Below are 72,089 nucleotides of genomic sequence, written 5' to 3' on the forward strand. Positions count from 1 at the left end.
AGGGGTGGGGATCTCATCTGTTTCCAAGTTATCAAACATGAGGGTGCAGTGACCCTTAGGACTCTCCCTATATTTCATTTCATTTGTTCTTTTGTCCCATACATGAAAATATATGGTTTAATTTAAGGTTAGGATCTCGACTGTTTCCAAGTTCTGAAACAACAGGAGGGGTGGGGTGACCGCAGGGACTTCCCCTATATTTTATTTGATTTGTTATTTAGTCCCATACATGAGTATATATATGGTTACGTGGTGAGGATCTCAACTGTTTCCAAGTTATCAAACATGAGGGTGCAGTGACCCTAGGGACTCCCCCTATAATTCATTTGATTTGTTATATTGTCCAATACATGAATATATATGGTTTATGGAGGGGATCTCAACCGTTTTCAAATTCTCAAACAGGAAGGGGTAGAGTGGCCCCACGAACTCCACCTATATTTCATATGATTTGTTATATTGTCCTATACATGAATATATATGGTTTAGGGATGGGATATTTCATTTGATTTATTATATTGTCCCATACATGAATATATATGGTTTAGGGGTGGGGATCTTGACTGTTTCAAAGTTCCCAAACTTTAACAGGAGTGGTGGGGTGACCCCAGGGACTCCCCCTGTATTTCATTTGATTTGTTATATTGTCCCATACATGAATAAATATGGTTGAGGGGTGATGATCTGAACTGTTTCCAAGTTCTGAAGCAGAAGGTGGTGGGTGACCCTAGGGACTTCACCTATATTTCATTTGGTTAGTTATATAGTCCCATACATGAATGTATATGGTTGAGAGGTGGGGATCTCTTCCGTTTCAAAGTTATCAAACAGGAGGGGGTAGAGTGCCCCAAAGGACTCCATATACATATAATTTGCTTACATTCAGGTATCATATAATCTAGTTGCACTATATGTGTAAAATAAGAAACTTCCAGCTATTTCAACTGACCCATCAAAATTGAGAAAAAAAATACCCATTTAGTAAATTAAATATGTTTACACTTTAAAAGCATCTAACTTGCTTTACCAACATTTATTACTGATAAAGAAAATTTATACTGTCACCAGGACCATATATATTGTTAGATATAACTGTTCCCAGCTGTCACAAAGACTCACATTGTATTGGATTTTGACATTAAAATTTGTCAAAAAGTAATTTTGAGTTTCCTATGGATACCTATGGATCTTCAGAACGCTGGCACTGTTGCACCATTATATTCTGCTCTACTTCATCATCATTATATTTAATTGTACGTTTCTCACAATTTCAGTACAAAATATTTTCAGTTTTTTCATTCTTTTACATATATATCTTTTGGTTTTCAATTCAGTGATATCGTTGGCTTTTTTCAAAACTACCTGTACCCTTTTTTATGACTGAAACTTCAATTTACAGAGCCATTTTCAAGCGTCAAACCCTGCTTTAAAATAAGACCTCATTTTGTCAGTGATGATACATAAATAGACCCTAAAATCTGCACCTATAGTCATTTTAGGCATGAAAAATGTTTAAATGGGTGTTTTTCAGTTTGTATTCATGCACAATTTCTACTGAGACAGTACTGTTTGGGAAAAAAATTGTCTTTTTGGGCATAATTATAAGCCAATTTTTTTTCAAATTGGGATTCTTCTCCAGGGGAAAAAGCCTTTATTCTCCACTAATTTAAGGCAAACAATATCACTGCAATTCTAGTGTTTATATTTATTTACCATGCAAAGATGTATTTTGTCATCTGTCTGATTTTTTTAAAAGTTCAAAGATCGCCAAAACCCGGAATTACCCATATCCGCTTCCGGAATCGGATCCGATATTAGAATTTTCTTCTCATGTCAGCCATTTTGTTTTCAATGTTGTTTTTGTCAGATACGATTTTACTCGAATTTACACATTATTTGTCAGCGATTTTCTGTATAAAGCTAGCGGTTGAACAAAATGAACATCGCTGTCATGAATTTAATAATGCTAAAAACAAGTTTTGAGATCGTTTATTAGGAGACTTTGGTAAAAAGGTTTGCAAAGTTATTTTTTTATTTCCTCTCAAGTCGTGCATGTCAAGCGTAGCTAGTAACCAAGTCGAAAGTCCGACTGCAAAAGTGGAAGTTCGCAGACCTCGGACAACCGCTAATTGAACCCCTGCCTCCAAATTGAAAAGATACAAAAATTTCGTCTTATAATTTAAAATTGCCGCCAACAGCATGAACAGTGGAACTTATTTTAAGACTACTGACGTAGTTGACTACGTATTGACGACAAACAATATAATATACCTACGACTTTTGCCATTTGGGAAATCTAAACTACTTGTCTTTAGAAATTTTCGGCGATTAAACATTTCATACATTTGTTCTTTGACAGCTTTAAAAGTCAAAATCTCAGGGGATAATAAAATACATAAAGATTCCTAATGTGCCCTACTTCCTACAAATGTATGTGCAACTTCAAAACTTTTGGATAAATCGACGATCATTTATGGTTTTTCTGATCATATTTTTTGTAATCAAGAATTAAATGTATGAAAAAACTGTCCAATTAGTTATGAATAACATAACATCCAGCTAGATAATAACAATGGCATATATTTCAGCATTTATTGGGTAGAACACAAATCTAGGGTGCTCGCATAAGGTATCAGGTTCGTTCGCGCCCAATACACTTTCGCACCCTACACGTTCGCACCCAAGGTCCGTTCGCACTCTACACGTTCGCGTCCAATTTTAATTCAAATTCCAGTTGAATAATTAGAAATCATGATTGTTATTATAAATTGCTTTGGTGTAAGTAAAACATTCAAGATTTTAAATGAAACACAAAAGATAATTGTTTTTAACAGCTTGGTCCCTTTGATCTGAAACTGAGTATAGTAGTCTCAGTCTGAAACAATAAAATATATCAATACACTAAATTATAACCAAAACATGATAAAATTTATTCAACACACAAAAAAAAACGTAGTCAGAATCTCACTTTTATATTTTGAAACTAAGTCAATGAAACAAAGTTATAGTAATACACTAACCAAAACATGATTAAGAGTTATTCAACACAAAATAAAACGTTGACAGAATCCCACTTTATTTAGAAAGGATTTTTTTTTAACAATACACTATCCGAAACATGATTAAGATTTATTCAACACAAAAAGAAATGCTGTCTCACTTTATTTTGAGACAATGACAAAAAATATAAGAAAACACTTGCCAAAACTTGATTACAAAGCTATAGTTATTAAACACAAAACCAATTAAAATTGGGCGCGAACATGTAGGGTGCGAACGGACTTTGGGTGTGAACATGTAGGGTATGAAAGTGAAAGGGGGCGAACATGAGTGGGTGCGAACGTGAATGGGCGCGAACATACCCGGATTCCTCGCATAAGGCAGCTTAACTGCCTAAAAATGCCCAAGCAGATGATAAAGAAACAAATTCTGAATTCAAATTCCCCCCATACCTTAATAATCTTATACTCATGATAGTCATGATAATGTTATATTTCGAAAAAAATTAATCATGATAATCTGATGGATTGTGTTGAAAAAAAACTAAATAAATGTGTTTGCATTTTGTGGAGAAAAAAAAACCCACCATAATAAAACGACTGTTATATATGGGTCAAATGATTTTACCATGTACAATATGTATCAGGAAAAAACATCTGATAATTTTTTTTAACCCTGAATTCAGCACATCCTTAAATCCATCATGTCCATAAGTTTGCTTAATTTGGTTTATGGAAAGATTGACCTTAACCTCTTTTTCATGGTTCAAAATATAATCTTTGGTCAATGTAAAGTTTTTATGAAAAGGGTCTGGCAATGGCATACATTGCATATCTGATACTATTAAGCAATAGGTCAAATATATATAGAGAGTATGAAATGATTGTAAGGAGAGTAAGGTGTGCATTCACATCTACATGTACAAATGTACATTTGTAGAAGGTTCATCTGATCTTGAACTGATTTTGATGGTTCACTGGTAAATAAATATTAAGTTTTCATTATTAAATTTGTTTCTCATTCTCAGATTCTTTAACAGTCAGGGGTGCTACTTAAACAAGTGATTTCATTATCACCTATTTCAGTGATTTTTTATATTCAGTTATCACCTATTTAAGTGATTTTGGTGTTTTCTTTGATCTTCAAATGCTTATTTCATTGATTTTCCATATTTTCACAAACTTTTCTTTAATTTTCCTACATAAATCAATTACCCCTTTATCTTTGGATATCAATTTCACCAGTGCGCTTGGGCAGTAAGTTAGTGCACTAAAGCTTTTAAAAGTACCCTTGGGAATTGTTCTGTAATCAAATATTCATTAACTACTCTTACTATCAGACAAAGGTCAACAATATTAGGTGACCTGATTGCATGTTTTTATACGACCGCAAAAATTGAAATTTTTTTGGTAGTATATTGGTATCACGTCTGCGTCGTCGTCGTCCGAATACTTTTAGTTTTCGCACTCTAACTAAGAAAATAGAAATCAATGAAATTTGAACACAAGATTTATGACCACAAAAGGAAGGTTGGGATTGATTTTGGGAGTTGAGGTCCCAACAGTTTAGGAATTAGGGGCAAAAAAGGGGCCCAAATAAGCATTTTTGTTGGTTTTCGCACCTTTACTTTAGTATAAGTAAATAGAAATCTATGAAATTTAAACACAAGGTTAATGTCAATAAAAGGAAGGTTGGGATTGATTTTGGGAGTTTTGGTCCCAACAGTTTAGGAATAAGGATCCAAAATTAAACTTTGTTTGATTTCATCAAAAATTTAATAATTGGGGTTCTTTGATATGCCGAATCTAACTGTGTATGTAGATTCTTAATTTTTGGTCCCGTTTTCAAATTGGTCTACATTAAGGTCTAAAGGGTCCAAAATTAAACTTAGTTTGATTTTAACAAAAACTGAATCCTTGGGGTTCTTTGATATGTTGAATCTAAAAATGTACTTAGATTTTTGACTATTGGCCCAGTTTTCAAGTTGGTCCAAATCGGGGTCCAAAATTAAACTTTGTTTGATTTCATCAAAAATTGAATAATTGGGGTTCTTTTATATGCCAAATCTAACTGTGTGTGTAGATTCTTAATTTTTGGTCCTGTTTTCAAATTGGTCTACATTAAAGTCCAAAGGGTCCAAAATTAAACTAAGTTTGATTTTAACAAAAATTGAATTCTTGGGCTTCTTTGATATGCTGAATCTAAACATGTAGTTAGATTTTTCATTATGGGCCCAGTTTTCAAGTTGGTCCAAATCAGGATCCAAAATTATTATACTAAGTATTGTGCAATAGCAAGAAATTTTCAATTGCACAGTATTCAGCAATAGCAAGAAATCTTCAATTGCACAGTATTGTGCAATAGCAAGAAATTTTCAATTGCACAATATTGCGCAATAGCAAGAAATCTTCAATTGCATAGTATTGTGCAATAGCAAATTTTTACAATTGCACAGTATTGCGCAATAGCAAGAAATATCTAATTGCACAATATTGTGCAATAGCAAAAAATTTTCAATTGGAGTTATCTTTCTTTGTCCAGAATAGTAGTTGAATCAACTTAAATCATTGTTTTATACAATATACAATGTATATTCACTTTTACTACCAACTGATGTACATAGTTGTTTTTTCAATGGAATTCTGGTCTTTTTACCAATAAGCTTGTGGGAAAAATATAAAAAAAATGTTATAAACACTTATTAAAGTGATTAAATTTTAACTTCTCAAATTACTTGTTTCAGTGATTTTGAAAAGTCTGAGCGAAAATTTTAAATATTTCACAGCCAAAATCACTCAAAGAAGTGATTTTGAAATCACTTGTTTAAGTACCACCCCTGACTGTTTTAAAACATAAAGCTTTAAACATAACCTAAAGTTAGTGCATTGAATGATTGAAAAGTGTACAGTATGTTCATATGGCATGGTCCATGTGACACTGGTGATAAAATCTTTTATCGTAAATATAAAGACTTTTAACATCAATTCAGTGGTGATCAGTGAAACAGGCCAGAAATTTCGTACATCAGCACTCTAGATTTTGTTACATTTTATTTGGGTAAAACTAATGATAGAAAACATTAATGCAAATGATTTTTACATATATATTTAAGATATTATGACTGTATGGCAAAATATATATGTGCGAGTGTGTACCTCTCAGAGTACACATATAATTAATTCATTCTGATTGGAATACACATTGTGTGTCAAATTGCAAACTTTGCTTTAAAAAATCTGACAATATTTTGCATTACTTTCTGTTCTGGTAATTATTATCAGCCAATGAAATTTCAGCCGTCAAAATTTTGATGGTGTATGTATTCATCTGACAAAACCAGAGGAATAGAAAGGATATAAAAAGAAGATATGGTATGATTGCCAATGCAACAACTCTTCACAAGAGACTAAATGACACAGAAATTAACAACTATAGGTCACCATACAGCCTTCATCAATGAGCATGATGAGCAAAGCCCATACAGCATAGTCAGCTGTAAATGCCATTAAAAACTAACTGTCTAATTTATGTAAAAAAAAATAATGAAAAACAAATATGTAACACAGCAACAAACGACAACCACTGAGTTACAGGGTAAAGGTCTTTATCACAGAAAGCGAATATGGAATGTTTTCAGATCCTCAGATCCTCATAAGCAAAGCTTGGACACAGATTCTGTGTTTTGATCAGGTCATTGTTAATATTGTACTTTATATTTTTAGTTGATGTACGCACACTATGATGACTTTTGGACTTCATGATGACCTTTGTTTTGTGATCTTCATACTTACTGTTGGAAAACTGCAAGGTTTGTATTAAGATAGTAATTTATAAATTGAAAATTGAAAGAAACATTTTCCCTGCATTATTAATCATAATTACCAAAGTTAATCATGTTAACATAAGTTTTGTCATTGTAATGACTAAGTCATTTTTTTGGCTTGAGACTTGTGCTGAAAAAAATGACTTCTTATTTAGTAAAAACAAAATGTACACCTTGCTGCACATTATCATAATCCTCTAGTTTACAAATATAAGAATTACAAATGAACCATCTTCACTGAGTGAACTATCTGCATTAAATTTCCACAGGTCAATCACAGGTACCAGCTGTGATAGAGGGTGTTGTTACATCCCAAGATGGCCGACAGGAAGTTCATGGCTATGAGGGTAGAAGTTTAACTGTCACATGTACGTCTGAGCTGGATATGTTAACACTGATGTATAATAATACTTACTACAATGAAACGACACAGAATAATGGAAGTTACTCAGTAAACTTCACAATTATGGCTGTGCGAGGGGATGATGGACAGAACATTACTTGTCAGTCAGTTAACTCAACAGATGGAGGAGAGTATGAGTCCTGGGCTGTCATATATTTAAGTTGTAGGTAGATCACACTTCATTTTAAACAAATTCAGGGGTTCAGGCCTTAGAGGGTTAGAATCTCCCCTTTTCTTTTGATAATCAATGATATTGAATTTGTTTGAATCGGGTCTATGGTTAGAAATTATGACAGATGTTTCAACTTTGTAATCCTGTAGTTGATGCTAATAATTTTTTGAAGTATACCAGGAATTTCAGAATATAATAGGATTAATCTGCACTAAATGTATCTCCTAGCCTAGGCTTTCCCTATTTATACAGTTAAATTAGTCAACTCATTTTAAATTTTTATGTAAACAATAAACATGCCCAATTCTTTTTTTTTTTTAAACTTTGGTAAACGATTCATAAATGTAAAAAATAAATTATAAAAGGTAAAAATTTAAAACAGTTTAATTGATATATGAAAAGGTTCTTTGTATTCATATCTTCAAATTAAACGTTATATCAAAGAGAGGTTTATTATTGATTTTGAAAGTGCATGACTGGGTCATCATCCCTACAGACTAGATTTTATCACCTATAATACATTATCAACATTACCAATATGTAATATTGAAGTCTCACTTCAGGCTATTAGTCATTCATTATAAATCTATCAGTTCATCAGCTTGAAATAGGCTGGATAGGGTTGATGGGGTAAACTAGTTTCAAATATTTTCATAATAATTAGTGTTGGTTTTTTTAACGATTGTACAATAAAATGCACTTGGTTGGTGGTTGCTTTAGACATAACTGATTGGTTGGTAAATGCTTATGAAATAATTGATGTTGGTTGTTAGTTGCTTTAGAAATAAGCGATTGGTTGGTGGTTGTTTTACATGTAGAAATAACTGATTGGTTGTTGATTGCTTATGAAATAACTGATCGGTTAGTTGCTGGTTGCTTTAGAAATAAGTGATTGGTTGTTGGTTGCTTATGAAATAAATGATAGTGGTTGGTGGTTGCTTTAGAAATAACTGATATTGGTTGGTGATTGTTTTAGAAATAATTGATTGGTCTAAAATAAACAGTATACAGAGCATGGTGTAGATAATATGTAGGTTCGTTTCGTGTGTATGTTAGCCCAGACACCATCTAATTAACTATTGATTTGACCTCAGATGACCATATAAGCGATGTAAACATAAATAACGATATGAATAGATTAAACCAACACGTGCAATTGGATTTTTATAGGTCTGTTTGATTTTATCTTATAGATTAAAAATTTATTTTTATCATTGTTTTTAACCATATAAGAATGATTTTATATAGATGGAATCAATAATCAAATGATTTACCATAGTTTCACTTTCATTGTTGACATTCTTTTTCTTTAAACAACCTGTACATGTATAATGCATGCTTTGTCAATCTCTAGCTAGGGGTTAAATTGAAGTTTACATGTATACGGATTTAATGAGGTCGACTAATTCACTTGCAAGAGATTGAGTAATTATCATTGTTTCTTCGCTTAATTTGACAAAATTGAACCATTTTGGCTGCTTAAAGAGAATTATTATTTCACTATTTCACTTTCATTATTGATTGAACAAAAAAAAATTACTTACGGTTTTTTTTAAGATATCTCATAGCTAGTGCCCCTTTAATGTGTTTGAGTGTTACTCATATGGACATTCATACTGCTAAATGTCAATTTCTTAAATTTCAATGTCATTATTTTGGTGTCTGTTTATTATATATATCATGATTATAATATTTCTGTATCTGCTTATTATTATATTTAAGTATCTGCTTCTTTTTATATTTTGGTATCTGATTATTTTTATATTTTGGTATCTGATTATTATTATATTTTAGTATCTGTTTATTATTATATTTTGATATCTGCTGATTATAATTATATTTTTTTATCTATTCAGTAAAACCAACTGACGTTAGATTAGAAGGTGTATTTTCAGTAGAAGAAAATGATAATGCAACTTTCACATGCACGTCCATAGGAAGTCGTCCTGGACCAGATGTGACCATGTTTTATATTAATAATGCAGTCTTAAATAAATCATCCACTGTTGTGTATGACAATACTACAGACACCTATACAGCGTCTGTGACTGAGACTAGAATGATAGATAGAGGGTATAATAGTGTGCCTGTTTTTTGTTATGTGGCAATGACAAAATTAGCATATACCAACTTTGACAGGGAGAGATTAGATGTACATTGTAAGTACAATTTAGCAAACAATTAGATTAAATCAGTATTATTTTTGACACAACTTTTTGGAATTTTGGGTCCTCAATGCTCTTCAACCTTGTACTTGTTTGGCTTCATAACTATTTTGATCTGAGTGTCACTGATGAGTCTTATGTAGACGAACATGTGTCTGGCATATTAAATTATAAGCCTGGTACCTTTGATAACTAATTATACTTGAGAAAAAAGAGATCAGTATAGTCTTAATGTGCTTATACAGTTAGGTTTTGGTGTATCTCAATAGCAATTATTCAAATAGTTAACAAATTGCAGTTTGAACTATTCTCCTACAAACATATTGTTGTATGTTGTTAGGTTACTTTGTCAATAACATACTACATATGAATAAAACAAGATGTGGTTTATAAAATTATTGGTGTTTACAGTTTATCTTTATCTATAATGATATTCAAGATAATTACCAAAAACGGCAAAATTTCTTTAAAATTACTAATTCAGGGGCAGCAACACAACAAAGGGTTGTCTAATTCATCTGAAAATTTCAGGGCAGATAGATCTTGACGTGATAAACGAATTTATCCAGATCAGATTTGCTTTAAATGCTTTGGTTTTTGAGTTATAAGCCTTTTTTAACATCCAAAAAAAGAAATCAAGCGTTCAACATATGGTTTAAAAAAAAAAAAAGAGCGTGGAGGAAATACCAAGGGGGAATTAAAAAAACAATTTGCAGAAGGAAACATATAACATGTTACACATCAGAGCTAATGACTGAAAGAACAAACAATAGCCCACAAAATACAGTGGCTACAACAAGTGGAACTTTCACATGATCACATGTGACACAATATACCATCCCAGTGAACAAATTCATGACACATGTCCAAATGTAAAGCTCTTATTCTCTCGCTGTTTACTAAAATGTAAACAAATGCAACAGAAACTGCTGTATAACAAATATACCATAGTTAATTCAGCCTTTTCCGAATCTATCGACTATGGGAAATCTCATTGTCCATAGACTCCATACGCAAAAATAAAAATAACTTAATGTCATTGGTTTAATTTCCATTGTTTAGCACAGTTAAACCAATCACAACGGTTTGATGTAGGCTTTTGAAAATATTACCCATAATGCATTAGATTCTGAAACGGTGAATTGCAAGACCTGAAAATGGCAAAAAAACAAGATGGATAACAAAAGGCAATCAAAAACAAGGTTGCAGAATTTTGATACTAACAGCCACATGCAAATGAAGAGTGGCCAAACTAGTTTTAGGAAAGGCCAAACATTATTTTCATTCACATATATACATACAAAATCAGTATAATTTTGTCAAATTTTGTTTGTTTAAAAATGGTTTTATCATTGAAAACATTAGAAAGAAAAAACCTGACGATTCTAAGATGTAAATCAAGTTTATCTAATAAAGGGAGATAATCTTATTGAAGATAGTCCTGACATAAACCAAGTTTATCTAATAAGGGGAGATAATCTTTTATTGAAGATAGCCCTGACATAAACCAAGTTTATCTAATAAGGGGAGATAATCTTTTATTGCAGATGGTCCTGATGTAAACCAAGTTCATCTGACTGGAGGTACGTCTGGTGATGAAGGATATACAGAAACCTTTAAATGCAGCACAGGAAACACTAACCCCAATGCAACTATTCGATGGTTTAATGGCTCAGTAGAAGTTTTCCCACCAAACCCACCAGATGTTGTGGAACATAAATCGACTAAGGCTTTTTATACAAGGGTAATAATTTTGTTGTTTTCACTCTTTCTTCATTTGAAGTTTTCTTCAAATTCACCTAGTTAGCCTGATATATTTACCTACAAATCATTATACATACACAGTGGCAGATCCAGAACTTTTCTCATAATAAAAGGGGGGCACTCATGTCACGCTTCAGTGATTCCCTATATAATCAACCAAATTTCCCACTCCAAAGGGGGCCCTGTCTATGATACATTTGATATATTTGATGTATGGAATGATTGTAATGAGAACATGTCTGTCTGTTAAGGATAATCTGACATTGACCTTATTTTCATGGTTCATTGGTCAATATAAAGTATTCTTGTTTTTTTTCAAATACTTATTATTTTTAGCAATAGGATGATAGGTCAGCTATATATTTGATGTTTGGAATAATTGCAAGGTCTACATGTCCTGGCCTTGACCTCATTTCATGGATCAGTGATCAAGGATTAAGTTAAGTTATAGGTCCATTTCTCAAATACTGTAAGCAGTAGGTCAACAATATGTTGTGTTTAGAAGGATTTTATTGGGTGCATGGTTCTCTGTCAGGTATAATCTGACCATGATCAGGTGGGATAGGGCATTCAGAACTGATTCCAGGAATTCATATTATACTTCCCTGTTCAGTTATCAACAGATTTTATTTTGGAAGGCTTGAAGAAGTTCACTATCTTTTTAATATCAGGGGCTGCATATCAAATGGTTCTTACCATACCTATCAAAATAAGATGTGGTATAATTGCCAAAGAGAAACTCTCTACCAGAGACATAGAAGTTAATTACTTTATGCATATATGGCCACCAACAATGAGGAAAACCAATACAGCCTAATTCCTCCTTATGTCTTTGATTTAAATTATACAGACGAAGTGTTTGTTATAATTATATTTTCATAATTGAAGTAAATTACTATGTAAGTTTCACCTTTGTAACTTAAACATAAATTAAAACATATCTGTTTGGTATCTGTTTAACAATAGTACTGATTAAAGGGGAAGGTGTCTTAAAACCAATGTCTGCTAAGCATAGTACTACAAAGCAAGAGTACTGATTAAAAGGGAAGGCATTACAATTGCTTCTTAATACCTGAATTCAAAAAGTAGTGTTTTAATAGAAATAAAATACTTAGACACACTAAACCCTAACGGGAGGGATTGTGCCTGATATTCATATGATGAAGACATAATCTTTCAATCAGTTTAATTGAGGTCTGGAGCTGGCATGTCAGTTAACTGCTAGTAGTCTGTTGTTATTTATGTATTATTGTCATTTTATTTATTTTCTTTTGTTACATCTTTTGACATCGGACTCGGACTTCTCTTGAACTGAATTTTAATGTGCCTATTGTTAAGCTTTTACTTTTCTACATTGGCTAGAGGTATAGGGGGAGGGTTGAGATCTCATAAACATGTTTAACCCCGCCGCAATTTTGCGCCTGTCCCAAGTCAGGAGCCTCTGGCCTTTGTTAGTCTTGTATGATTTTAAATTTTAGTTTCTTGTGTATTATTCGGAGTTTAGTATGACGTTCATTGTCACTGTACTATTATGCATATTTTTAGGGGCCAGCTGAAGGACACATAAGGGTGCGGGAATTCTCGCTACATTGAAGACCCATTGGTTGCCTTCAGCTGTTGTCTGCTCTATGGTCGGGTGGTTGTCGCTTTGACATATGGACCATAATTTGCTATTGGGCTCGTTTCCTATAACTATAGAAAAGTGATAAAATGTGAATTACTGTAAGAAAAGTTGCAACTACATCTAAAGATGCCATTATTTTTATCAACATACAAGTGTATGCTACTCTTCCCTAGAAAAAAAATTAAAATATACGAATTTCAAAGATTCTACAACCATATTTTTGTGTCGTTTCTCGCGTTACTTTTTGCTTCCGAAGAGCATAACGCTGACTGATTTATAGATAATCGTCACCGGCAAATTCGTAACTTTTGCTTTCAAATAACAAAGAACCAATAAGAATAGTGAGAAGAAAATGCCGAGAACTATAAGTATTTTTGTAGCAGATGTAAGAACAGTGGCATGATTTTTGTGTCCGATTTCGTAACGCAATTTTTAGATGATGTAATCTGCTTTGTTGTAATAGAATTCTTAAAAACAATATGCAAATATGAACTCTCGCGAGATGTTCAAACAGGTAAATCCGAGATGATTTACATTCTTGTTTTGATCTTCGTAATAATTAAATAAGAAAATTACGTTATCGTAATGCGTTACATTTCACACGAAACAGAAGTCCAGTTATTTATTAAAATTGTTTTTGTCCTTAAGTTCTAATCATTTCCGGTCATACCTGAAACATGTGACTTACATGTGATCACGCCCTTACAGCCGGACATACGATATACTAGTTCCAAACATTGTTTTTGTTTTCAACGGGATGATAGCAAACATAATATGTAGACTTGTTTCGACTTGTTTAGAAAAGGAAAATACAATTTCAAAGAGATTGCGCCGGGGGTCTATTATTTTTCCTATGTGCATAATGTTACATACGATCTTGTGTGAAAATAAATGCCCAATGACTTGACAAAATCGATTTCAGATTTGACCGACGTTTAAACACACTACGTTTCCCAATAACGATGTTACGTCTCTTATCATGGTGCCGATGTTCGTTGGATTGATTTTGCTTCAGCAGTAAATATTACTGGATATTTTAGGTAAATAAAGATAATTAAATGAAAAATGCATGTTAATATACCGTTACACTTGGAATGTACAAAGTTGGTAACTTTGTCACAATTTTTAATTAATATTTTTTATTCATGTTCTGCAAACACTTTTCAGAAACGCAATGAACATGTCAAAGGAAAAGTAAACATTTACCAGGCATAACTTGAAAGGAAGTACTTTATTGATTTTAGCCCACTAAAGTAGGTTAAAATGTGGAAACCATGTAGATGGTGTACAGGTCACAAATATCACATGGTGCCTATTTTAAAGATTTTAATTCCAAGTTAAAAGTTTTTTTCTTTACTGGATTTAAAGAATTTTACATTGCCAATGATTTGGAATAAATTTTATATAACTGGAATTTCAAAACCAAATATAAATATATTTTTTTGGCCAAAACATCAAGATACATTGATTATGGTATCCTGTATCAATGAAGAAAATATGGAAAATTCTGAATAAATTGTACTAATTGTTTTCAAAACAAGCACATATTTAGGAGTTTTATAATACTGTTACATTTAAGATGGATTTCAAGAAAAAGTATACTGTTCAGATTATTTTAAGCAGATTTTGCAATAAAATAAAACTAAAAAAATGCTTTCGGTTTCTTATAGTTTCCTGTCACATTTAAAAAAAACCTTTAATATAACATTGAAAATAGATTTTAAATATTAACATGAAGCAAGTAACACTAGTAATGGTGTTTATTTATGCCTTTTAAATTATATTGTGCAAAATAAAGAAAATAAAGATTGGTTTTCTGTTTGGTTACCTGTCACGTAAACGGTGAATCAAAATGTATAAATTTTTTCTCGAAAAACTCAATTGTTCCATTCATACTATTCTAACACCAACACAAACCACAAAATACCATTTAAAATTTTAGAACTTATAAAAAAGGATACAAAAAAAAACAAAGGCCGAATACCAAATTATGGTCCATATTCACCATTTCCTTTTTCAATTTTATGTATATTTTGATTTTTTATCTAAATAGCTTGAAAACTAGGTTTTAAAATGGCAAAATTATTCTTATTGTGATATTATTAATTTATTTTTAGTAACAACCTCACTCGAAAAGAATCATAGTAAATTAGTTAACTAAGTTGCTTACAGAAAGATGTTAATGTTGGTAAAATATATATGAGAATTTACTCTGAAGTAATTTTGTTCACAAATTTAAGAAGAGTAATATATATGGATTATACAGGTCAATGTTATCATTTCAACATGTTTTTTTAAAATCAACCGACTGCCTATTTATTTACCAACAAGATAAACATAATTTTTAAAAATTGAAGAATTTGTTGGGTTTTTTGGCAGTAACAGTGTCCAGATAAAACTAGTTTCACACCTTTTCATCTTTTTTTCAGAAATGGTACAGTTCCTCCCAAGAATGGAAGATTAAATTCAGTAGATACCACAAGGGTACAGTTATAAAGTGTGTTGTTCTGGGTACAAACAATATATCTGTCACAGTTACAAAGACGATATCAGATATATATTGTAAGTACAGTTAAGCAAAATTATATCCGGGTGAAATTTGATCCGGAGGAAAAAATGTCACAGTAGTTGTTGTTATTTTTTTATCCGGAGGGAAATATTTCCCTGGGATATTTTTTCCTTTGCCGTGAAATTCTATCTGGGTAGTTAACTTATTGAATAGTTATTACAAAAAACTTATCCTTGAAAAATACTATGAAATAATAAAAGTGTATTTGAATTAAACCAATTTTGTAAAAAACAAAACGTATTTAAATGGGAATTATTTCGCAAATTATCATTGAAAAAATTTCCTGAAAAAGTTCTTTTAAAAGAAAATGATCATTAAACATAAGAAAGAACACCAGAAATAATTTCAAAGATCGTAATTGTGAAATAATATCATGATTAAATAAGGTAAGTGAAATACATGTAAAAGTGAGTTGTTTTCAGATCTCAGTAGAAAATATAAATTAAAACGTAAAGGTAGAAATATAGTTGCGTTACTACTGTTAACAGTAATGGAAGAATTTGATTATGATAATATTTTTAACCATATAAATAGTCTGGGGACAAAGATGTTGTTGTTGATTATATGAAAACCAGATACATTATAGCATAACAATTAATTGGAACAAAAGCTATTTAAACAGCTGGATAGTATTTACCTGTGAAATAATATCTGTCTTATTAAAAATTTATGTTGTAAGTCATCTTGTTATATAAATGAATATATAAAAATAAGATTCAAGGAAAAATTTCACTATGAAATAGATTCAGGAATATATCATATTAATATCTTTAAAATATAAATTGCTCATAATTACCTCCCTTTGATAAATTATGCAAATTTGTTCTACCTTTGTGAAACATTTTATAATTAAAGTCAGGTATATATTGATTGCGAGTAACTTACATACTAGTTAATGGGAGTATATTTCACAAGGTTCTATGAAATATGATACGGCTCAAATATACCGGTACGTACTATCCGCAAAACACAGATAGATTTTCACTCCTCTGGAAAAATTCTACCTGTGAAATACCATGCCTGGACAAAAATTACCGTGACAAAATATCCTCAGGATAAAATATCACAGAGGAAGAAATAAACCGTTACAATAAAGTGTGTTGTTCTGGGTACAAACAATAGATCTGTCACAGTAACAAAGACAATATCAGATATATATTGTAAGTAGAGTTATAAAGTGTGTTGTTCTGGGTTCAAAAACAATATATCTGTCACAGTTACAAAGACGATATCAGATATATATTGTAAGTACAGTTATAAAGTGTGTTGTTCTGGTTACAAACAATAGATCTGTCATAGTTACAAAGACAATATCAGATATATATTGTAAGTACAGTTATAAAGTGTGTTGTTCTGGGTACAAACAATAGATCTGTCACAGTTACAAAGACGATATCAGATATATATTGTAAGTACAGTTATAAAGTGTGTTGTTCTGGGTACAAACAATAGATCTGTCACAGTTACAAAGACAATATCAGATATATATTGTAAGTACAGTTATAAAGTGTGTTGTTCTGGGTACAAACAATAGATCTGTCACAGTTACAAAGACGATATCAGATATATATTGTAAGTACAGTTATAAAGTGTGTTGTTCTGGGTACAAACAATAGATCTGTCACAGTTACAAAGACGATATCAGATATATATTGTAAGTACAGTTATAAAGTGTGTTGTTCTGGGTACAAACAATAGATCTGTCACAGTTACAAAGACGATATCAGATATATATTGTAAGTACAGTTATAAAGTGTGTTGTTCTGGGTACAAACAATAGATCTGTCACAGTAACAAAGACAATATCAGATATATACTGTAAGTATAGTTATAAAGTGTGTTGTTCTGGGTTCAAACAATAGATCTGTCACAGTTACAAAGACGATATCAGATATATATTGTAAGTACAGTTATAAAGTGTGTTGTTCTGGGTACAAACAATAGATCTGTCACAGTTACAAAGACAATATCAGATATATATTGTAAGTACAGTTATAAAGTGTGTTGTTCTGGGTTCAAACAATAGATCTGTCACAGTTACAAAGACGATATCAGATATATATTGTAAGTACAGTTATAAAGTGTGTTGTTCTGGGTACAAACAATATATCTGTCACAGTTACAAAGACAATATCAGATATATATTGTAAGTACAGTTATAAAGTGTGTTGTTCTGGGTACAAACAATAGATCTGTCACAGTTACAAAGACAATATCAGATATATATTGTAAGTACAGTTATAAAGTGTGTTGTTCTGGGTACAAACAATAGATCTGTCACAGTTACAAAGACGATATCAGATATATATTGTAAGTACAGTTATAAAGTGTGTTGTTCTGGGTACAAACAATAGATCTGTCACAGTTACAAAGACGATATCAGATATATATTGTAAGTACAGTTATAAAGTGTGTTGTTCTGGGTACAAACAATAGATCTGTCACAGTTACAAAGACGATATCAGATATATATTGTAAGTACAGTTATAAAGTGTGTTGTTCTGGGTACAAACAATAGATCTGTCACAGTAACAAAGACAATATCAGATATATACTGTAAGTATAGTTATAAAGTGTGTTGTTCTGGGTTCAAACAATAGATCTGTCACAGTTACAAAGACGATATCAGATATATATTGTAAGTACAGTTATAAAGTGTGTTGTTCTGGGTACAAACAATAGATCTGTCACAGTTACAAAGACAATATCAGATATATATTGTAAGTACAGTTATAAAGTGTGTTGTTCTGGGTTCAAACAATAGATCTGTCACAGTAACAAAGACGATATCAGATATATATTGTAAGTGCAGTTATAAAGTGTGTTGTTCTGGGTACAAACAATATATCTGTCACAGTTACAAAGACGATATCAGATATATATTGTAAGTACAGTTATAAAGTGTGTTGTTCTGGGTACAAACAATATATCTGTCACAGTTACAAAGACGATATCAGATATATATTGTAAGTACAGTTATAAAGTGTGTTGTTCTGGGTACAAACAATAGATCTGTCAGACTGTCACAGTTACAAAGACAATATCAGATATATATTGTAAGTACAGTTATAAAGTGTGTTGTTCTGGGTTCAAACAATAGATCTGTCACAGTTACAAAGACGATATCAGATATATATTGTAAGTACAGTTATAAAGTGTGTTGTTCTGGGTACAAACAATATATCTGTCACAGTTACAAAGACGATATCAGATATATATTGTAAGTACAGTTATAAAGTGTGTTGTTCTGGGTACAAACAATATATCTGTCACAGTTACAAAGACGATATCAGATATATATTGTAAGTACAGTTATAAAGTGTGTTGTTCTGGGTACAAACAATAGATCTGTCACAGATCAGATATATATTGTAAGTACAGTTATAAAGTGTGTTGTTCTTGGTACAAACAATAGATCTGTCACAGTTACAAAGACAATATCAGATATATATTGTAAGTACAGTTATAAAGTGTGTTGTTCTGGGTACAAACAATAGATCTGTCACAGTTACAAAGACGATATCAGATATATATTGTAAGTACAGTTATTAAGTGTATTGTTCTGGGTACAAACAATATATCTGTCACAGTTACAAAGACGATATCAGATATATATTGTAAGTACAGTTATAAAGTGTGTTGTTCTGGGTACAAGCAATATATCTGTCACAGTTACAAAGACGATATCAGATATATATTGTAAGTACAGTTATTAAGTGTATTGTTCTGGGTACTAACAATAGATCTGTCACAGTTACAAAGACAATATCAGATATATATTGTAAGTACAGTTAACTGTTAAGCTTGTTGTCATAAACTGGGTTGACTTGAAATATCTGATGTATCGAAGTTTTCCCGTGGTTTGGAACTTTTGTTCGATATAAATACATGTATTATTTGGACTCTGAATTGTCAATTTGGATGAGTTGAAATATACTTTTTTACATTGGCTAGAGATATAGGGGGAGGGTTGAGATGTCATTAACATGTTTAACCCCGCCACAATTTTGCGCCTGTCCCAAGTCAGGAGCCCCTGGCCATTGTTATTCTTGTATGCTTTTTAATTTTAGTGTTTTGTGTATAATTCGGAGTTTAGTATGACGTCCATTATCACTGTACTAGTATACATATTTTTTGAGGGGTCAGCTGAAGGACACCTACAGGTGGGGGTGTTTCTCGCTACATTGAAGACCCATTGGTGGCCTTCAGCTGTTGTTTGCTCTATGCAGCTATGGTCGGGTTGTTGTCGCTTTGACACATTCCCCATTTCCTTTTCAATTTTATGTTTTGAAAATATATAATAAGAAGATGTGGTATGATTGCCAATGAGACAACTATCCACAAAAGAGAAAAATGACACAGAGTCACAGACATTAACAACTATAGATCATGGTACAGCCTTCCAACAATGAGCAAAGCCCATTCAGCATAGTAGTCTTTTCTGCTTTACTAAATGCTTTGATAATATTAAAAAAAAATTGGTCATCTTGATACTTCATATTGCTTTACTTTAAAGGCTGGTGAAGGTCATCCAAATGAGGGAGGCTCCGCTTAGGATTAAGTTAACTATATTATGTGTTAGATTTTATAATCTTTATTCCTCAATTTAAATTTTTCCATTTTTGTATTTTTAGACAAACCAGAGTTAGAGATAACAGGGCACCAGTTGATAGATAATGTAACAGGACACTGTATCTATAATGAAGGAGAAACACTAAATCTGACGTGTACCTTGTTAGGAGCTAATCCAATGACCACAGTTACCTTTAGTAGTCCTGGAACATCAGGTAATTCATAGCATATACTTTGATGTTTGAGCTAATACTGGATAAACCTGTGGCAAAAAGAAAAATAACAAAAATACTGAACCCTGAGAAAAATTCAAAACAGAAAAGTCAAATGGCAAAATACTAAGCTCAAACACATGAAACGAATGGATATCAACTGTAATATTCCTAACTTGGCACAGGCGTTTTCTTACGGAGAAAATTGTAGATTCAACCTGGATTCATAGCTAGGTAAACCTCTCACTTGTATGACAGTTGCATAAAACTTCTCCCTTGTTTGACACGTCACAGATGCATAAAATTCCATTATATGATATAGTTTGATAACATAGGAATAAAGTGTATCTGTTTAGTTCTAATAATACAAAGAACAAAGATCATAATGTATTTCTTACAGCTAATTTTCTAAAGCATGTAGAGCAAGACTTAAGTTAGCTTGCTTGCTTTGTTTTCATATTATATAATCATTAGAATAACACCCAATTAAATTCAAATATTATATATACAGGTAAAACTATGCCTATATATATATTGTTTAAAGATGTCACTCTTATTTACAAAGCTTGTATAAACAATTATACAAGCAAAGCAAGCAAGCCAACCAAAGTTTTGCTTTACATGCATTAGGAAATTAACTGTAATAATGTACATGATGTAGGAAGATGTTCATTATATTTAAAAAAAAATTTTAAGTAACTATATATATAAAGAATGATTATCAATCTTTTCATAGATCTTTTAATCATTATAATGATATTTTCCAGGATCGAATACAGCATCTTTGATCATACCAGACATCAAAACACGTCATGACAATGACTTTTTTTACTGTTCATCATCTAACTCTGCTGGGTATAGTGAGATTACTATAAGGCTTGATGTTCAATGTAAGTACATCTACATTTTTATACCCACGTCAGGCATCATGTTTTTCCGTCTGTTCCTTTTCATCTGTCCGTTCTTTCCTTTGTTTGTCTGTGCCGCTTCAGGTTAAAGTTTTGGTCAACGTAGATTTAATGAAGTTAAAGTCCAATCAACTTGAAACTTAGTTCACATGTTCTTTTTAAGAATGTAGGACAGAAATTCACAGGAAAAAAAGTCACAGAAAAAAAGTCATGGACAAAAAGTCACAGGACTAAAAGTCACAATTCATTTTTTCTGATTATTTTCTTTGAAAAAAAAATGCTTATTTTTACAAAAACATTTTTGTAACTTTCTTGAAGTAATTTATATTAACCAACTTTGAAAGCAAAATTTATCAAAAAATATCAAAGATGATCAAATGATTGTTAATAAAACAAAATGTCAAAGTAGATTTCCACTTAAATGGCTTCATGGTGCCAAGAAATATGTCATTTGCATGATTAAAATTAAATTAATCTTCATTTTTCAAGTAAAATGATAAATTTCATTAACTTTAATATGAATATATGTATTAAAAAGTAAATTTCAAGATATTTCTCTTATATATTCAAATAATTGTCAAAGAAATATTTGTCACTTTTTGTCCTATCAAATTTATAACTTTATGTCCTTTGACATTTTGTCCTGTGACTTTCTGTCTGTTTATCTCTTTATATGATCTTTCTAATTTTAATGCCAAATTAGAGTTTCAACCTGAACCCCAATTTTACAGTCCACTGATCATAGAAAATGTCAGTGCAGATATGGCATCCATGCACTATCATACATGTGATGCTTCTGGCAGTGGTCAAAATCTCCTGCTTTTTAGACCTTCTTCCATCCCTCCTGTTTTGAAAATGTCAACCTGGAAAAATTTTCAGTAGACATTTTTGGGTGCGTCTAAACACTGCTAAAGAGTCCTAGTGCACTAAGGACTTATAACATGCCACTAAGGACTAGATGGAGAGCTGTTACGTGAATTTTGTTTTCATATAATGGTAGAGAATGATATTTAATGAATAAAGTTCAATTTTTTTGTAGAAAAATAATCAAAGATAAATAAGATATTCAACATTATTTAGACATGTGCCTGTATTTCTTTGATGTTCCGAAAATCAATGAACCGTTTGACACGTGTCTAATTACATAACTGATTACACGGGAATCATGCTATTTGTTGTGTTTAATGGACAAGATGGTGTGTTCCCATTTCGCCTTAGCTGTGAATTCCAGGTAAAAAAGGTATAAAATATACTAAGGCCAGATGGGAATTGAACTAAGGCGAAATGTGAATTTAGATAAAAAATATTAAATAAACAACAAGAAATGGAAGTTTTTAACGACCTTGACTGGCTATACAGTTAAATAAACAAATTAAACCTTTGTGTTTTTATAGCAATTTGAACAACATGTAATAAGGGATTTGTTTCTCTTTAAGTATTTTTTTTTAATAAATTAAGTGATTTCAAAAGCTGTGAAATCAGGAAAAATCTACAATAAAATAAATGTAGTTGGAAAGTTGCTTCTATTGAAATATTGTTTGTTGATATTTCATAAAAGTTTCAATTTTTTTAAATTCTTGCAGTTAAAAAAATAAAAATAATTTAATTATCCTTTACATTATGCAACAAAAAAAGTTTAATAGAAAGGAAAACAAAGCCTTGTTTAATTACATAACAGAAACTTTAATAAAAACAAAACAATTAAAAAATCTCCAAAACTGTCATGACTGTGCTATTAAAATTATATATCACAAATAAATTATCTGTTGTTGAATAACCCTTTCTAAAACCACATTGGTTTTCGTTTAAAATCATGAATTCTGTAGTGAAAAGATGTAGTCTCTCGCATAAAATTGCGGTAAAAAGTTTCCCCATACAACTCAAAATGGTAATTGGTCTAAAATTTTTGGGGTCCAACTTGCTACCTTTATTTTTATAGACAGGCTTAATGTAACCAACTAGCCAACTGTCAGGTATAATACCAGTGCGAAATATAACGTTAAATAATTTTTCGTAAAATTAAATGAATAAACTAGCTGTAGACTTGATATATTCATCTATTATACGATCATCCCCAAATGCTTTATCATTTTTCAGGTTTTGATGTCCTTTAGAATTTCGTCTTTAGAAATTCTTCTGTTTAGATCTTCATTAAGCCTATCGACATCATTCAGGTTTAGAGTTGGAATAGTTGTATTTTCTTCAATTTCTGGTGCGGCCTTCACATTTTTGAAAAAATCGAATAATTTGTTGATAGGGATGTCAGGTTGGTCTCTCTTTTTTCTACTGTTAAGAAATTTCCAATACTCTTTTGAATTATAGGATCTCAATGTGTTTATTATTTTTGCAATTTTCTTTCTATATGAACAGAGACATATATACACATGTGTATATATGTCTCTGATATGAACAATAAATTAATTGCTTAATCTAAAGTTTTTTTGTATTGTTTCTCCGAAGATTTCATAATTTCACGATTTTCTTCAGAACTAATAGTCTTAAATTTTCTTTTGAGTTTGCGATAATTTTCAAATATTTATATCAGTGCCTTGTACTTGTATGATATTTGTCTTTATTTATTCATTAAAATATGAAATGTTCATATCCAATTTGTCATCTCTAATAGGACTTTATTTACAAAATATAACACATTAGTAAAAAAAAAAAAAAAAAAAAACACTTTCAGGAAAAAAAAGAGCAACTATAAAAAGTGGGACACCAAAAATGAAAAAATATATCATTCCTTTAAAAAGTATTTAATGGTAGAATTTGACATCAAAATAACAAATATCAACTAATTGCAATACAAACAAAACATAACTTAATTTTATTGTTTACAGAAGCTCCCATTTCGCCTTAGTTAATTCTTGTGTACCTGAAAATTTGTACTAAGGCAAACTGGGATTAATTTTATATATAAATTTTGACAGCTAAGGCGAAATGAGAATAAGCCGACAAGATTGGTAAAGTTGGATACTCATAAATGCAATTGTTGAAATACTATCAATGTGGGTTTTTTTTTCAGAATGAAGAAGGTTTTTTTTCTCAAGTGTATATTTTGTTATTATTTCTTGTAAATAATAATGTGTCTCATGGCCAGAACAATATATTATATCTAATGAAGTTTTTTTTAATTTGATGTTCATATTAATAAATGACAGAATATATATATATATTTCTTTTAAATATTTTAATTCACATTTATATATACATATATACATTTATTATACAGATATTTACATTACATTTCAAAGCACTGAATTTAAGACATTTAAATGTTCAAAATCGCGGCTGTGTTCGGGCAACTCTAGGTCTTTTTGTCTGGCATGGTTTCTTGGCAAGTCTTTGGGGTAATGGCATGGTAAAGTCATACAGAGTACTTGTCACAGTTTTTTCTTTTTCTGCAGTCAATCTGGACTTGTCACTGTCTTTCATAAGTTTATGAAAAAGACGATCTTTTTGATCAGCTGATTTTGTAAGCCAGCATTGATACAATAATTGGTGGCGCTTATAGTATCCAAACAGCAGGTAATTGCCTTGGCTGTACAGTGCTCGTCTTCAGTCGACAAACTCCAGATTGACTAGTTCGTGGAGCATTTTCACAAGTTCTGGTATGCTTTTTGGTTTCCAGTTAATCGCCGTTTTGAACACATGATTTATTGATTCACAATTGTTATTTGTCCATAAATCAACATGCTGAAGCTGATTACGTGGTTTTAATACATATTCGTACAATCGCTCTTTTTTGACGATACACTTATACTTGTCCTGGGTTGGGAACCCCTTTTAAAAAATTGATGACGGGCGACGACGGACATGCGTTCGGACAATAGACAGGTATGGAGCCGAAACACATTATTTTGTTTCTTGTGGTGCACTTTTCAAAATTTATTTTCTTATATGAAGATGTTAAGCAATGTATTACTGGACAAAATGTAATCAATAAGATAATAAACTTTTTACTACATGCAATCACCCTTATGCGTTTGCAATGGTACTTTTTCAAAATTTTATCTTTTTTTTTTATTAACATATGAAGACGTTTGAGCAATGCATTTCAGAACCAAAAAAAATCCATCTGATAAAAAATATTAACTGCATGTAACCAAACTTATTTAATGCAAGCTACCAGTTAACAGACGGATTTAGACAGAGATTTTTTTTGCGTATGCTATGGTTCATTTTCAAAATTTATTATCATATGAAGAACACGTTTGAGCAATATATTTCTGGACAAAAACGAGTTCAATACGATAATAAATTTTTACTACATGCAACCAATATAAAAAAAAGATATGGTAGGGTTGGCGATGAGACAACTATTCACAAGAGACAAAATGACACAGAAATTAATAACTATAAGTTACCCTATGGCCTTCAACAGTGAGTTAAGTACATATCACGTAGTCATTATTTCTAAAATTACTTATTTTAAGCCAACTTCTGTAAACAGATGTATATAGAAAAAGTGTATTTCTTTTGCGTATGCTTTGGTTCATTTTCAAAATTTATTATCATATGAAGAACATGTTTGAGCAATATATTTCTGGACAAAAACGAGTTCAATATGATAATAAATTTCTACTGCATGCAACCAATATTAAAAAAGATATGGTAGGGTTGGCGATGAGACAAATATTCACAAAAGACAAAATGACACAGAAATTAATAACTATAAGTTGCCCTACGGCCTTCAACAGTGAGTAATGCACATACAAGTAAAGCACATACCACATAATCGTTATTTCATAAATTATTTCATACAATATGTTAAACAAATAATTTTGTAATAAAAAAAAATACAAATTGGATTCGCTTCTCACAAACAAAATCTTATTAAAGGAAAATGAATTAAAGAAATAGTATTTGAAAATATTTCTGTTGGTCTTTCTTCTTTTTTTTAAATTTTCACATCATGTGGTTAAGGTATATTTTCAAGGCATTTGTACAAAGCATTCTCTTTTTCTGTCAACATTATATCTTTAACTCTAAATTAACAAATGCAGGAAATTATGTAAATAATATACTGAACACGGTGGAACATTTTGAAAACATTTATCTCTTTCATATATATATTTGAAATAAAACCTAATCTGACTAAAACTCGTTAAATTATTATTTTAAACTTCTTTTACTTTTAGAATAAAAAAAAATGCTATAAAACATTTCAAATAAATAAGTACCGTATGAAGCCTTTGTAAACTGATATCAAACTGGTTGAAAACTAGTGGTTTTGATAAACCCCAAGGACGCCACATGATTTTTTTTCAATTCAATCGTTATTCGTACTAGTACGTATAAAGCAGTAATAGAAAGTGGAAAAATAAAAATCATGTTTTGTAGTTTTTTTTCGGAATTTACTTATGTTTTAGAGAAGCCATTTGTATATACACGCATCTTTGTCGAAATTAAAATAAAAGCAAAAAAAGTTATAAACATATATATTCATTTTGTCTTCGATGTCTCTTACATTAACATTTTACCAAGCTGACCACACTCTTACCTATTAGTTGGCGCACATCAAAGATAAAACCTATGGCAAATAACTTTGTCGGGAAATAAATGAAACAAAAGCAAAATTATTTGTCCTTTTAATCATTTTGAATAAGAACAACACATTTTATTATGATAATCAAGTATTAATCTTTTCGATACAATTGTTAATTACTTGAATTAAAGAATATGATTGTTTAATCAGTTTTTATATTATTTGACACGTGTCAATCGGTTCATTGATTTTCGGTAAATCAAAGAAAAATGGGCACGTGTCTAGAAAATGTTGAATATGTTTTTTATTTATGATTATTTTTCTATAAAATTTGAAATTTATGCATTAAATATCAATCTCTAACATAATATTTAAAAATAACACGTATAACAGTAGTCCCTCTAGTCCTTAGTGGCATTGTATAGTCCTTAGTCCACTAAGGAGTCCTTAGCAGTGTTTAGACGTACCGGACATTTTTGTTTACCAAATTAATACTGACAGAGAAAAAGTCAGAGAAACTCAAAATTAATCTAAAAAAAAGTCAGAGAAAAACGGAAGTCACCATTTCCTGTGTCAAAATGTAAATAGGTAATTAGCCTTGAGTATTCAATGAAGGGGTAAAGGACTAGACTGTATATACAGCAATAAAAGATAATTGGAAATTACCTGGTGATCAACTAGCAAGTTTAAGACACAAGCCTGGATGGTTAAAAGTAAAATACTGACATTGGATTAAGGTGGTACCTAACACTACAGGGAGATAACTCTGTAAAGTCAGCTAAACATTTTAATTACGTTGTGTTGTAAAAGGAATTTTAAGCTTCTCAATGATCAAAATTGGTGTTTGTCAAACTGCTATATATATATATATATATATAACCAGCAAAAATTTTCTAACAAAACAGTTGGTTCAAAAGTTTTAAAATTTTTATATTTTTGCTAGAGGGTCAAAGTTTAAGTTCTGTGACAAAATTTTATGAAAATTAAACGAGCCAAATTAATTTTAGTACAAATGTTGGGCACATTTAGCTTAAACAGAGATACTGTTTATCAAATATATATGATGGCTGATCACTTTATCTTGAACTATATATATGAAAGATAAAAATGGCTATAGAGGGGTTTAAAGTTATACAATCTTTAACAAAAAAGGACAATATGCAGTTTAAACACCCCAAAAAAATAATGCCGATAAAAAATCTCCAGTTATGAAACCCAAACTTCAGCTGAAAACTTCCGAATTTCCAGTTGTGGCTTGACAACTCTGTCACATGTCTGTACTATACATGTATATGGACACATTCTTGTATAACCTCTTTTCCAAAAAAAAAAATCAAAGGATAAATTTGTTATACTTCAGGATTCTACTGTAATGTATTTATATCCTCATCAATAGATTTTGTTTTGACATTGTAGCTTAGGTAACAAAAATGGATCACTAATCATTGTCTAGAAATAGTGTGTAAATGGAAAGAAGATGTGATATAATTGCGAATGAGACAACTCTCCCCAGAGACTAAATAACATAAAAGATTTTTATTAATAAATGATTTCAGATGGTCCTGTGATAATAGTTTTATTCATGATTTCAGATGGTCCTTATATATCTTACGGAAGCAGGAGTTATGTGGAAGAGGGTAGAAATGTAACTGTTGAATGTCGTGTGGCATCAAATCCACCTGCCACAGTCTGGTGGGAAAAAGAGGGAGATAACTCTACACTTTACAATGGTAACATGCTGGATCTGACATCAGCTAACAGAGACCAGGGTGGAACATACATATGTTATGCAGCAAGTTACATGAAATCTGAAAGTGGGATAACAAAAGTTTTGTCTAATGAGACTTTTGTAGTAGATGTTCAGTGTAAGTTATTAAAAGGCCTGGCGGTCTTATTATATAATAATTTAATTTTGGATGTAACGCATCTTCTGATTGGCTGACGTCGTTTTGTTTATCAGCCCATAGACACAATTTTGTCATGTGACTGTGACGTCATCAACGTTTTTTCATGGTTTACTCTGGTTTAAAATGGAGTTTAGAATTAAATTACATATTACATACTCTGTCTATGACGAAATGAAAAAAAAAATGTGGTGCACACTTTAAAATAGCCTGCTACACGGGTTTTATTTAGTGTGCACCACATTTTTTAAGTTATTCCTTCATAGACAGAAAAAATATTACAGTTGTTCCTTAAATAAATCTGACTTTTGCTTGATCTGAGTTCTTCATTGGTCAAAACTCTGTTATAATGTCAATTATTTATGCTTTTTGTTGTTTATGCTGTTTGAAGTCACAAAGTGACAATGTCTAATGATATTTCTTAGAAAGAACACAATCTGTTTCACAGATTCTTGAAGCAGAGATCAAGAAAATCATTGCATTGTTTAAAAATCTTAAGAGAAGCTTGTGCTATAAAATATTTTCTGCATTCTCAATGGAAAAAGTTTAAATATTTTTAACATACTCTTCAAGTCTCAGCATCTTAGAAAAATGACCTCTAACCTTTGTGGTATGTCATGTTTTGGTCACATGACTGAGTAGTATTTTCTTTACTGTTTCCATGGCGAAAATGAACTACTGAATGTTTTGTTATGTTTTTCTGATTTTCTTGTCATAATGAAAGAAAATATATTTACCACACAGATTTGTTGTTAAAAATGTTCACTTATATCTATTATGAATTAATGAATCATTTCACTATTTGAATATTAAAAAAAGAATTTGCCATGTGGTTTTAATATTTGTACATGTATAATATTGATTAAATGAAAAATTAAATATTTTAGATGGTCCAGGATCATCAATACGACTGAGTCCCAATATCACATCAATAGAACTTGATGTTGGTACCCAGGTTCCTGTAATTAGATGTATTGCTGACTGTAACCCAGAGTGTCAATACACCTGGTACTTTACCAGTGGTATGGTCAAGACAGGTTCAGAGCTCAACTTAGGCAACGCCAGTAGTTACTGGCATATTGGTGAAGTTAAATGTAAAGCTGAGAATGATGTGTCCAGAACAAAGTATACAGCTTATATCAATTTTACCATGTATATCCGATGTAAGTTTTTTGTATACTGTGAATTTATTTATTTTCATGAGTGCCAATTGTTTAGATATTTAGGAAAAATTATAATTTCATGGGCATTTCATTTTATTGTTTTACAATACTCTTCATACAATATAAAAAAGAAGATATGGTATGATTGCCAATTTAGACAACTCTCCACATGAGACCAAATAACACAAAAAAAATTACCTGCAAAAAATAGCCGATAGGTCACTGTATGGCCTTCAACAATGAGCTAAGCCCATACTGCATACAAGCCTATCACAAATTTGAATTTATTGAATATTTAGATTCATGTTCCCTCTGTAGCCAAGAAATCAACCAAAATTGATATCCCACAAATGATGACGAATGCACAATTTTGGTTATTTTAAAACTAGATAGAAAATGAACAAGAAAATAGAAACTCATATGAAATGTATAAATTCAAGATGTCACCTGCATTTGTAACTTTATTAATAAAACAAAATTGTTATTTAGTATAAAAACTCTTCTTCATTTTGTCTATTTTTATGATACCAAATAAGAAGATGTGGTATGATTGCCAATAGACAACTATCCAACATAGTCCAAATGAAGCTGATTTAAGCTTTTATTGATAAGAAACTACCTTCAACAATGAGCCAAAATCATACTGTAAAGTCAGGCTTTTTAATCAGCCACTTGTTCATGACAAAATGGAAATGATTCAAACTAAAAGACTAACAGCCTGATTTATAACCCCAAAAAAAACAAAATGAATAACTATGACAGACAACAACAAACAACAACAAACAACAACCACTGTGATAATGTCTCCTGATGGGGGGACAGGAATATATAGGGCCTAAATTAATATATTGTTTGTTTCCCCAGTCCCCACCCTGCCAAGCAAGGTGTGGGTAGGTAGGTAGGGAAATAATTTTATTTTTTCCTAAAAGCCTGAATAGTTTCATAGTATTGGACGATGCTGCAAGCCTGAAAATCTGAAATGAAAAAGATAATTTTCGACTTAGTTTTGACAATAAAATTTTATGAGTAGCACCCTTTTATGCAGGGTCGGTCGGGATTGGGGAAACAAACAATATTTTATTTTAGGCCTAGAATGCATATGTGAACTAACTTCTTTTAAAAGTTTTTGTCTTAATAAAATGAAAACTTGAATTGTGTTGTCATACAGTCGTTAACTATACATGTTATTATAATCTAGATCCACCCAGTATTGAAAAGGTAGATATTAACTTATACTGGTATAAGGAGGGCAGTGAAATCTGGTATAAGGAGGGCAGTGAAATCATAGTCACATGTGATGTCAAAAGTTATCCACAGGCCAATATTACATGGTACAGAAATAATATGGAAGTTATCACACCAGGTTAGTATCCCATATTTTATACTTCTATGATTTATATAGTGAGTGATAGCAAAGATTAGAAGATCACTATTAAGTGTAACTGATATTTAGATTGATTGATTAATTTATTGGTGTTGAACACCCCTTTAAGTACTATTGTGCTATGTCGTTGTGGCCAGTTTTTACTAATGAAGGAAGCCCAAGTACCTAAAGTGACCCACAAACCCTTGTTAGGTAGAATGATAAACCTAGTCAGTAGTTTGACTACTTTGGGCACCATGGCCACCTTATATATAGATTAGGAGGTAATAAAGATATGAAAAGATGCTTTATAGTAAATCTTAATTCACATTTTCCAAAAGAAGTTAAAGGAGATGATGTGCTTCAATGAGACAGCAACTGTAGAACACAAACAAAATAACTGAAATACATTTAGAGGTCAACCTCTAAATAGACAACTTTTGAGTTTGATGCATTTCCGTTAAAAACTTTGGTTTCAGTGAACATCATTTGTGCGTTAAGGTGCATCGTCACTTCCGTTCCCATGTTGAGCTAGTGGTTGGAAAACTATGATTTCTATATTGCAAAAATTATTCGGCAAATTAAATTCTCATAATAAACAATCAGCATTACTGTCATTAGGGAATTGTGAAGTACCTACAGAACAAACATTATTTCTAGTTTATCCTGCACAATGACAATCACTAAGACACTTGATGAATGTTAATAGTGCATGGATGCAGGCGATCCCCTCTATCATTAAGTGACACCTAATTGACATATTTTTCTTGTGAAGGACAAACTCAAAAGTGGTCTATTGACCCCAGATATAGCATAACTATAAGTTTATTTACAATTCATGCTATAATTACTTCCCTTTCTATATACAGTATGCTCTTGATATACCAATTTTTTGACAGGAAAAATACAGAATGTTAAGGAACATGTCACATAAGCCAATACCTAGCAAATAGCAGACTAAGTGTGATTTTACTTGTAGATACTTACTACACCAATGAGACAACAACATGTCAGTATGATTGTTCTACTAAGAGCGTTCTGACTATAGAACATGCAGAGTGTTTAGATCACAGAAGTCACTATACCTGTCAGGCTGAAAATATCATGGGTAAAACTGTTATGGAGTCACTTAATCGTGTCAGTATTCAATGTAAGTTATTTTTCTGTTGTTAATATAAATAAATATTAAGTAAATGCAGTATTTGACATTTTTGAATTGTTTAAGGACATTCAAATATAATGCTTGTTTTGTGTTTATCTCCCCATTAAATACCCTTTTTTTAGAAGCACTATTGCTGCTGCTGAGTGAAGTAATCATTAAAGTTACCCCTTGTCTGTTGTTTGTCCTTTCATCTATCCATACCCTTCTGCAAGTCCCGAATTTGGTTTCCATTCTCAAACTTTGCTTAGCCACAATCAAATATCCTTAAACTTATTTAGGCCAGGTTTTTTTATGGCCTGGCAACGAAGTTGTCGGTGCCATATAGTTTTACCCTTGTCCGTAATTCCGTCATTCCGCAACAAACCATTATACAGAGTTTTTATACGCCCGTCAAAATTTTGACGGGACATATTATGGTATACAAATGTCCGGCGTCTGTCCTTTAGTCCATCCGTCTGTCCGTCGTAAACATGTTGCACCGTAACTTGAGAACGACTTATCCAAATCTCATGAAACTTAATATTGTTGTTTCTTATGATGATCAAATGATCTGTATACTTTTTGGTGAAAATTAGATTAAAACTTTTTGAGTTACTGGACTTTGTAACTAAAACAGGGGTGTGTTTTTTTCCCATGTTGCGCCTTATCACAAAAACGATTTATGATAATTGATTAAAACTTTACACACTTCTCAGTTATATTAATCTGAAGATCTGTATACTTTTTGGTGATGTTTCAAAATTTTATATTTGAGTTATTGAGTATTTTGTAAAAAAGGGGGAGTTTTTTTACATGTCGTGCCGTATCTCAAAAACAATTTATGATTATTGCTTAAAACTTTAAACACTTCTTAGTTTATACTTTTTGGTTTTGATTCAAAATTTTCTTTTAGAGATATTGAGTTTTTTTGTAAGAAAAGTGGGTGGGGGGGGGGGGGTGTTCACATGTCCCGCAGTATCTCAAACACATTTTATGATTATAGCTTAAAACTTTACACACTTTTAAGTTATATTAATCTTAAGATCTGTATACTTTTTGATGATGATTCAAAATTATATTTAAGAGTTATTGAGTTTTTTGTTAAAAAAAAAGGTGTGTTTTCACATGTCACGGTATCTCAGAAACTATTTATGATTATTGCATAAAAGGAAAGGCGTATCATGCACTCATGGCGCAGCTGTTTATTTTCTAAACCCCTTCAAATATTCAACTAATTTTTGGTATGTGAGTTTACCATGATGAGTTACAGATCAAGTTTAAGTTTCACTCTGCTCCACTAATTTTTGCCGAAACTTACGGGCTTTGCGTATGTTTTTCTATGTTGTGATGTTATGCTATTGTTTCAGAAAAAGGGAGAAGGTTTGGATCCATTAAAACGTTTAATGTTTGCACCTGTCCTAAGTCAGGAATCTGATGTACAGTAGTTGTTGTTTGTTTATGTAATATATACGTGTTTCTCGTTTCTCGTTTTGTTTATATAGATTAGACCGTTGGTTTTCCCGTTTGAATGGTTTTACACTAGTAATTTTGGGGCCCTTTATAGCTTGTTGTTCGGTGTGAGCCAAGGCTCCGTGTTGAAGGCCGTACTTTAACCTATAATGGTTTACTTTTTAAATTGTTATTTGGATGGAGAGTTGTCTCATTGGCACTCACACCACATCTTCCTATATCTATTTGGACTTTGATAAATTGTTGAATATTACAGTTATACAGACTTTTTTTCTAAATGCTTTCAGATATTGGGCTAATTTTTGGTATGTGAGCTAACCATGATGAGTTGCAGATCAAGTTTAAGTTTGTTCTGCTTCGCTAATTTTTGCCAAAATTAAGGGTTTACAACTTTGAAAATTGATGAAAATCACAGTTATACAGACATTTTTCTATGATGATGCCTCCAGATTTTGAGCTGATTATTGATATGTGAGACTACCATCATGTTTGTGTCCACATGTGTTATTGAAATTGCAGATTTTTCAACTTTTTGAGACGGGGCCATTCGTGTTGCTTTGACATATCTTGTTTTAATTTGTTGGTTTATGGATCCCCCAACCCTATTTTTCCAATTTCAAAATAAAAATAAAATTGATATTTGATGCTTTTTTATTCCCGTCGACCATAAGAAATACCTTATCCCTGAAATGTAAATAAAAATATTTTTTTTATGAAATGAAATGCATCAAACACTAACATAATTGATTACACATTGTGTTGTGAAAAATTCAAATTAAAAAATGATCTGTATGTTTTCGTATCTAAAAATAGATGATTAATCATAACTGACCTTGAAATGTTGTTTGCACAAATAATTTTGCTGAGTGAAACCTGTGTTTAAAACCAATTACAATAAGTTTGTTTCCCTTTTTTTCTCTACACAATTCTGTAAGATTTATCATCTCATAGATGAAATGGACCTGTCCAATCGTGGAAGAAGTCAAGTTAAAGTAATATATATTCAAAAATAATTTGGAATGTTCTTGTTTCATAGATAATAAAAATAAAAATCATCCATTTGGATATCATAAACTGTTATCACAGAGATATGTCTTGCCTTTTTGTAATTTTGATTATGCAAATGCTGAAATCCAAATAGCAATACTCTAACATATGACACAAGTTATGCAAATATTTAAAGTCAATGAACCATGACTGCTGTTATTCAGAGCTATAAGCCTTAACAATCTCCATGTAAATAAAATGTGCCAATGCTAATACAACTGCATACCAAATACCATTGACTTATTATAAGTCATTTCCAAATCTAAATACAAACATTAACTTGTAAACTATGTAAAAGTTTCAAAGTCAATGAACCATGAAGAGGGGATGGGGCTTTATAATCTTCATCAAAACAATACATGCAAATGATAATAAATTTGCATTCAAAATATCATTGACTTAACATAAGCAGTTCATCTTAAACTGATCTAATCACAAACTAATACATGTAAACTAAGATTAGTTTCAAAGTCATTAGACTGTGACTGAGGGACAAGGCAAAATATTCTCCATGGAAAGGAGATATGCCAAAGCTTATACAACTGAATACCAATTAACATTGGCCTACCACTCATGGTTCCCCTTGAACTGACCCAATCACAAACTAATTCATGATAACTTAGAAAAAAAATTCAAAGTCAATAGACCATGGCTAAGGGGGCGGAGCCAAATTATCTCCATGGAAATGAGATATGCCTAAGCTTATACAACTGTTTACCAAATATCATTGACCTACCACTTTTAGTTCCCTATCAACTGACCTAATCACAAACTAATACATGTAAAGTGAGAAAAAGTTTCGAAGTCAATAGACCATGACTGAAAATAGTCTCCATGGAAATAAGATGTGCCAATGCTTTTGCAACTGCATACCAAATATGATTGACCTACCACTTGCCGTTCACCATAAACTACACCTAATACATTGTTGTTGCCGTCGACGCCGGAAACAGCATACCTATGTCTCGTTTTTGGACTCCGTCAAGGCGAGACAAAAAATGGGAATGCATGACAACTCATGAAATTGATATCTTTGTCTTACCATTGGACTAGTCTATTAGTAGTACGTTTTTAAAAAAGAATGGCAAAGGTTATTTTTGTTTGATTATGTTTGCATTTTTTATTTATGAGTTTTCATGCTTGATAATTATTCACCAATTTTCTGGAAATTGATAAAAAGCTTTGACCTAGACATAACCCAAACTGGTCCACCATTCCATCTATAGCTTAGCACCAACAGTTTACAGTGTAGTGATAAGTGAACACAACATGCATGACATGGGTCCAGTTTAGACATAACCCAACTTGGAAATTGTATGACGATGGCATTGTATCTTATGTTTACAACAGTTGAGCATTAATATTTCTTGGAACTAGAATTTAAGAATGATGACAAAAATTGAAAAAACCATACAGAAAATATTGGTGAAAAATCGTTAAACCAACAAATTAAAAAAAACCTGGCCTTTTACAACCAAACACAGATCAAGTTTGTGTTTTGGGGTGTAATTTTCACCGTTTTGGAGTTATAACCCTTACCGTATTTGGGCATGTATAGTCCGCATTTTTTTTCCTTAAATATGTAGTTTGTACAAGGGGTGCGGACTATACACAACTATAAACGGTTTTCGAAATTTATTAAATTTTTTTTTTTTTTTTTTTTTTTTTTTTTTTTTTTTAAATTTCGTTTTTCTGCATCAACAATGTATATTGGAGACGTTAATTGTATTTACTCCATTTAATTCTTATACTTTTATTCTTTTTTAACTTTTGGTTTCAAAATTGATTATTAAAAGAAAAGGTGTGACATCCTGCATAGGTAATCAAGAGGTATTAAATGAAACATTTCATTAATTTTCTGTTTCTGCACTCTACAAACAATGTAAATTTACTCTGCCTCAACAAAATGATAACCCACACTTTCTCCCTGAACTTAATAATGAATGCAGTTACAAGCTTTTTGTTTGTTTAGCTAAGTAAACCATATGATAATATTTCCTGTTCCACATTGTAGGTCATGCAAGGCCAGCTCATGATAATGTTTACAACTTTACATTACGAGAAGAAGAAGGAATAAATTTGACTGCCAATTATTTATCAATCCCTACTCCAAATGTCTATTGGTATTTTAGACGCACACCAACCTCAACAAACAACAGAAGTGTATATGTAGATTCATCATACGGTGGACAAGAGAACTTCTACTACATATCACAATATGAGATCAAGGATATCAGATCTTCTGATTTTGGTCAATATTTGGCTGTTGCAATCAATTACGTCTGGAAAGCGACAGACTCCACCATTATATTCAACATTTTTCAGGATAAAACAGGTTAGTACAAATAAAAGATAAACTAGATACTACCAAAAGATAGATAAAGAAATGACATTGACTGTCATTCAGAACAATATTTTATTGCACACCTGTAATATACGTCACCATCGAATTTATGTGTATTATTAAAATTTGTCATTCATCGGTTCATTTTTTTGGGCGTATTACGTTTACGCATTTTTATCAAAAATCCAATTTCACTTTTCTGCATTTTCGTGCATTTCTTTTCCGAAATAACTAGACACCACCTTTCTGCATTTTTACCGGTATTTCACCTGTAAAAAAAGGTAATAATGATATATAAGATTTATTTTTGGTCTTTATCAGCAATAGCTTCATTTTCGAACAGTTTGTCAAGTTTGTCAAGTATGGTAGAGAAGAGATTACGAGGTTGGACTTCATAAAGTCAGTTGGCTACAAGTTTGCTGCTTTGACAAAAATGTAAACTGTGCTACCTGTACTATATAATAGTATACTGACGTTATCAGTTTTGTCTGTATATACACTTTTAGTGCTGAACATTGACTTTTATTTGATATATGACCATGTATGATTTTTTATCATTTAACGATAAGGGTTTTGTTTCAATCATGAAGACTTATCCTACTCAGATCCTACTTCCACCTCGCAGGGGGCAACAGTTTTAAATTGCTAACGGAAGAGTGATACAATAAAAAATAAAATGCAGAAACGTTAATAACCGTTAACAAAATCAATGTAAAAACAATGCGGGAAAGAGTACTATAAAAATGTGGAAACGTAGTGCCAAAATGCAGAAACGTAGTGCCAAAATGCAGAAACGTAAAACGCCGATTTATTTCATTTTCTGTTTCATCATTTACTTATTATGACGTTTGACTGAGACGTGAGAAAAAAATGTACATTTTATATACAGTGTAACCTGCCTAATCCGACAAATTTGTGCGATCTCAACAATTCGGTATGTTTAATAATCATAGGGAAGTCAGATGTTGATTTTTTCGAAAGAGAAAGAAGTATGATTAAAGCATGAATAATAGTTGTATGAGGACCAAATATGATTTGGAGAAAAAAATCTACAAAACGTGTGTTGTGTTTTTAAAGTCAGTCAGTATATTATGATGGTTTTATCGTAAAAAAATATAATAAGATACAATATAGTTTTTCAGTATTTTTTACATAGTTTTCTAGTTAAGTTCAAAATTACTGAACTACAGCTATGAATTGTCTTATTCGCAGTTTTAATTTACAGCCCATATTAATCACATTCTATTGTTAAGAAAGTATGAAGCTTCTCGATGATCAAAATTAGTGTTTGTCAAACTACTATACATCCAACCATTTTTTCCGATAATGTGTCTGGTTAAAAAAAAAAATGATTTTTTTGTCAAAGGGTCAAAGTAAATATTTTGTCAAAATTTTATGAAAATTAAACGATCCAAATTTATTTTAGTCAAGGTGTTTGGTACCACCTTAACTGTCTCGATTGGAGAAATATCGCAACACAATTTATCCAGTAGTGGAATCTATATATGTCAACTTTTATACTTTTGTTAGGAAAGGTGAAAATAAGAGTCATTTTTTATTTGTCAATTTTCAGATTTGTCATTCAAAAGATATATATTGGACTTAAGGTGGTACCCAACACTTTCACTAAAATTAATTTGGCTCGTTTAATTTTCATAAAATTTTGTCAAAGTATTAACTTTGACCCTTTAACAAAAATATATAAATTTCAAAAAATTTTAACCAACCGTTTTGTCAGAAAAAATACACTGGTTACATAGCAGTTTAACAAACACCAATTTTGATCATTGAGAAGCTTATTATTCCCTTTACAACACAACGTAATTAAAACGTTCAGCTGATTTTACAGAGTTATCTCCCTGTAGTGTTAGGTACCACCTTAAGTGTAAAATTTTCAATCCCATGAAACATTAATATTCATCACATTTTTCTCTGTACCACAAATAAAAACTGCCTGGAATTTGGTAGAATGTGTCCTGTAAGCATGCTCTAGACCTATGATCCGTTTTCACATTTATCACTCCACCAACAACTTGGTAAAAGAAAAATTTTTGCTTCATAATGACCCTGTATAAAATTCTTATCACATTTTTCTACCAAATCAGCAAACTTTTCTGTGTGATGTATTTTTCATCTCAGTTACTTGTCAACTTCATAATAACCCAATACTTTTTGTGGACCTGGTGTATCATTAGTGACATTTTAAAATTGTGCCCTTTCTTATAGGTTGGCCTCTCGGACCATTTGGTTTAGAAGTAAGATGTACAGAAAACTCAGCAGAATTAAGTTGGATATCAGCAAACAATGGTGGCAGTAAGCAGACTTTTACTTCTTACTTTTCTTACTATTCTCATGAACCTGAATATTCTGTTTATGATAACAGAGGACCAGAGGAAATTACAGATACTGGAGAGGGGACACGTATTAAAGTCAATATACACCCATTATATCCTGGTTATCCATATTTCTTTACCGTCTCAGCCAAAAATATCTATGGTACAACAGTGTCTGATACCTATGTTAATTGTAGCACTTCTATATATAAGACAGGTAAGTTACTGATACCTATGTTAATTGTACCACTTCTAAGACAGGTAAGACCAGCACTGTTGTCTGCAGTTATATTGCTCTGAAATATGTGTTCAAATGTTTCGTAGGAACTACAATTCAGAACTTAATCCGAAACTTTGGTATAAAGCTTCATGTGAGCATGATATACAATGTAATCCATTTGAGATGGATTTCCCATCTTTTTTGAGTGATTATTTTTTCATCTCAATTGACTCGATTGATAATTGATTTTCTCAGTAGAGTGGAGTGAGAACATGATGATAGGTAAATAGCAATAAACAGACCTAAAGTCTTTCAATTTCAACTCGAGGATGTTTCTCAGCTGCATTTTATCACAGGGCTACACAATTGTAGCAGTGAAACGACTTCTTTGTTTCTGAACCATAGATCATCTATAAATATTAATGCACCTTGTATTCTGTTTATTGTTTTTTATGCCCCACCTATGATAGTAGAGGGGCATTATGTTTTCTGGTCTGTGCGTCCGTTTGTCCATTCGTTCGTCCGTCCATCCGTCTGTCCGTTCATTCGTCCGTCTGTTCGTTCGTCTGTCTGTCCTGCTTCAGGTTAAAGTTTTTGGTCAAGGTAGTTTTTGATGAAGTTGAAGTCCAATCAACTTGAAACTTAGTACAAATGTTCCCTATGATATGATCTTTCTAATTTTAATGCCTAATTATATTTTTTACCCATTTTCATGGTCCATTGAACATGGAAAATGATAGTGCGAGTGGGGCATCCGTGTACTTTGGACACATTCTTGTTTTTTAGTGTTTTCCTATCTGTAATAAGAATTAGAATATGTTTTATTCCAATCAATGGCCTTTCATGGGCAGCATGACATGTATACACGAATAATACATTGTGATTTGTAGGATTTGAGAATCGGTCATGTCTGGCATATTTGACCGTTTCTGGACCCTTGTTTGTACATTGTAACAGAAAAATATATTTTACATTGAAATGAAGTATTAAAAGTTCACATAGATGTTGTCATGATAAAGCTACAGGTACATATGATTTCTATTTTGTTTCTATTAAAACGTTTGAACTTTCTATGATATTTGGGGAAAAAATTGTAAATATTATGAAGATATTGTCATTACCTGGGCCACCCATAAAAAATGTTTGGCATTGCCGACCCACACATTTTTTTACATTTAAAAGTTATACATGTATATATATAAAATTATTGACTATAGATAAATATATCTAAATCTAAAAGTCCAATATTTCTGGATAATGCATTTATTATTTAATATTCACTAGTACTTTCATGTTTTACAACAATCTTCAGGTAAAAGGCGAATAATTGTAACTATGAGAAGGTTGTTAAGTAGTTTACCTCATAAAACAATTACTAAAGGGAGATAAACGTTCTCAAGTAAAATATGGAAAGCCAATTGTAACGCTATTGAAAGCCTAATGCGCATTTAGTTTTGGCTTAAATTTAGTTATTAAATATTGTCCTATGTAAATTTCTTTGCAGCATATATTCAATGCAGTAAATCAGATTTTCACTTTTACACGTCATGTTGGTATTGGCATATATCGTTTGTTCGCATTTTGTCTTTAAGGGAAACTTCGCAAAAAAATCAAAAATTGATATTATGTCCATTCTGTATAAAAATGCTCAAATTCATAGATATTAAAGTTTAATCTGCTTGATAAGAGATCACCATCGATTTTAAATTTAGAGTATCAATTCTCTCCGTTCGGCCATTTTGTCACCTTTGTCGATTTGAACCCATGATATGTCTAAGGACCAAAACTACAGTAACCCAATGTAGTCGTAATTGCGTGTCGATATCTTGTCAATCGTACGGTTGTTTTATCCGACTAGTTACTAACTTGATACGGAAAATGTTATTATTTTTTTAAAAATAACCATGATCTGTTATTTTTAGACTGGTAATATTGGAATAAGTTAAAAAGTCAAATTTCAAATCATAAATAAGTGTTCCGTGAAACTTAAATTGTTTTGAAAATATAATTAGTTCATAATTCTTTTATGTAATACACTTGATTCAAAAAAATTAGGATCTTCGCTCCACTGATCACCCGTATGGCTAAAGGTATTGTAAGGGGTGAGGTGACACGTCCAGGTATTCCAGCGATTTCCTGTTGAGCTTGCAAATGCATGCATCGTTTCACTTCTTAGGGTATTGATCAGTGTACACGGCCGATAACTTATATCTTTCCATTTTGAACTATTAGGTGTATAATATACATCTCTATCTTGCGTGTCCGAAATAGTCATTACTAAACTCATACGCTTGTTTATGAATAACATTTCTGGTGAATAGAAAATTATTTATAAAAATATAAATAATACCAAAAACAACAAACAGATTTGATGAAATAAAAATCTATACACGTATATTCCAAGGGTTAATTTTGTAAAATGTAATATATACTCGTTGTCAATGATGAAGGACAGATTGGAACATACCAGAAATATTGATTTAAAAAAATGTACGCACTTGTCGACCATTCGTATATATACACCTGGATATTAAGTTACGGAACTATAGCGCAAATTAAAATATATACATGTATACATAGAATATAAGAAAGAAACATACATTTTGCGTAAATTGGGGTAAAAGTTTTGTGAAATGTCGATAGACTATTGTATACCAAAAGAAGAAGAAGAGATTTAAATACAGGTCGATTTATAACTTTATTTGGCTCATCGAAGTTATGGACATTTATATATCAATTAGATTCTTCTCGAAAAAAGGAAGAAATTCGTCATCATCACAATTGTTCCTACATGCATGTAATATATACGCAACTGGAAGTACAAAAATTAATAATCCCCGAGGGATGTGAATATTTTCAAATCAATTTCGGGATTTATTTTCTCTCTTGATATTCAATGACATCAATTTAAAGAATAAACTACTTGTCCACTTTAGGGGTATTCTTGCCAGTTGAAACAGACTTTTACATTAAAAAATAGGGAAATATGACATTATATTCGTTCATTTTTTTTTATACATCGTTGGTCAAATAGCTAAAGTATTATATATAGTTACGGTGTGAGACGAAGAGTATTTTAAGAAGGACATTCCCGATTATGTATAAATTTTGTTGATGTTTTTCACACTTGAAAAGCATATCTGTTCGTAAAAACTATGCATTCCACATTCTTTAGGTGTCACAAAACAATACACATTTTATTGTGCCACCGTACTGAGACTACTATAACACATGTGTTATAGTAGTCTCAGCACCGTACAAGCAAGTGAAAATGATTGCTGGAATGAATCAAAAAGGTCAGAATACAAACATGTATTTTTAAATACACTATCGATCATGTCAACTTAATTTGTATGATGTACTTTTATTATTAAAATTCGTTTTAAAAAATCCACACGATCTAATTTTAAAAGTTGCATGGCTATCACTTATTTTTCGTTGGTTAATAGCTACACCAAAAGTCGATGCGCTTTAAATCGCGTTATTAGATGGTTAACAAGACTTAAATGAGATATTTTCACTCCCGGCATGCATCAAAGACTAAAACTACGTCACATAAGTCAGGAAGTTTCAAAAAATAAAATTAATAATTTCCAATTTTCTGATTTATTAGATTTCATATCAAAATAAAACTTGGTGAATATGTTTTTCATGGTATATTATGAACATAATAAGATAAAAAGTGAAAAATCGTGAATTATCCCTTTAAAATTGCTTCCGATATATATGTATGCACATGTACCACAACGAGAATCTGTGCATTTCGAGACCTTGATTTGTTTTTTTCTTTCGATTGGGTTGAACTTGGAATGGGTCAATAGACTTTTTTCTATATATAGATATATTGCAATCATGATGATTCTGAGATCACCCCCAATTGGGATGCAGCATTGTTGTGTGTACAAACTGATGTCACTGATGGTTTCTTTGATAGGGGTTAGTGTCACATTCTACAACACAGCTCTATGTACAAATATACGATTTAAAGCTTTGATTGTTTGATGGGATTTTTACGCCACTGTCTACAATAAATGGGTAATTTCATGACAGTCAGTTTCATTGGCAGATGAAAAGCAGTGCAAAGAGGAACCTTATAATAAATGTCCTGACAATCTGACCTTGAAAGACCATCAGACAAACAATAGAACACAAAACACAACATACAAAACTAAAGACTGCAAAACACGAGCCCTACCAAAAACCAGGGGTGATCTCAAGCAAAGATAAGATGTTAGTCACTTCTTAGTTTTCTATCAAACTTGAATGTTTTATTGGAAAACTACAAATCTAAGCTTTAGCAGAAAATATTATTAAGAAATGTCTTAATGGTTTGCATTTAATTTAAGAAACATTATCACCAAAATCAAGAGAGCAAAAGTCGTCAAACAATGCAGGAGTGATTGCTGGTGCAGTTATTGGTGCTATCCTATTCATAGCAGTGGTCACTGTTGTTGGGTTTATTGTTGCCAAAAGGACCAAGAAAGTTAAAGGTATTCTAGTCTGGTTATATTTATTGTTTATTGCAGACCATGTCATATCAGACATCATTTATCCCTGACAACAAAAAAGACACAAGGTACAGGTCTGAGTGTACTCCTAGCAACTGACAGATAGTTCAAAGTCAATAAGAACTAAAAACATCATGTATTTAATACTATAATACTAATCATTACACATCCAACAACCAATGAATTGAGTGTTTAAAGACGTCATTAACAGTCCGAGAAAAACAGGACCTTGTGCAATGCCTAAATATAGGTATTGACAAATTGTCGTACTGTGAAAGAACATATAAAATATGGATTTAATTCGTGATATGAATATTTATACAAATGAAAACAATATTCAAAGATTTAATAACAGTGTTCAATAGGCAAGCTTAGAATAAGTTTATCTAAAGGATAGATAGGTTTCTCTCTTAAAAAAACTAATGTAAAATCATTGTCTTTCAATGAACAGGTTCTTTCTGGGGCGTGGGTTTAGTGGGTATTTTTAGCCATGCCTTTATTTACTATTTGATTGTAAAATACCATTCATAGGAATGTTAAAATCCCAGTTGCCTAGTTTTCACTGATCTTTTATTGTGGAAGAGAAGACAAAATGAACTTCCATATCTTGACTGTGAGGTGAGTTTTCATTTTGTTTTTTGTGTAGTTTGTTGTTTGTTTTACAATGTTTGTAAAAATGCAGCTGCATACTCCCATATTTATATATGTCCAATCAAAGTCGAAAGCTATTTATCAAGATAAACTAAAAGACTATTTTACACAAACTATTATTTAGACATATAAAAGGTAATGCTGGATTGTACATGTATAAGACATAATTATAAAATTTTCATTTTTTCTATTTCAGGGAACGTAAATTTTGCAGATCTTCATTTAAGTTTTTATTTATTAAAGATTGAAAAAGAAACATTTGGAAAGAAGTAAAGAATGTTGTGCTATGGAATAAAATTATAGGAATTAAATCAAATTTAGGTTGTCATCCTCAAAATAGCATTAATATTCAGACAGTTAAACTTCCACTTGTAGAATGGTATGTTCAGTTGATACTACACAGATAGGAGTCTTCTTGTCTTTGATTACACCTTTGTTATCTTTCAGCAAAATTAATTAACAAATATAATGGTGCTCAATATATGAGTTGTGCAATATATATTTTTATACGACCGCAAATTTTGAAAAAATTTTCGTCGTATATTGCTATCACGTTGGCGTCGTCGTCGTCGTCGTCGTCGTCGTCGTCGGCGTCGTCGTCGTCGTCGTCGTCGTCCGAATACTTTTAGTTTTCGCACTCTAACTTTAGTAAAAGTGAATAGAAAACTATGAAATTTTAACACAAGGTTTATGACCATAAAAGGAAGGCTGGTATTGATTTTGGGAGTTTTGGTCCCAACATTTTAGGAATTAGGGGCCAAAAAGGGCCCAAATAAGCATTTTCTTGGTTTTCGCACTATAACTTTAGTTTAAGTTAATAGAAATCTATGAAATTTTGACACAAGGTTTATGACCACAAAAGAAAGGTTGGGATTGATTTTGGGAGTTTTGGTTTCAACAGTTTAGGAACTAGGGGCCAAAAAAGGGCCCAAATAAGCATTATTGTTGGTTTTCGCACAATAACTTTAGTTAAAGTGAATAGAAATCAATGAAATTTAAACACAATGTTTATGACCACAAAAGGAAGGTTGGTATTGATTTTGGGAGTTTCTGTCCCAACAGTTTAGGAATTAGGGGCCAAAAAGGGACCCAAATAAGCATTTTTCTTGGTTTTCGAACCATAGCGTTAGTATAAGTAAATAGAAATCTATGAAATTTAAACATAAGGTTTATGACTATAAAAGGAAGGTTGGTATTGATTTTGGGAGTTTTGGTCCCAACAGTTAAGGAAAAAGGGGCCCAAAGGGTCCAAAATTAAACTTTGTTTGATTTCATCAAAATTGAATAATTGGGGTTCTTTAATATGCCGAATCTAACTGTGGATGTAGATTCTTAATTTTTGGTCCCGTTTTCAAATTGGTCTACATTAAGGTCCAAAGGGTCCAAAATTAAACTTAGTTTGATTTTAACAAAAATTGAAACCTTGGGGTTCTTTGATATGCTGAATCTAAAAATGTACTTAGATTTTTGATTATTGGCCCAGTTTTCAAGTTGGCCCAAATCGAGGTCCAAAATTAAACATTGTTTGATTTCATCAAAAATTGAATAATTGGGGTTCTTTGATATGCCAAATCTAACTGTGTATGTAGATTCTTAATTTTTGGCCCAGTTTTAAAATTGGTCTAAATTAAAGTGCAAAGGGTCCAAAATTAAACTAAGTTTGATTTTAACAAAAATTAAATTCTTGGGCCTCTTTGATATGCTGAATCTAAACATGTACTTAGATTTTTGATTATGGGCCCAGTTTTCAAGTTGGTCCAAATCAGGATCTAAAATTATTATATTAAGTATTGTGCAATAGCAAGTCATTTCAATTGCACAGTATTGTGCAATGGCAAGAAATATCTAATTTCACAATATTGTGAAATAGCAATTTTTTTTTTAATTAAGAGTTATCTTTCTTTGTCCAGTATAGTAAGAAAGAAATATCTGCAAGAATTTTTTTTAATTGGAGTTATCTTTCTTTGTCTAGAATCAACTTAAATCTTTGTTATATACAATATACAATGTATATTCACTTTTTACTACCAACTGGTAAATTTAAATAATCTTTACCATTCAGTGATAACAAGCAGTTTTTTTTACATCTTAATATTTTATGATGTATTTAAATGAGTAGTAATTGTTGCAAACTCCATTAGAATATTTTAATTGAAATTAGTTTTGGAATAAGGGAAAGGGGGATGTGAATAAAAAATTGGGTTCAATTTTTCTCATTTGAAATTTCATAAATAAAAAGAAAATTTCTTCAAACATTTTTTTGAGAGGATTAATATTCAACAGCATAGTGAATTGCTCTAAGAGAAAACAAAAATTTTAAGTTCATTTGAATACATTCATTCTGTGTCAGAAACCTATGCTGTGTCAACTATTTAATCACAATCCAAATTTAGAGTGGAATCCAGCTTGAATGTTGTGTCCATACTTGCCCCAACCGTTCAGGGTTCAACCTCTGCGGTCGTATAAAGCTACGCCCTGCGGAGCATCTGGTTATCATCTACTATAACAGTAGAAATTGTTATTATTGACATTGTTATTATTGAAATTGTACTTGTTCTTTCATAAAAATGTGTTTTTGTTTTGTTTTAAAAATGTAATGTGTCTCCTCGTTAGTGTAGAGATTTCTTACATCACCCAAATTGCACTGATTTAGCAAAAATAGTAGAGGAAGACCTACAAGTTTTCTTAGAGACTAAACAGTTTTTATTTTTTTATTTTGCATTATGCTGGTCTTTCAACATGTCTGTTCGGTGTGAGCCAAGGATCTGTACTTTGACCTATAATGGTTTAGTTTTGCACATTGTAAATTGGATGGAGAGTTGTCTCATTGGCACTCCTATCACATCTTCTAATATCTACAGCTTAATGTATTTGAGTAATATTCACAAAATGTTTGCAGTATAGATCAACATATGAAGTATTCATTGAAAAGAGTAAAAGCCATGCAACATCTTCAAGGATTAAATTTTAAACAATGAGCAATTAAGATATATTACAAGCATTCATTTCTTACAAATTGAGTAGTAAGCATGGACTATTGTCAAATTGTGCTATATATTTGGAAAATTAAACAAAACATCAGTAATTCAATTTTTATGTATGTGAATTAAAGCATGGATGCAATTTGGGTACTACTCATAACAGAATCCCTGATCATTTGGAGGTGGAACAATATAATAAACATGGACTTATTAACAAAATAAACACAAAATCGAAACTTTTGTTTGACTCATTAAAATATGTAGGTAAAACCTGTCAAAATAAGTGCAATTTGGGTACCCTAACATTAGTCATGGTAGCTTGTAATGTGTCTCCTTCTTAGCAGTGTCATCAAATAGGACCATAATTTCATAGTTTTGGAAACTGCACCATTCTTTGTCATGCTACACATTTGTACAACTTGAAACAGCTGATGAGGATTCAACCACTCTTTGTTCATTTAATTGCATAATTCTTTTTGATTTCCCGGTAAAAAACATTGATTTTGTCATTGTGAATGGAATCATAACAGAGATTAATCCCTTTAAGTTTTTTTACTTTATAGTAATAGTCAGCTGCTTTAAAACAACAGTAAAATTCAAAACCAGTAAATCAAAAGTGCTATGTAAATAATAGTATCTTTGATATGTTATGTATCTGTTTAGATTAGAGTTATGTAATCAGGTGATTTGTTAAAAAAAATCAAATCTCTATGCTAATTATATGTATTTTGTGAGTCACATAATACGCAATGTTTTAAGACTGATATTTTTTTGTATTTGCAACATATTTTCAATTATCATTATTATACATATAAGAATTTTTTTCTGTTTTCTCTTCTTTTGGAATATGTTATGTATATTAAATTTTTTACACATACTTTATGTATGCTTCGTGTAGGTGTTTTATCATTTCAGTGGTATTGTAATTAGCAGGAAAACATTTCCTGACATATAACTCTACATTGTAGAGGTCTTTCATTTAAATGCCTGAAAAAAAGCATCAGTATGGAATCATATTAATGTCCCTCGTCTATGAAAATTTAATACATGTACTTCCCAGTATGCATTATTAGATCCTAATAAGGAGACTTGCATGAAAGTTGAGCATCTTGGTCTGTAAGGAAATCACAGAGTAATGTCCACTTGTACTTACATGTATATATTTTTGATAAAATTCAGTTGACTTTGTGGATGCCGCTGACCTCCAACATGCTTCATCAGAAGTTTATGATAATTTGTAGATCCTACTTTGACTGTCCCTCTGGTATCTTTTGTCCCTCTTTTGAATGTATGCATATATGATAAAAAGGCATCCTTGTGCATTGACAAATCCCAGAGTAATGGCCCCTTGCATTTACATTTTTGATAGTAATCAGTAGGAACTTTGTGGATGCAGCTGACCTCAAACATGCTTCATTAGATGTTTATGATAATATGAAGATCCTAACATGAAAATGTGCACAATAAGAAGGCTCCTTGATCCATTGACAAATCCCTGAGTAATGTCCCCTACTACTTTGAATTTCAAACCCATATATATGATATCATAATATTATACACTTTGTGTATGCCACTCCTACTTTATACTTCATTGAATGTCCATGAAACTTTTTGTACATTGTTAGATCCTAACATGAAGATGTGGATATAAATAGGTTTTTTTGTGTATTTTCTTTATTCACGGGTTATGCCCCTTTGCACATAGAACGTTTGATTCTCTTCATTATTGATTAGATTAGATTAGAAATATTCATTAAAATGCATTTCATTTAACGTAAAACTATGAAAAAGATATTTAATAGAAAGTGTATGAGGTTGTATTTGTCCTTCTTGATATAGGGTTCTTGTTGTTTCTGTTTTTTAAATTAATTTTTCTAATTATGTATTAATTAAATGATTCGGTATTTAAATACATAATAGCATCACATCTCTTATGTTTTCCATGGCTGTTATTTCATGTTTTATATATGACTAAGATGACTGATTTCAACTTTCAATTCATAATACACAACTCTGTGATAGATATTTTAATTTTGTACACTGATTTGTAGTTTTATATATATTTATGTGTTATATATTGTAAACTATAATATTTTTATAATTCTGATATTGTCTCAGGGAGCTATCTTCAAAAGAAGGATTTAACAGGCTATTATTTAAACTTGCAATTATTTTAAATTATGGAATTTGGATAACTTCTTGTATTCGAAATTTTTAATAAATTCCATGTTTATTTTGTACTTAAATGATCTGTGCTGCACACAACACTTTCTTTTACAAAGATGATAGTACATTTTCAATAGAATGCACTGTGCCGCGCACAACACTATCTATACAAAATACATTGTATGGGAAGTGTTATGAACCGCTCAAAACATTTTAATACCAAATAAACATGGAATTTATTAAAAATTTCAAGCACAAGAAATTAGGCAAATTCCATAATTAAAAATAATTCCAAGTTCAAATAATAGCCTGTTATTTCTAATGTTGTTAGTCTGTTGATCTTTCTTTTTTTAGCCATGGCATTATCAGTTAATTTTGGACTAATGACTTTAAATATCCCTTTGGTATATTTCACCTCTCTTTAACATACTTATTTAACATAGTGTCATCTCCTTGTCTTGTATAGCTTTTGAAAAACCATGACAAAAAGAGCAATACTGATATTATTTGACAATTTTTTTAAATCCTGTAACTTAGTACAAAATTTATAATAAAATATCAACAAGTAACAAACTTTCTTTCTATCTGCCGTTCCAGAATCTACTATTATATAAACTTTCTAGCATTGTTTCTTTTTATGAAATTTATTTAGCATACAGAGCAAGAAAAATTATAAGGTGGTAATTATAGGACTTATAATATACTTTTATTTTTTTAGGTAAAAGTTTCTGGTTAAAGTTTTTGGTCAAGGTAGTTTTGGATGATGTTGAAGTCCAATCAACTTTTAACTAATTACACATGTTCCCTATGATATGATCTTTCTAATTTAAAAGGCCAAATTTTTACCCTAATTTCACAGTCCACTGAACATAGAAGATGAAAGTGTGAGTGTACTATGGACACATTCTTGTTTTTGTTCCTCTGCCTATGAACCATAAAAAATATATGTTTATTTTATTATTCTTTCTGAAATTATATTATTGAAATAGACTTTTAATTTACTGTTTCAGAATATAATGCATTCTAAGTAACATTTTAAAAGTTTACAAGCACTCAGGCTTCCTCCATCAACAAAAACTGACCACCATGAAATGGCCAATAGTGACAAAAGTGGCATTTAACACCAATTAATTAATCAATCAAAATTATGCACTGAACTGTTGTATTTTGCATATTGTTTTTTTCCAAATAATAATTATACTGTTCTGATAGGATTTATTGTAAATTCTTAGCATACAGATTCATATTTAGTGCCTTGTATTGGTTAAAATTGGGCATTTATTCAAATTTTTTATATCTAAACAATTTTAATATGAACATATAATTTATATTTGTGATTTATATTGTATCTTTGAATATTTAATGTCATTTTGTGAGTCTTTTTATGTATTTTTATAAGAAAGATAAATATATATACCATATCATTGTTGATGAAATAGCATTATATTTAAAACCCCTTCAACTCATTTTTGATACAAATATCATATGTTCATTACAATAGAAAGAAGTTTTTAACTCTAGAGTTCAGAAAATGCAAGTAGAATAAAGAATGTTTGTTTAATTTGGTCCTCCGCAATCTGTTGATTATTCTGTTAAGGTGGTACCTAACACTTTCACTAAAATTAATTTGGCTCGTTTAATTTTGATAAAATTTCATCAAAGTATTTACTTTGACCCTTTAACAAAAATATAAAAATTTCAAAAATGTTGTAGTTGAACCGACCGTTTTGTCAGAAAAATTACACTGGTTATATAGCAGTTTGACAAACACCAATTTTGATCTTTGAGAAGCTTATTATTCCCTTTACAACACAACATAATTAAAACGTTTAGCTGACTTTACAGAGTTATCTCCCTGTAGTGTTAGGTACCACCTTAAACAGTTTAAATCCAAGTATTAAAGAGCAAGTAAATTTCACAATACTATTTAGGTTATACCATTAAAGCAATATATTTAAAGCAGCAGTATAAAATAATGTTAAAACCTAGTAAATTGATCAGGAAAAATTGACATGTCGAAAGCTTTATTAAGGTGTGATTTTTTAGGGGTTTTTTTCTGCCATAAACAAATGACTTGGAAAGGAAAAAAGTTTATCATAGCATTTGACCACATTATCATTGCTGCAGTTAGGACATATCTTATTGTTATTTAAAACAAACATTCCAGTCACCTTGCATAAATTTATTAGCCAATTACAAAAGAAGTTTTGCCTTGTGCATCAGAAAGAAGACAAGACAAAAACCACAGAATCGTTTCAGTGTTTGTTCAAAAGGTGATGTGATGTAAATGTCAAAGAGACATCAACCTAATGAATAAAACTTTCGTGTGAGTTTTTCTCCATAATTCAAAACCAATACGATTTTGCACGCGCTCAATATGTTTTGCTGAAGTAACGTTTATCAGTTATACTCACACACTTTTTATTTTAAACAACTCTGAAAATCCAAACTGTCATGAAGAGACAAACTGGAACATAATGGAGGTTAAACCAAGGTATAATTATAGACTTTCATTGATCATCTCAACAAGATTGATTTTCTCGCTTGAGCTGGTACAGCGAAAGCGAGAAAAGCAATTGAGTTGAGATGACCAATGATAATCTGTTTACTTATCTATTTTACCTACATGTATAACGACGTTGTCAATTTCATGTCAATTTCATTAGCAACGCCACCTGCCTACTTAGTTTCTAGCGACAATTTTCCATCTCAAGGGAGTAGCATACTATGAAAAATTATCACAAAAAAGATCAAAGGAAAAATGCACATAATAGCGATAATAAAACGTATTCATAAATGTATGATACTATCGATATATCATATCAGGTACATTAAATGTAATTTGGTATTTTGTATGTTACCACCATAGCGGAGGGGCATTATGTTCTACCCTTGCTCGTCTGTTCACCCATTCCTTTTTATGTCCCAAAAATTGGTTTCTATTTTCTAGCTTTAGTTTTCCTCAACCTATGATATAAAATGTGTCAATGCTTATTACCACAGAACACAGATTAGGGTTGATTTTGGTTGGGGTAACTTTTTAGCTAACCGTTCCGAAGGAACTGTGAGCTTAAGCCATCACTTGGCGTCCTCCATCGTCGTCGTCTGTCTGGTGTAAACTATTTCAAACATCTTCTTCTTTGAAACAACTGAACCAATTCCAACCAAACTTAAGCTGAATGATCCTTATGGTATCTAGAATAAAGTTTGTGGTTTTTTTTCTGTTTCGTCAAAAAACATGGCCACCATGGCTAATAATAGAACATAGGGGTAAAATGCAGTTTTTGGCTTATATCTCAAAAACCAAAGCAGTTAGAACAAATCTGACATGGGGTAAAAGTGTGAATAGGGTAACATTCTATCAGCCCTGACATTGCCAGATGAATGTAATAACCCATTGTTGGGTTGCTGCCACTAAATTGGTAATTTTAAGGAAATTTGTCAGTTTTTGATTATTATCTTGAATAGTATTAATTAGTGTTGTCAAATCGTACACTTTTGCCTAACCGGTTACTCGGATAATCGTTCGACTGATTAACCGGTTAACCGGTAGTTTAAGTTGTTTTTTGAAAGCCTTATCAATAGTACCCTACACATAGATATAAGTTGTGGTATAAGTGTCAATTTGACAACCTTTCATCCAAGTCTTAGAATAAAAGTTTTTACTTTGGTATTATTAAAAGCCTGCCTGTAAGGATTCCTGACGAAGTTTGACTTTCTATCATCAATTACACCGTATCAACTTTTATAGAGTTTATACCAACTTCAGATTGAAAAATTAAAAAAAAACACTTCTTGATCTCGTAGAATTGAATATGTCTGAAACCGATTATTCTTTCTTTTTCTATTGTTGTCTCCGAAAATAATGTGGAGTGTTTCAATTTGAAATGCATGATTATAAAAAGAAGTTGTGGTATGATTGCCAATGAGACAATTATCCACAAGAGACCAAAATGACACAGACATTAACAAGTATAGGTCACAGTACGGCCTGTTTCTATGCTTTGTTTGCTTGTTTCTTTAAGCATGCTACTCGTACTATCACGTATACATTGAGTACATTCACATTGGTTTGCATTCCACAAGTTTTATGAGTTAGTATTTCGTTTAAGTTAAGACTAAGTCTTGCACTAGGGAGGTTGCACATTTAGATGTAGGTTTACACCATATTAGATCAACAATGAAATAATGAAGTAATTAGTAAAATTTAATCGCATTACTGATTTTAAGTTACTGTTAAAAAACATGTATACTAATTATGTTTCTTTAAGATCTTGATCAAGCTCTAATTAATTTAATGTTTTTATGATTAACAAAAGCAATCAATATGTTGAACAATTCATCAGTCAAATTAATTACCACTTTGACATTTTTAAATAAAACATAATTATTTGAAGATTTCAATATAAATTTATATCAAATCTACTAAAATTGAATTGTTAACGGTTAACCGGTTAGCGTTTTTGGTATTCGGTATTCGGTCGTTCTACCGGTTAACCGGTTAACCGGTTAACCGTTGACAACACTTGTATTAATGATAAAGATAAACTGTAAACAGCAAATATGTTCAACAAAGTAAGATCTACAAATAAGGTCATATGACCAAAATTGTCAATTGACCCCTTAAAGAGTTATTGCCCTTTAAGGACAATTTTACACAATTTGTTTATCATGTTTTCTAACTTTAAAAAAACTTCTTTTCTGAAACCACTGAACCAATTCAAACCAAACTTAAGCTGAATGATCCTTAGGGTGTCTTATATTAGTTTGTGTTTTATTTTCCGTTTCGTCAAAAAACATGGCCACCATGGCTAAAAATAGAACATAGGGGTAAAATGCAGTTTTTGGCTTATATTTCAAAAACCAAAGCATGTAGAGCAAACTTATAGGGGTAAAAGTGTTTAAAAGGTAAAGTTCTATCAGCCCTGAAATTTTCAGATGAATCTAATAACCCATTGTTGGGTTGCTGCCACTAAATTGGTAATTTTAAGGAAATTTGTCAGTTTTTGGTTATTATCTTGAATAGTATTTATTAATGATAAAGATAAGCTGTAAACAGCAAATATGTTCAGCAAAAGTAAGATCTACAAATAAGTTCATATGACCAAAATTGTCAATTGACCCCTTAAAGAGTTATTGCCCTTTAAGGACAATTTTACACTATTTGTTTATCAAGTTTTCTTAATTTAAAAAATCTTCTCCTCTAAAACTACCGAATCTTCAAATCAACTGCAGTTAATCACCTTTTAAAAACCTAACAAACTTCAAAATCTCACACAAACACCTTTTTCTTTTGCTTTTGAATAAAGTATGACAAAAAACTGCATTTTCAAACACTTATCAATATACATTAAACCAAAAACAAAAAACTACGATGAAATTGGACACTTAAACTCTTAAACGAAAGATAAATGGTAATAATCAAGGTGAGCGATTCAGGCTCTTGAGAGCCTTTTGTTACATACATGTCCCTTTCCCAAAATGGAAAAATAGCTGATTAGTTTGCCTCAAGTAAACGTTATAAAAGTAATGCACATTGCTAATTATCACAAAACACAGATCTAGTTTCAATTGTGGTGGCGTCACTATTACCGTTCTAGAATTATGCCCCTTAACAAAAATTGCTGAATTGTTTGTTTCCCTTGTCTAATTTAAGTTAGCTTCAACCAAATGTTATGAAACAAGTCACAATTCTTATAACAAAAAAAAATCAGATCTGTTACTTGAGTTATGTCCCTTTATAATGTAATGGAAGTACAAGTAGGAGGTTTAGCACTATGATACCAGGTTCGATCCACCACTTTCTACATTTAATTGCCTGTACCAGGTCTGGAATATGACAGTTGTTGTCTATTCGTTTGATGTGTTTTATCATTTGATTAGGGGCTCTCCGTTTTGAATTTTCCTCGGAGTTCAGTATTTTTGTGATTTAACTTTTACCAGGTCGAAGAAATTTCTTTTGGCTGCAAAAGACTCATCAGTGACGCTCAAATAAAAAATGTTTAAAAGGCAAAATAAAATACGTAGTTGGAGAGCATTGAGGACCATAAATTCCTAATAGTTTTGCCAAATATAGCTAGAGTAATCTTTTCCTGAGGTATAAAAGCCTTAGTTTTTCAAATGTTTTGTTAACAGTTAATTTATAATTATGAACATATCAATGATAACTCAAGTCAACACAGAAGTGCCGCCTACTAGGCTGGTGATACCCTCGGAGAAATAATCTCCACCAGCAGTGGCATCGACCCAGCGGTTGCAAATAAACTCATCATAGATACCAGGATTACTAGAATATAGAATGGTAGTGTGTTAATTTACTTTTTCCCAGTTTATCTTTTTATATCAAATATGGCCTTTTCTCCATGCTACTTTGTAGTGATACCCACTCTGACAAAAGGCATCACAAGATCGTGTTGTGAAGTGTTCACATAGGCTCTTTCCAAATTCACAAACTGATCAATAATATGATGGCTACTTTGTAGTAGTCAATTGTAGACGAACGTTTCCTGTTATGGTGTGATACTATACTTGAATTCCAGGATTACTATGTAATTGTGTCTGAGATGAGCCCACAGAGCAACAGTGACAATGATGCTACAAGTGTGGAAGTGGACCAGACAACAGGGACTCTCAATGCTACCGGTGACGGCCATGCTAGTGTTGAGGGAGGACAGGGCTCTGGTTTTGGAGGGGACGCTCTTCCAGCAGTTGAGATTGATACTGGAGAACCAACCCCTGTAGATGACGATGGTAGTGGTACAGCGACGGGCCATGAGGATGAAGATGACACTTCAGATATGGTAGATGGCAGTGCGCTGACCGACACGTCACTTGGACCGGCAGATGTACCCACAGAAGCTCAGACAGAACAACCAACACCAACACCACCACCACAGAGACAACGACATCGTCGTATATTGCCAACACCACCACGACATTCACCAGATTCACCAGTTACTCGACCCCAGAGAGAACGTAGACCACCAGCTTATCTCAAGGACTACGTCACCACGTCAAAACAGGCCACAACACAGCCGGACTGGTTGAGGAGAGTAAACTGGTTACTACATCAAGCAGAAAATGGTAGATTTAAAGGACAAGAGATAGAGCTTTCCAGAACCATTATGAAGATTATGGAGAGTGACCTTTAGTGGTCCATCATGTCGAGGACGCCATGCTTTCTGGAGAGGGGAAGACAGTTCTAATGACATGGAAGTCATTTTTTCAACAGAGGGGAGGATGTAGCAGAGTGATTTTTCATGCTTCATAAATTATGTAATTTGCACTTTTGAAATCATTGATTTATATTTAAAATCTACTTATCAAATTCTTATTTAGTCTTTAGTTTAATTATTTCACTCTTACAAAGTATTTTTACTAAAGGATATTTATCCTTTATGACTTGATTTAGTATATAATTTACGTATTGAGTAATGTTACTCATAAATATTCATGGGGGTTGAAATTGAACTCTTGTTTGATTGGTTCTTAGTTATTGGCGGTTAAATTGAGTTTTCCTTTGTGTACCTTGGGTAGAATTTACCTGGACACTGGTCAGTGAAAGTTGTCCATTTTGTTTATCAAGTTTACCATATTGACAGATTGTATTACTATATTCAGCTTTATGGTTTTCCAGACATGACTAGTAAGTTGCACTTTCTTCTTCATTAACATTTTGACACGAATTAATAGATTAAGTTAACTTTCCTATTTTCGAGTAAATACTCTTCAGATTGCATGTTGATAACACCGGAATGAAAGATTTGAATGAGCGTATTTTTGGTAAAGAAGCTAGGTCATATTTTTATAAAGTAATGTAATATTTGCCGCTGATCATAGCGTAATTATGTAATGTTTAGAGATATCGTAATAACAGTATTTTACGAATACTGCATGTAGAAAAATGGCGGCATGTATGATAAGTTACATTATATTGTGAAAAGAATGTTCGAATTACATGTTAGCGTAATGCTATTTTTATATGGACGAATTGAATACAATTGTCATGCGATTATATAATTACGAAGAGTCCGTTCTTATTATTGTATTTTGGTTTTCAGGACTCTGATGTAGACTATTTACTTTGTGCCAAGTTCCTTATTTACTAGAGAACTCACTCCACAAGTGGTAAGCGCATAATTTGTAGTTTTTGTATTATTTTATACTATAGAAATGATAGTTATTCATGGATTATTTCCATTGGCGATTTGCGCGTTTTTAGCAAATCAGTGGTAGAATTTATATGTTGGTATTCAGACATAGTAAATACTTTTTGAATGTTGTTATATTTATTAAGTTTAATTGTAAACTTTCATATACTTGCGAGAAGTAATTTTAAGATACATTTAATATATTTGATTGTAAACGCAATAAAACTGGTTACCGTTATAATTAAATGTCGGTCAGAGAAACCGGTTTGTTAAAGTACATGTGACATGTGATGTACATTTCACTACACGATTTCAGAATGAATGAACATTCCATAGTAAAAGTGTATCTACTGTTTATAGTAACACTATTATATTAGGAATCGTTTGAACTGTATTAAAATTGTCTGTGATATAATATGTGTATAATAATATATTCTATATGTTACATGAACTATCATTAATGTTTATAATCTTGTTATTTCAGAGTTTTTATTCTCTGGTAATAAAACTATCCGAACCCAGATAGTCTTTCGTGTATTTCATCTATACCGGAAGAGACCCCTTTCACATATACTTTCGGGTATGTAAGTTCAAACTCATTCATAAAATATAAAACCAACTTGTCTCTGATGATCCTATATTCCTTCATTATTGATGCATTTATGTCACAGGCCATTATTATACCGGTATCTCATTGCCTTGAATTTATCTATTATTTTCTCCGATTTCTTCTAAAACCGATATGGTCTTTAAATATCAATAAAGTTTATTGAATAAATGCACAGTTATACCCCAATGGGGTTGAAGGCATATATAAATGAACACAATACATCATACAAAAATAACAACAAAAGAACAAACATTATATACATTAAGTGAACTCATCAGTTTTCCTTTTCAGTTTTCATTAGTCAAAGCTGGGATGCAAAACAATAACAAATTTGTGTCTTTAGGTACTGAAAGCTCTTCAAGTTCGTACTTTATTTGGGCTTTTTAACTTTTTTGGATTCGAGATTCACTGATTAGTCTTTTGTAGACGAAACGCGCGTCTGGCGTAAAACAAAATGTAACCCTGGTATCTATGATGAGTTTATTTAAAGTTTTTGTGATGATAATGCTAATTGGCCAGAATGACCTTCATTGTTCATAGTATACCGCGGTGTTTGGCTTTCCTGGTGGGTAACAGTCTGTGTTAGACCGATAATCTAAGACTGATAGTATTTAATTTATTATACTGAATGTCATATCATTATTGTCTTTTACAGATTAATTCTATTTTAAAAATATTTTCTATGACGTCACGTACATAACAACGTTATGGGTATTAGAAAAAACAACAAAATTAAGCAAGATTTTTTATTTTTTTATTTTGACAGTTAAATAATAAAATCTGAGCCAAAATGTAAAACTTAAGCATTGTATTCAATAACTTGACGTAAATTCAATTCGTTGTCTTTCAAATTGTCGATTTTGATTGATCTGGACGAGAGGGTAACATTGAAAAAAATTGTCACCCTCTCAGCTATGTGATAGAGTAAATTAACACCCTCGTATAAGCCAATCAAAATATGGCATTTTAACGTGAAGTATAATAAATATGTATACCGCGGTGTTTGGCTTTCCTGGTGGATAACAGTCTGTGTTAGACCGACAATCTAAGGCTGATATATATATATATATATATACATATATTTATATGTGTTTTGTTAGTGTGTGCCCATTTTTTCTACACTCAGACTATTTTCAGAAATACATACTGTGTTCTGGCTTACTTACTCCTCAGCATAATTTGTGTTTTGATTGCCTCGCTTTTCAGAGTATTCTGTGGTTTGGCTATTTACAATTGATACACTTTTCTGGATTTCTATACACGATTTTTAATTCCGTGATGTCATCATCAGCAAAGATGATTTTATCTTTATCATTTCTACGTGGTTCAAGATCCAGAAAATCTTGTAGTTGTGTGCAGCTATATTGCATATAAATAATTCTGCCGTGCTTGTTTCTAATAGTACTACTAGTATTTCAGAGTCTGTTAATTTTAAGTAAACATAGTACGTAATACCAGAGACATATAATACAAGAGATTGGCAACTCGGCGAAATCCCGTAATATCACACGGCCAGATTTAAACCTCGAGAGATCTCTTTGGGTAATAGAGTCATTATCAAAGTATTAAAAGTACTCGAAGTAAGGGTGAATGTTTAAGCATAAATTAACTGTTTCAGTGTTAAATTTAACATAATTGATTAAATAATTTGAGTTCATAAATAATTATATATTTCAATGTCATTTTAATTTTGATTTGTATTATTTGTATTATTGAAAAAGAGACATAATTTGATATTGAATTAAAAATAAAAACGATATTAAATAATTAGCACTTAATAAATTGTTTCAGAGTTTATTTTATTTGATAGTTTCATAATGGGTTTCTATTAAATATACACCTGTCTCGGAGACATAATTTCACAGTGTGACATGTATACTAGACTTGAATTATTCGATGGTCAGGTAAATCACAACGGTGTCTTCCTCGAATGCCAACATTTTATATGTTACCCATTCCTTGAATGCCAACACAAATATTCCAATAGATGTTTCTGTAAGAACAATAGGTGTTTTTATTACTGTCTAAATTATTTTATAATTATTTAAATGTTAAAGATAATTAGTGAATTTAATAAAATTGTAACATTTTATCACTTTTTGATAAGAAAAAATAGTAGATGTTTGGGTTAAAATTATTATGAATTTTAAAGTAAAAAAGAAATTAAACCATTTTTATAACTTTTGATTAAAAAAATATTTTGGAAATGGAACATAACACAAGACATATCATAAATATTAAAGGAATTCTAGTTAAATACAATTATTTCAAACTAAATTAAAAAAAGATAGAGATTTATTCAATTCCATATCATTTTGAATATTTTATCATTTAATATAAACTTTTCAAATGAACAATTAATTAAACTTTACACTTGTAATATATTTATGATACTGTTGAATGTGAAAATTGCTTGTATAAATTCAACAATTGTTATCAGATCACATAAATTAAGTAGTGCTTTTTGTCAATTTGCTAATATGTTTGCTTATGTTATGATATACATGATATATGTATTGTTTTCTGTGTGCTATGTCTACAAACAAATAATATGCTATTCATAATTAACAAACATCACAAATACCTGAACAATTTATTATGAATCACTTACAATAATAAAGGTGTAATATCATAATCAAGAAAAATATCCTGAACCACTGAACAACATAAAATAGTGTAATCTTACATGAGATACAAAGTTTTCAGAAATGTGGGAGGATATTACAGCACACACAACTATAGAAATATTGAAAAGAATTATCAAAGTCCAAAAAGTCTATTGTAGAATTTGTGCAACCTGGAATTCCTGAAAAAAGGCACTTAGTGATGCAACAATTAAATATGATTCAAAGTTTTATGATGGTTCAAGAATAACCGCAAAAAATGTTCAACAACTTGACAAACATGAACTAGATTCAGCTACCTGGAATTTTCCTGTGTTTAATTAGTATGATTGTTTTGATAAGCATGCACTTTTGTTGTGATAACTGCTTGCACCTATTCCTCGAATGCCAACATAATTTTACAGGTAAATTGTCGGAAGATCAAAGGATGTTGGCATTCAAGGAATAAACCATCACAACCTGTTAAAAAGAGTTTTATTTGACACCTGGTACACAAGAAGTTGTTACACCACAGGTGTCCACACTCTTCCAAAAATACTATTTACCAAATATAAAATTAATTAATGTGTAGAATAAAAGAAAAAAAAAGTTAGTTCATTATTAATTGGGCTTGTATTAATTTTTTTTTTGATTGTCGGTAAAGTGGTTTCTAAGTGTGTTTTTTTCAAAATTTACATTATGAGCTTGCAGTGAGTTGTTTTTTAATGATTGTTGGTAAATTTATGGTTTCTCCTTTTCACGGATTGTGTATTTAGGACTTACATTTAATGATCATTTAATAGAAAAAGGCAATATAAGTCTTACTTTTGAACTCGAATATAAAGAGATTAAACCATAATTTAAGTGTAAGGAACTGCTAAATATACGATAAAAACTCACAGCAGCAGGTATTGCTGCCTTTTCATGTAACAATTTTTGTAAGAAGAAAATTTTTGCTATGTTGTACAATAAACTTCTGTTAACTTGGCAAGTTAACTTCAAAGCATACACCAGCTTTAATGCCATATTGATATCTAAATGTTTCGAAATGTACATGTTTCCCTTCTTCTTTTTTTTTTTAACTTTTGGACAAGTTAAAATCTCCTTTTAGTTTTGAAACAGACATGCACATGTGTAAATAGTTTTACAACTATTTGACTTGATTTGTAAGTTAAAACCTTTTTCTTTTACTTTATACAAACAGCACGAAAATGTGTCTCATTTGTTGTTGATCAGGCTGATTTAATTGATGGTTGCCTAACGTCCAGTGGAAAGTATTTCATATTTTGATGTGTAAGTGTATGACATTTCTTTTCTGTACAGTATATGCAATATAATATTTAACTCTCCACAAGAAACCAAATGACACAGACATTAACAACTTTAGGTAACCATAAGGCTCTTAGCAAAGTGTAAAATTCATACTGCATTGTCAACTATACAAGATCTACTTAAGAAAAAGGTTTAACAATTCAAACAAGAAAAGTAACAGCCCGATTTATGTACCAAAATATCCAATATGATATACAGCAACAAACCACAAGTGAATTAATGGCTTCTTACTTTGGAAAGACACAAGCATAATATTAATTAGCCATGATAAAAGATTTCACCATTATCACAAGCCGTACAATTTTATATTCTTGTTTGGTTTTTTTTTGTTATTTTTTTTCCCACAGTAAGCACATCTATAAAACCTATAAACCAATTAATTTGGTGTGGCTTTTGGATAAACCAAATTACATCTGTAAAGAAACACCGACATGCATCCCATTATTCTGAAATGAAAAGGACCAGTCAGACTGAGAATCAGAACATGTATTTATGTATACAAGATATCTAGACTAACATGTATTTATGTATACAAGATATCTAGACTATCACTACATATGATTCCATCCTTTTTCAATAATTAAACCAAGATATAAGTGAACAAAAATCATTCCAGGTATAAATTATATTTTTATTATCAAACATTCACTTATAATGTTACTGTCAATGATAACTGAGAGCTTCATGCTAATTTCCCTGCAACTGATCTGGTACAGTTCAACTATATGCAAATTTCGGTATCTGTACAGCTAGGGATATATGTATGTATCATTGATGATTTCTTTTATAAATTGCATAAAGTCTGAAAGGGAGAAAGGCAAGGTTCTTCATGTTCATTGTATGTCTCATTCACTGCAAATATCTCAATTTCTTGTGTAATCAGTTGCTCTGTGCCTTCCAGTGGTGCAAGAAAAAAAATCAGCATGACAATAAAATTCAAGTGTACATATTTTTTCATTCTCAAATGGCTGTTCTTTTGCTGCATAAGTGTGGTCTGAGTGATCATCTAACAAGAGTTCTCCTTTGTCTTCTTCTGAAGTAATAGAAATTTCCTCAGAACGAACAAACTCGACCAGAGATGTGTCATAGTTGGATGATCCTTTTCATCTTCAGTGTGGATTGAAACTGCAACAGATATCTCCTCCATAATGGTACCAACAGTCGTCCATGGTAGAGGATTACCTTTCTTTTTAACTCCTTTTGTTAACTTACTACATCTTTTCCTCTTTTGGCATTCTAAATTTAAAAAAAAAATTATTTTAGAGTTGAAAAAAAATTGAATTTGTAGAGCCTATTATACATCTATTTGTCTTACTTTTAAATTTTACTTCCTACATGTATGTCATACAACATTCTGCAGGTTTTTATTACACTAAATCTTATTTAAAATTTCATTTTGTCATGTATAGGCCTTTCAAGCTTGATATTAGGTACAAATATTTGATATGTTTGTCAATTGTTAAACATCGTACAGTAAACATACAATGTAAGTTGCTTACATTTATTGAGTCTCTGCTTCTATATCATGAGGGTTTGGAAGGGGTTTACAATGTATTATATGTCTCTGGTAATACTAGTTAAGCCATCATGCTAATTGAGCTGCTCTTTCGTTACAGACTGACTTCATACAGGAACTTTTACGAAGAAACAAAAGTTAGCAATATCTATTAACTTTACTTTCCGCTATATAGAGGATGTTCTCTCACTAAAAAATTCAAATTATGTTGACTATGTTGAACACATCTATCCTATCGAAACAAAGATAAGGATACAACATATACAGTTAAGTTTGTCTCATATCTTGACTTGCATCTAGAAAATGACAATGAGGGTCGGTTGAAAACAAAACTTTACGACAAGAGATGATTAAAGCTTCCCAAATGTCCACTTTCCATTTCTATGTAGCAACATTCCAGCAGCGTCTGCATACGGAATTATATTTTTAAATATATACGATATTCCCGGGCTTGTATTTTCTATCATAATTTCCTCGATAAAGGGGTGCTACTCACAGGGGAGCTTTTAAACCAGAGTTCTCAATGGAGAAATTGAAATCATTCCTTCGTAAATTTTACGGACGCCATCACGAGTTGATTGACCGTTATGGAATATCCGTTTCACAGATGATCATGGATATGATTATCGTAACTACAATCCCGTTCCCTTTTCCCGAAATTGGCCTACCAAATTAGACTATTTACCTGGTAAACATGAGCAACACGACGGATGTCAGGTGTGGAGCATGATCTGCTTACCCTTCCGGACACATGAGATCACATTCAGTTTTTTGGTGGTGTTTGTGTTTTCTATGTTGTGTCTTTTGTACTATTATTTGTCTGTCTTTTCTTTTTTAGCCATGTCGTTGTCAGTTTATTTTTTATCTATGAGATACTATGTCCCTCTGGTATCTTTTGCCCCTCTTTTACAATAAGAAATGCATACCGGGATATAGCATAGCCGTCCTCCTGTTTGTTACTAGTTTAGGGTTTACATTTATCAATGTTTTATGTTTTACAGTTTAAATATATGTTCAAATTGTTTTATTTGGGTTTTTTTCTACACTTTATGTTTTGCTCATTAGATTTATTACTGTTTTTCTTTCAGTTCATAAATTGTTCACAAGCTAGCCTAAGTATGTCATTCAGAGCTTTAAATCCTTTACTTGTGTTCTTAACAACTCAAAGAACTGTAGGCCTTAAAATAAGTCACAAATTATGGGGGGGGGGGGGGAGAGGATTCTTTAACGTTTTAATCATTTTTCATATGCTGTACATGTGTCCCTGATTGTTTGATTTCTTTTTAAACAAATACACACATGTGTAAACAGTAAATGTTATTTTTTATTAATATATAATCAAAATATAATGGGAAATGTGTTCTTGTGACACGAATGATGCCCCGCTTGCATATAATAATAAAAAAGAAACATAATTTAAGAATGGTAAAAATGATGCTTTTCAAATTATTGCTTGATTTCAGTTTTGTCTTAATAAGAGTTGTGTGTAGTTTCATAACATCCTAGTTGAGACTAACTAAGCACGTTTTTTGATTGGGTTTTTGATTGAGTTAAGTCATTCATTTTGATATTTTATAGTGTGTCTTTCTATGTTGTGATGTTATACTATTGTTTCAGAGAAGGGATAAGGTTTGGTACCATTAAAACGTTTTATCCTGCTGCAATTGTTTGCACCTGTCCTAAGTCAGGAATCTGATGTTCAGTGGTTGTCGTCTGTTTATGTAGTTCCTAAATGTTTCTCGTATTTTATATAGATTATACCATTGGTTTTCCCATTTGAATGGCTTTACACTAGTATTAATTGGGGCCCTTTATAGCTTGCTGTTCGTTGTGAGCCTAGGCTCCATATTGAAGACCGTACCTTGACCTATAATGGCTTACTTTTATAATTGTGACTTGGATGGAGAGTTGTCTAATTAGCACTCATGCCACATCTTCCTATATCTATACAGTTAGAGAACGGAAAGCAATTTTGTGACATATGGACAGACAGACTGAAATACAGATTGACAAGAGTAAACCTTACTACCCCCTCGGTCGTGTCGTGTGAATAGAAAACACCAGATTATCTTTAATTACCGTATATGATATAATGATAGTATCATACATTTGTGCATACGTTTTATTGATATTTTGATTAAAACTCCATAACATATAAGTTTGTCTCTTTAAGGTCCTTTTGTTGTTCACAGTTCCTGCAATTTTGAGCATACCTGATAATAGTTATTCAAGCAAAACAGGCCGGGCACATGCAAAAATTGCATTGGTTTTGAAACAAGAATGTATCCTTTTACAGGGATACCCTTACTGGTACGATCATTGTCCATGTTCAGTAGACAGTCCAAATTGGAGTCAAAACTCTAATTTACCATTAAAATGAGAAACATCATAGCATAGTGAAGTTCTGGAACATGTGTACTTGATTGGACTTCAACTTCATCAAAAACTTCCTTGACCTGAAGTGGGAAAACAAAATGCCACTAGGTGGGGAATAAAAATATGCGGTTATTTTCTAAAGACAATATAGTTTTATAACATTAAGTAAGCAAAACTAAAGTTAGAGACATACAGGCGGACAAGGGTAAAACTCAAAACCCAGATCGCTTCGGTAGGGGCATACAAAATGTCCAAACTGCAACATTTATAATGTGGTCAAATGCCCTTATTTTCTTTCCATTTTCATTTGTTAATGGCAGAAAAAAAAACACCCAAAGAAAATAACACCAAAATAAAGCTTCTGATATGTCAATTTTTCCTGATCAATTTTTACAGGTTTGAACATTATAACACTACTAAAAAATTCAAAATATCAAAATTGAAACTATAAATTGAAAGAGCATCAGTTAAGGAACTAAATAAGCTAAAAATATTGACAGGTTATGGATATCCTTTTAGAGATATTTGACATTTGAAAATTAGCCGGAAAAGGCTGACTCAAACTTTAACTATACATTTGCATTGGTTTTATTTGGTTATCAAAATCAAAATCAAAAAAATTATCTGCTTAAATTTTGGAAAATGATCTTGTATGAGCTTTTGAAAAATGGGTGTTATTGGGCAAAATATTTTACCCTGCATCTTTGAAAAACGAACAAATAGTCTGAAACATCTGACAAAAATTTCAAAAACCTCATCTAAGAACATCCCTAATCATTATATATTGATAACTTTTCTTGTTAAAAATGAAATATATTGCTTCAATGGTATCAATACTGTGTAGTTTTCTTGCTAACTTTAATGTTAACATATCAAGACTGTAATTTTATTTTAACATAATGGTTTCTATTCTTCTTTCTTATAAAAATACATAAAAAATCTACAAAATGACATTAAATATTAAATTATAAAATATAAATCACAAATATAATTGATATGTTCATTTCAAAATTATCTAAATATATAAGTAGTCTGAATAAATACTCCATTACAAATAACACAAATATTTTAAAAAATATCAATAATGCTCAGAATTTAAAATGAAGCCATAAAAATTTGATAATTAATGAAAAATAAATATGCCAAACACAACGGTTTGGTGAACAATTTTAATAAATTGATTGATTGGTGTTTAACACCATTTTCAGCACTGATGGTCATTTCGTGGTGGTCAGTCTAAATTGGTAGAGGAAGCCATAATGCTTGCACATTTGCAAATGTTACCTAGAATGCATAAGTTTCTGAAACAGTGATAAAATGGTCTTTAATATTATATAATTTTAACAATTCTAATAAACTTAACCAACCCTTTTTCAGTTCATTGACAGAAGAATAAACAAAAAATAAAAATATGTATATAAGTCCTCTTAAAGCTCATTATTTTTCTTGCTCTGTATGCTAAATAGTTTTTATTAAAAAAAAATGAAACAATACAAGAGAGTTAATAGTAAATGTTGAAATGAAAGATTAAACAAAATTTGTTTGTTACTTTGTTGACATTTTATATAAACTGAGCAAAACAGTTTACACAATTTTAAAACATTTGTCAAATAATATCAGCAAATGAATGCTCTATTTGTCATGGTTTTTCAAGAGTTAAACACAGACAATGGAATAATTTTGTAAAGTATGTCTGCTCATAGAAAGGTGAAAAATTGCCAAAGGACATTTGAACTTATAAGTTGAAAAATAAACTGATAATGCCATGGCTGAAAAGAAAGACTAAGAGAATTTCAACAAAATAAGAAATCCTTTTTTTGTAAAAGGTTCCCTGAGACAATATCAGAACTAAAAAAAATATAATGGTTTACAAAATATAACCAGAATATATACATAACTAAAAATCAGAGTACAAAATCAAAATATCAGAGTTTCATATTATGAATTGAAAGTTTAAATCAGTCATCTTAGTCATATATAAATATATACAATGCATGATGTAACAGTCATTGAAAACATGTTAAACAAAGTGACGCTATTTTGTATTTAAATACCCCTTCCTTTGATTTAATACATATCTTAATAAAAACTAATTTAAAACAAGAATGTATCCAAAGTACACGGATGACCCACTCACACTATCATTTTCAATGTTCAATGGACTGTGAAATTTGGTACAAAAAAATATCATTTGGCTTTACAATTAGAAAGATCATATCATAAGCAACATGTGTACTAAGTATCAAGTTGATTGGAATACAGTTTCATCAAAAACTACCTTGACCAAAAACTTTAACCTGAAACGGGACAGACGGACGGACGCACAGACCAGCAAACATAATGCCCCTCTACTATCGTAGGTGGGGCATAAAAAAATTAAACAACTAGAACCTTTCTATTAGCTCCAAATATCTTTTTCCACAGATAAATGTTAAATGATAATTTTTTTATGCATTTAAATGTTGGTTTTATAATCTAATCTATTCATCAATAATGAAGAGAATAAAATTCTATGTGCAATGGAGCATACACGTAACTCTGAATTTAAGAAGACAGAGAAACCCTATTTATATGCACATCTTCATTTTAAGAACAATGTACACAATGGTTTCATGAACATCTAATGAAGTATTTAGGAAGAATGGCACCCACAAAGTGTATAATATTATTATATTATATATAGTAGTAGGGGATATAACTCAGGGATTTTTCAATGGATCAGGATGCTTTTTATGTACATTTTCAAGTTAGGATCTGCAAATTATTCTAGACATCTGATCAATCATGTTGGAGGTCAGCTGTATCCACAAAGAGCATACTGAATTTTATAAAAAATATAAGTGCAAGGGGACATAACTCTGGGATTTGTCAATTGATCAAGTTGTCTTTTTATTACGCACATTTTCATGTTAGGATTGGCAAATAATTCTAAACACCAGACAAAGCATGTTGGAGGTCAGCTGTATCCACAAAGAGCATACTGAATTTTATAAAAAATATAAGTGCAAGGGGACATAACTCTGGGATTTGCTTATAGACCAGGATGCTCAACTTATATTCAAGTTTCCATGTGAGAATCTTACAATGTAGAAAGTTTCATTAAAATCTGATGAAGTTTGATGGATTCACACAGTGCATACTGACTAGTACATTTATCAAATTTTCAGGAACATAATTCCAGATATAAAAAAATTTGCTGTAAATTTTTCCTCATATCTAATTCTTGAGTATTGCAAGTTAAAACACTAAAAAAAAGTTAGATCAGATGGAGGGACAGAATGAAAGACATATATATATATATATATATATATATATGTAAAAAGTAAGTAAATGGATAGAAAAAAATATAGTACATGTTAAAAACTTCATATAAACAAAATGTAGGCATTAAGAAAAAAAGACAAGAAATTATTGTAAACCATGTATAGTTATAAAAGTTAAAAATGTTTTGAAAATAACAAAAGTATCAGTCTTAAAACATTCTTTATTATGTGACTCACAAAATACATGATTAACATAGAGATTTTTCTAAACACATCATCTGATTACATAGCTTTTATCTCAACAAATACACAATCAAATATGTACATAGCACTTTCAATTTGCTGATTATGAATTTTACTGTTATTGTTTCAAACGTACAATATGACCAGATGACTGTTACAAGTTAAACATGACTAAAATGTATAAATGTCCATATTTATACTTTTTCAATTTTAAAATCAATGGTCCCACAATATTAAATATATTTTCATTGCTGGTGCCTAAGTAGAATATGATGAACAATACCCTTATATATGACAATTCTAATTATCACTGTCATGTTAAATAAAATAAAAGAGGCATAATGATTTTATAAGATAAAGACACAATTTTAATTTCACTAAAATTTGTTTGCTCATTTAAAAAGACTTAAGAACAAGTGACATGCCTGCAATGAATCCATTTAGAATGACACAATCAAAATATTTTCCTGAGAAATCACAACAAATTATGTAGTTCAAATAAAACATTTGTGCAAGAGTGAATAATTTCATTACATGTATGTTTCATTATCACACGTTATTTTGATTGGTTAACAGTAAGCTGGAGTCATTGTGAATTAAACATTCATTTCAAAATGAAAAGATTAAATCTATCACTCTTTTCTTTTTAAAACAAAACTAAACATTTTTGGAGGAACAAGTAAAATTTAAATAATAACACTTCATAACAGTTGACTTTATCCTGATTCAGAGTTATTTCTTGCAATTTGATGGGCTGATATTGTCCTAATAAATTTACCACGTCAATTGGAATTATCTCCTTTATTTATAACGCCAATTGGAATTACCTCCCTTATTTATTACGTCAATTGCAATTATTTCCCTTATATCATTGACCTAATAAAAAAATGAGTTACTTTAAAGTCCTTAATGTTTTTAATTATTCAGTTTCAGATTAAATTGAACATGAGGATAAACTTCTATATACATATTCTTTCTGTAAAATAATAGATTATTTGCTAATTTTCCAGGTTGTACTGCATGACAAAATGCCTCTAAAAATTGGTTTTGAAAGGTTGTAAAAATTACCACCAGTAACGCAAGTCTAAGATAGCAATTCATATTGTTCGGTGTTTGTTCTTTCTTTCAAATAAACCCCAACATCAAGTATAAATCCCTCATAAGTTAATTAGTTTACTTTTCTCTTTAGTTCATTAGTAACAGGAACGTATGTTTTTGATATATCACTATATTTCATTCGTTTTGCAACTAAATAGTAAGATAAAAAAGTTAACGACGTTTCTGTCTACAGTTGTCTAAAATGTTATTGTAACCATAGCAACCATAGTAACAGGATAGACATAACAGGATAGACAAATTTCTTCATTTTTGAATGTTGCTGTGAAATAACTACTCCCTTTGGTGAAGTAATTATGGTTTTCTGTTGTGAATTTAGTTACCAACACGTTACTGCACTTTTTACAAGTATACTGTTGGTGTAATTAATCAAAATTGTTGATAACAGATTAGACATGAAAAAAGTACATTCTATTTTTTTATCGCTATCGATCACTATCCATTAGAAATAAAAAAAAAATAGCTTGGGTGTACTAAAAATTCGTCATTTTTTTTAAAATGACCCATATACAGTTTGAATACTTTTAATAAGTGTGGTGGCGGTGTAAATAAGTGAATGTTATTAATTCGTATATTTTAGCAAATTTGATTCGTTTAGGGATAGTCACATGTTAAACTATATTTTCGAAGGTAGAGAGAAAACGGCGGATAACAAAAGGTGTATTGCACAGAGCATATCACGGTTATTTTTAGCCTATCTTAAACCCGATTTACTTTCTGACGTCATCTTATGAATTTCAGGATATCGCAAGTGTGATCAATTATCTTCAAATACACTAGGTGTCAAACAAAAACAAAAAGTAAATTAAATAATATGTTGTTATTGTCAAGAAGACAATAATGATATCTATAAAATTCAAACAAAATCAAAAGACAATTTTGATACAAA

General features: G+C 31.1%; 1 protein-coding gene across 2 annotated transcripts; it reads left to right on the forward strand.

Annotated features, from left to right (window-relative positions):
• Positions 1-1,698: 1,698 nt before the first annotated feature.
• On the forward strand, positions 1,699-45,346 carry LOC134693351 (hemicentin-1-like). Of its 2 annotated transcripts, none has more exons than XM_063554120.1 (16): positions 1,699-2,013; positions 6,723-6,808; positions 7,093-7,389; positions 9,255-9,557; positions 11,111-11,307; positions 15,381-15,513; positions 20,155-20,307; positions 21,072-21,194; positions 28,293-28,565; positions 29,492-29,767; positions 30,966-31,130; positions 32,110-32,280; positions 36,803-37,123; positions 39,359-39,682; positions 44,032-44,175; positions 45,041-45,346. In XM_063554120.1, exons 2-16 carry the CDS (start codon positions 6,739-6,741, stop codon positions 45,115-45,117), a joined length of 3,027 nt encoding a protein of 1,008 aa, XP_063410190.1. In that variant the 5' UTR covers positions 1,699-2,013; positions 6,723-6,738; the 3' UTR covers positions 45,118-45,346. The 2 variants fall into 2 exon arrangements, with proteins under 2 accessions (XP_063410190.1, XP_063410191.1); XM_063554121.1 differs by lacking the exon at positions 45,041-45,346 and adding an exon at positions 44,725-44,812.
• The last annotated feature ends 26,743 nt before the right edge of the window (positions 45,347-72,089 follow it).

The sequence above is a fragment of the Mytilus trossulus genome, chromosome 12 (assembly GCF_036588685.1).
Source record: "Mytilus trossulus isolate FHL-02 chromosome 12, PNRI_Mtr1.1.1.hap1, whole genome shotgun sequence".
Lineage (NCBI taxonomy): Eukaryota > Metazoa > Mollusca > Bivalvia > Mytilida > Mytilidae > Mytilus > Mytilus trossulus.

What these genes read in the sequence shown, in the direction of transcription:
- LOC134693351 (XM_063554120.1), top strand. Translation starts at nt 6,739, where the DNA reads ATGATGACTTTTGGACTTCATGATGACCTTTGTTTTGTGATCTTCATA. An exon ending in TATAAGGCTTGATGTTCAAT is followed by an intron (nt 21,195 to 28,292) that starts GTAAGTACATCT and finishes TCATGATTTCAG; the next exon opens with ATGGTCCTTATATATCTTAC. An exon ending in CATTTTTCAGGATAAAACAG is followed by an intron (nt 37,124 to 39,358) that starts GTTAGTACAAAT and finishes CCTTTCTTATAG; the next exon opens with GTTGGCCTCTCGGACCATTT.